At 41.1% G+C, this 72,089-nt stretch overlaps 1 protein-coding gene across 1 annotated transcript; it reads left to right on the plus strand.

The window, feature by feature from the left end:
- Nucleotides 1–11,891: 11,891 nt before the first annotated feature.
- Nucleotides 11,892–59,469, plus strand: LOC309548847 (uncharacterized protein; the record flags this gene model as incomplete). Its single annotated transcript, XM_082248782.1, has 7 exons — nt 11,892–12,682; nt 12,881–13,197; nt 13,955–14,059; nt 32,666–32,880; nt 41,081–41,147; nt 41,256–41,317; nt 59,326–59,469. 7 exons carry the CDS (start codon nt 11,892–11,894, stop codon nt 59,467–59,469), a joined length of 1,701 nt encoding a protein of 566 aa, XP_082104908.1.
- Nucleotides 59,470–72,089: the final 12,620 nt, after the last annotated feature.

Here is a 72,089-nt window from a genome sequence, read left to right on the forward strand (position 1 = left end):
AAATATATTACCATTAAATGCTGTATATCTAAAGATTGCATGCTAGCTGGCCAGTGACATTGCATGTCTGTGCAAGCAGTTTTAAGGATTCATTCGAATCATTTGGCACATATTTAACAACATTTTATTACTGGTCGTTTCTTTATAGTCAAGATTTAAATCATTGCACAATATCCTTCTGCTTGAAGATCAAAGACACAGTTATGCAACTACTTCAATTTTCTATGGCCATTTATCATAGCATCAAATAATTTACAATGTCCTTAATGTACTCACTTGCACTATTTTTAAATTATCTGTTTGTGCAATGACAGTAATATATTTTATCTTGTGGTGAGTTCTAAAAGGAAACTTTTCAGGTAAACATCACAAAGGCAATTGGAATAATAATGCGTTCATGTGTAAAAAGTGCAAAATGATAACCAGACTACTAGTTTTGACTGTTTATAGTATGAATGATAGGTCAGCTTGCCAACTGCTCTGCCACCATGCCTCTGCCTAATTTTTACTAAACATTATAGAGCTATAATTAAAAATATATTTTTTCCAATCAGGCATCGAAGATTATCTGCCAATCCAATTAATAGCCCTAGCCAAAAGTTACTAATTACTAATTACTGTCTTGGTAAAAATGATGTAGATGGCAACATATTGACAATGATGCTGTAGGCTGAACATTTCACTAACTAATTATAATTAATTAAATAAAACACATTTGACTACAGACTTGCATTGGTTGATTGGCCACCGCCATTTATTAAATATAATAACCAAACATGTCTATTTTGGTTCAGCCAAAAAGCTCAAACCAACCATACTATGTACTTCACCATTGTAGTTTAGCCAAATAGCTCAAACTACCCATAACATTTTAAATAATAAATACCATTTCCATGAACAAAAACACAATTAATGACCGCGACAAAGTCAGGGCGGTAGGGAGGGAAAATCTTCTTCCTCTGCTCCTGCTGACTGAATGGCTCAACGGCTTCTTCTTCCTTTATAGGTAAACTTCTGTCCTCAAAGTGGCCAAATTCTCCTTTTAGTCCAATTACAGGTGAGTTTACACTTAAAATTGTTGATTTTTCTTTACAACTGTCATGCCCCAGCCCCATATATGCAGATTGGGTACAGTTTGACCCCATCTGCATTTTCATGGTGCCGTAGGCTGAACATTTCTATAACTAATTATAATTAATTAAATAAAACACATTTGACTACAGACTTTCATTGGTTGATTGGCCGTGGCTATTTATTAAATATAATAACCAAACATGTCTATTTTGGTTCAGCCAAAAAGCTCAAACCAACCATACTATGTACTTCACCATTGTAGTTTAGCCAAATAGCTCAAACTACCCATAACATTTTAAATAATAAAAACCATTCCACCAGCCAAGCACATGATTCATGTGCTTGGCACCACCACAAAGCCCACGTTTTTTTCAATGCAAGTCTGAAAGTTCAAATTTAAAATATCATTAGAAATATCGGATAGGGGAATCCCATCCAGCCTAAAAAATCCCTTCAAACCACCTTCAAGATCCGAGTGTCTAAAAGAAAACCAAGAAATTGAAGGCAAACATTTCGAAATAGATCTATTAACCCGTTTCCTGTTCTTTTCCAAAAATATTGTGTCACTAGAAAACCAAAGGAAACGGGGAATCATTTCTGAAAAAATAAATTTACAGCGAGGAAAAACCAAATGAAAAAGCATAAAATCAGACTTAATATGTAAAATAAGGTCAATAGATTTTCGAAAACTCAAGTCATTGCCACCCAGATGAACAATAAACACATCTGCTGTAGGCCATTTAAGACAAAGGTTTGCAAAAACCGAAGAAAGACTGCTCCAAGTCATACCCCTATTACTAAACCAAAACATTTTAACAGATGTAGTGGAAAATCCAAATTGAATTCCATAAGAACGAAGCTCCGCTCTCCTGTAGGCCCAATAAACATAAGAGTGTCCTATAAGCCAAACCACTTGTTAGAAACAGTTTGTTAGAAACTGCTAATTGGCTAATACGAATGTGCAAATTAGCTCCTGTTAGCACTACGAATGCGCGAATTAGCCAATGCGCACGTCATGCGTTCTCACGTTTGCATGCACTGACCCAGACGTTTTGGCACCAAAGAAGGCCTATTTAAAGGCAGCTGATGCACTGGCACTTTGCTGTCTTGTCTTCAGCTCTTGCTGTTGTTCCTGAACCTGTGACCTGTTTCCTGCTGATTTCCTGTTGACCTTTTGGCTTGTTCCTGACTCCACTCGTCTGCTGCCCGTCCTGACTCCGGCTTGTTTGACCATTCTCTTGGATCTCCCTTGACTGTTTACCTGCCTTCGGACCTTGGTGGGGCGACCCTGAGGACAGCGACCTGGTATCCACATGCAGCGAAGTCCATCCTCACCACCAGAGGCTCTGGTGAAAACTGGTGGATACTTAGATTCTGCACCTCAGGCTAGCCTTTGTCACTTACCTTGGGGGTTCCCGTCCAAGCTCCGCCCCTAGCGAACATTGGGTGGTTACCACCAGCACCCTAACAACATACAGGTTACCACCAGCACCCTAACACCACTGTAGGAACACCCAAAATTAAATGTACGCATTAGGCCTAACATATTAAAGGCATTAGACTGCCACCTGCCAATGGCCTTAATAGCAGTAGAAGAGAAACCAAATTATGCTGCAGTAGTAGCAGCACCAATACGAAAGGAGTGAGCAGATATTGGGAGGTGGCTTAATTTTAACAAAGACAGACAACGTTTTAAAACCACATTAAACTGGCAAACAGTCAAAGGAGATCCAGAAATATGAATAAAGAAATGAGGGAAAGGCAAAGGCCGAACCCGCAGGTATCTTTCCTCCCACAAAACTGAACAAATATTACAATCAGAATACTTCTTCAGAGAAATCCAACTACCTTTGCCTAATTTATCTGTCTTACTTCGTCTTAGAAAAATACGCAAAGTGTCCCCCAATACAGAGACATCTGAGAAGTATAATCCGTTAGCAGCTGTAGCTGCGGATGCCAATAGTTCTGAAATCCTAAAGGCGCCAAAATAGCAAAAGCAAAATACACATTTAAACAACAAGGATTTGTATGGCGAAAAACAGACAGAATCAGTAGCCTTACAAAGTTCATTCAAAAGTGACAGCGATATCGCAAACCTACGATCTGGAATAATATAAATTTTATGATAGCCTTTTAAGGCGGTTTTGACAGAGAAAAAACTAGTAAATGATGGACCACCATGCAATTTAGCAAAAAAGGAAATGCCTGCTAAAGTCTTGATAATATTAGAATAAGAGAACTTCAGCTGCATAATATGATTCAAAAAAGACAAGACATCCTTTTCTTGAAAAGAAGCAAGGGGGAGGCCCTGTTCAAACGAGAAGGCGGTCCACAATTTCCACACAGAGTGATAAGAATGCCATGTGGAAGGTGCCAAATAATTAGCAATAGCAGCATCCACTGCAGTTAGACTAAGCCCCAAAGGTGAGGGGGACAGGCCCAAAATATCCGCTCCAGGTGCCAAACTCCGAAAACTGTCCATCTGTAGGCAAGACAAGGCATCCGCAACATCGTTAGTGTGGCCAGGAATACATTTTGCCTTCAACCAAATATTATAACGTAAACATTGGAGAACCAGATACCTTAATAAAGAGATAACTGGGAGGGAGCCAGAAGATAGGCAGTTGATTGCAAATACCACACCTTTGTTATCAGAATGGAGACAAATAAGTTTATTCTGAAAAAAGGGGCCCCATAACTCCAATGCTACAATAACTGGAAACAGTTCCAAAAGAACAATACAAGACGTAAGGCCCTTAGCAACCCAAGGATCCGGCCATTCACTTGCACACACCAATGGCCATCCCAAAAAACGCCATAACCGTGGGAACCAGAAGCATCTGTAAACAAATTCAGTGCTGAAGAAGAGCAAAAACATTCCTGCCACATGGAGGAACCATTAAAAGTGTCCAAAAATTTTAACCAAATAATCAAACCTTCTCTAATATCCGTGGAAACATGAATAAAATGGTTAGGTTCGACAACACCTGAAATAGCCCTGTACAGCCGCAGGAACAGTAGAAGGTGACTGTTGACCCACAGGAACCGTTGGGAATGATGACGAAGACGCAGGTATCGGTTCGGATACCACCTCGACGATTGCCTGCTGTCCGTCCACCAAAGCATCACCCTGCAAAGTAAAAACATTAACCACAGTCGACAACGGAGCGTGCGCTCCAAATTTAACTTTATTTACTCTCCCCTTCTTTGCGGAGCATCGCGTGGAAGGAGCCAGAACCAGAGCCGGACCGAATCTTCTGGGTCGCTTGGAGACCCTCAGCGACTTCCTGCTTTTGCTTCCCAGGACAGCCGTCGAGCGGAAATGACAACCGCGGATGTCGTTATTGAGGTCAAACCCTCCGTCCTCTCCGATTCGTCGATCGCGCAGAATGGAAGAGACATCAGCCCGTAGGTCAACAGGAACAGGAAGAGCATCACCAGCAAGCGACGAAGATGGCGGATCAGAGGGCGGCGGAACCAGGAAATCTGGTGGAATCGACAGGCACCTCCTCAGCCAGGCTTTTCCATCGGCACCGATCGCTCTCGCCACCAACTGTTTCAGCAGTGACTCCATCCTAGGTAAGTAGCAAAGCCTTCAATCAGTAGAATCTTCAGAAAAATCTTCTTCCTCTGCTCCTGCTGACTGAATGGCTCAACAGGTTCTTCTTCCTTTATAGGTAAACTTCTGTCCTCAAGGTGGCCAAATTCTCCTTTTTAGTCCAAATACAGGTAAGTAACTAAATTACTGTCCAATTAACTGATAAATATTAACTGACCAATTAGCTGTGTACACTTAAAATTGTTGATTTTTCTTTACAACTGTCATGCCCCAGCCCCATATATGCAGATTGGGTACAGTTTGACCCCATCTGCATTTTCATTCCAGGTATCCAAAAAGCAGCAGACAACCTTCATATTAGAAGAGGAACACTTTTTGGTTTTGGATATCTTTTTGAACATTTGTTTTTTGAATTCACCACATTAACTTGGATGTAAACCCTCTCATTTACCCAATAAACAGCCTCAGATGATACACAGAGACCTTAGTTCACTGATCGGCTGCAAGCAGAGCTAGGAAGAGAAGCTGTGGCTGAGATCAAAGGTCATCCTGATAAATGTGGGAATAAAAGAATAGGCTTACCAATAATTCTCTCCCCAGGAGTCTTCCATGAAAACATTCTGACAATGCCATCCTCCCAGCATTATTATGGGCTATTTTATTGTATGCCTGAACTTTAGGAAGTGATCAAGTGGAGCGGTAGGACAGGACTATCTCGCTAGGACCGACCATTATTGAGCTTCCAAGTGATTCGACATCACCCTCTGTGTCTACTCATTGGAATCTGACCTGCTTCACTGTTCCTGTGGGGATTTGGAGGTCCAGCCATCCATGATATTCAAACACCTGCTAGCTATTTGCTTCTGGTAAGAGGCTTTGAGGTCTTGGTGTGCCGGATATGTGTGGTGGACCTATTTATTCTTTAGACTGTTTTGCACTCAGTCTGGTAAGGGACTGATCTATTTGTGGTGGACAACATCTGGCGCTTTCCTCCTTTGGTGAAGAGCTCCTCCTAATACACCTGGTTTTGGCTCTTTCATGAATTGCCTTATCACTTTTTGTTTCTGGTAAGCAGTACTGAAGCTGGTGGTGGACTTATTCACTTCTGTCCAGAGATGTATAGTAACGAAGTAGTACTACTTAAGTACTGTACTTAAGTACCGAAATGCGGTATCTGTACTTCCCTAGAGTAGAATTTTTTTCTCCTACTTCTACTTTTACTTCACTACATTTTTTCGATGATTTCGATACTTCTACTCCGATATTTTTTTTTTGTGCTGCATCGTTACTTTTAAAAAAATTACCACTGCCAGAACAGTAGATGGCAGGTTTCATAAAGCTCAAAAAAAAGGTGTATAATGTCATTTGTAAATCAGCGCATACGAAAATAAAGGCTGTGTATAATAAAAGCTGCTATACCAAATCTTTCCAATAAAAAGAAAATATGAAACAAACAAATAAATGGTGCTACAGCGCTTAAAGTGCATCAAGAAACTACTAACAATTAACACAACTTGGCTGTGCGAATAAAGTGCCTGTGCAATCGATATAATATCATCATTGCCCCCAGTGTGCCCTGCCCACACTCCACACAGTATCAAAAATAAAGTGACATGAATGTGCTAAAGCCTAAATGCATTGAAAATAATTATTCCCACAATGTAACAGTAAATTCAATTCAATTCATATAAAAATTAAATATGACAATAAAATCACAATAAAATAAGTTATGAAATAACAAATAAGTTATGTCAGGTGCGTGCAACAAGTTGAAGTGTGTAAGATTAGGTGATGAACTTCTTGGCGGCCCTGGCAGGATGACGGGGACACCCGCCACTTCTGGAGCCGAACCGCTGTGATTCCCCAACATGTGACAAAGTGACAGCCAGATCTAGTGGCTAGTAGTGCTCAACAATACCGCTTTTATATATAAAAAAATGAAATAAAATATACTGACTCACAATTTAGTAGTAGTAGTAGACTAGTAGTAGTAGGTAGCGTGTAGCCAGTAGGCAGCAAAACTCAATTCAATCAATCCCACAGCCTCGCTCGCGCCGCGGCCCGCGGAATCACTGTCGTCATGATCATCAAGTTAAGAGACCGCACTGGAGGAGCCGTGCTGCCGTCTTCCCGCTCGAGGTCTCCGCCTCTAAACGTGTTGTGTCACTCAGACAGACTCCACCCCTTAGGGCCCTTACTGAGAGGAGTTGTGACGCGGGAGCAGGACTCTTCGTCATCTGATCTCATCTTCTTCTCTATGAGGTGAGTGAGGTGGTCCGTGGAGAGAGGGCCTAATCCTTGCCATCTGCCATGGCAATGTGCCATTTGAGAATCAAATAATCAATATAAAATATATTATATTAATAATACACACGGGCACGGGTCATGGGTGGCTTTTTTGAACCAAGAAGAGTGAGACTGATGGCTATGATGATTATCCGACCATCCATGGCCCATGGACCTGGACCATAAGTGTTGTGTGGTGGACTGGTGCCTGTGCTTCCTGCGGCCTGCCTCTGCCTGTGCGGCTGTGCCCGCACTGCAGTGGCCACTGGCAGTGGCACAGGCACTTGACTTGAGCAAAGCAAATGAGCACTAGTGTGTGAAGGACAGGTGGTGGAAGCATGTTCTGACAAGTTCTTATAATGAAAATAATATAGACAGCTTTTTGAACCAGTGCAGTGCCAGTGCTGCTACTAAGGTGACTGAGAGACTGAGAGAGACAGAGAGAGAGGCTATCCAGTCCACCACTTTACTTGAGCAGATCACAGAAAAAAGGTGGAAGCATCTGACAGCAAGTGACAAGCACTTCTTAGATTGCACACTGGAATTCAGTTATGGACTTTTCGTTATAAAGTTTAGTTTACACACTTAAACTTGCACCTGACCTAACTTATTCACAATCACAACTTATTTTATTGTGGTATTGTCATATATATTTTATATGAATTAAATTTACATCGTGGGAAATGGCGGGAATAATTTGCACTGCATTTAGCACAGACATGTCACTTTATTTTTGATACTGTGGGCGATGATTTTGAATACAAGAAGAATATATATATATAATATAATTGCATTGCAGGCACTTTATTAGCATTTCTAGCACAGCCACTTTGTTAGTAGTTTTTGATGCATTTTTCACTTTAAGTGTTGTAGGTTTGATCATGAAGCTGGCCTGGCACATCATCATCAATTGAGAGCGAATCAAATCAATCAGCAGATTCCGTGATTAGACTGCGCATGCTCGTTCTGCCTCAGCTGAAAAGATGGACGAACCAACACCACCTTCCACCCCTGGCCCTTCAACTTCAAGTGATCTGCGGCTGCCTGGCTGTGAGAGTGAGGAAGCTCAGGAAGGAGACCACCCCTGGCCCTACTTAGAGTCAATGTTCTCATATGTCGGTGTGAAAGATAAGTCATATAGAATGAGGTGCTTACTCTGCCGCCCGAAAGGTTGTGAAATACTGGCCTTCAAAAATTCACCGTCGAATTTGAAGAAACATATCAAGGTAAGTTACAATTTTTTACAAATATCAAAATCACACCAGCTTGAGCTATCAGCTGTAACTGTAAGCCCTTTAGCGTAGCGATTAGCGAGTTAGCGACATGCTGCAGTTAACGTTAACGCGTTAACTAGCTGTCATAAATTTCATAAAGGCTATGACGCAGCATTGAATCGTGTTTTTGACCCATCCAGTAAGATTTAATCTTACATTATGTTAAATAAATCATATAAGTTTTTTTGGTCACATTAAAAAAAGTTCATATAAGACACAAACAACAAGGCGTCTAAAAACAACACAGATAAATGAAGGAATGGAATACTTTCATCATGACTACCACAAAGGGACACACAGTGCCTATGTGTAGATTTCTTGCCCTGTTGCTGCCTATTGCCCAACATGTTTCGCGGTATCTTCTCCGCTTCCGCTTCGTAAGGGCCAAGGGGTCTTATCATGTTTACAGAGACTTTTTTCCTCCTACGTCCTTCCTAAACATCTAAACAGAGAGCTTGCATTCAAAGCAAAGATCTATCAAAGATATATAGATAAGTTAAAAAAAGAATATAATAAGAGAGCAATATATCAAAAAGCCACTGACCAAAAAGAAGGTCAGAGCCGCTCAGCCTGGTAATGTAATGTAAAGTAAAGCATAGCATAACATAACATCATTTATTTTATTTATACTGTCATTACATAGCTTGATGGTCCTATGTTGGAGTAAGAAATGGTACAGTAACTAAAGCATAATATTGGAAATGTGTTGCATTTAATTATTTAATAATTAATACACAAAAGTGTATCAAACTTGTAATGTTAAGGGATCATAGGACCAGTTCAGGACCAGGAGAGAAAGAGAACTTTCCTCCAAAATAGAAAGATATGTTCATGATATTCATATTCAATTCATTTGATTTGCAGTTGCTCATCCCTTGTTAAACAAAACAGGTGCAAGCAGAAAAATATATGTGTAAAGTTATTAAGTTAAGTACTGTCTTGTGTCTTGTTTCCCCTTTCCATCATGGCCGCTATTATGGTTACGCAGCGCTGGTGAGTGAGTGTGACTGGTCAGATGCGCATGCGCCCCATAACCATAATAACCCAGCTGGCATGGCTCTCTATTCCGAATTTCCGGGTGCTGATTGGCCGGGCGGGGGGTGGGGAGATGTCCATCATCTGCCTCCCCGCCTGCCGTCGTACAGACACAGTCAGCTGCGCTAGCCATCTGCGCATGCGCATTATGGGTCCGCGTCTGGCCGCGTCACACGCCGATGGGCGTGAGCGGCCGGACAGGAGTCCTATAAAATATCGACAGATGCCGGTCAGCCAGCCTCGGCCACGACTACACAGACATTAGCACAGCAGGCTCCACGGATGGCCCAGGACGGGACGGAGGTTAAACTACTACTTGGTAAAAAATGCATTCGGGCGGGGTGACGGGGACGGGCCGGGGTCCACACACTTGCTATCCTATCATGATGTCAGGCACTCTCTTTCTTGTGGCTCATTTAACTTTTATATGACTCTCTTTTCTTTGCAGCGAGCCCAGGCCAGCATGGTAGTCTGACCATGTGGTCCCGTCCGGGCCGTCCGTGGCTTCCACAGTGTGTGTTTCTGTTTGTGACCTGCTGCTGGTCTTCCTTTTTTAATTGACCAGTTTTTTTTTGAGGCACCTCTTTACCATCCCTCCTTCCTTCCCTGCCCTGGTGAGTCTCTTTGTCTGCAGTGTGCTGAGCCTGAGTCTGACTGAGTGCTGCTGACTGGACTGTCTGCTGATATTATTATTATACAACAGTACTTTTACTGTGTGTGTAAAAATAATATATATATATATACATATATTTTTCTGCTTGCACCTGCTTTTGTTTAGCAAGGGATGCGAGGCAAACATAATGATCATGATGAACATATCTTTCTATTTATTTTTACAATATGGAGGAAAGTTCTCTCTCTCTCCTGGTCCTTATATCCCTTTTAATTACCATTGTTTGATGTCTGCAGAGTGCAGACTGTGCAGCACTGCACATTTTAATATTAATATATATGTTTTGTATAGATTAAATGCATATTTAGTAACACTTTTCCAATACTATGCTTAGTTACTTACTGACTGTACCATTTGTCCATTTCTTACTCCAACATAGGACTCCCATGTCCGACTGGGAGGCGTTTCCGCTCAGTTTTGGTGGTTGCCTCCCCCTCCTTCCCCTGGACCATCTTCTTGGCTAAGTCGTCGTCGACGTCGTGGGGACACCTTCCTTTGCGGGAATGTCATCACCAGCTATGTATGTATAAATGATGTCATGTTATTGCTGCTATAAATAAATCTATCTATCAAAGAAATAGATAAGTTAGAAAAATAATATAAGAACAATATATCAAAAAGCCACTGACCAAAGGAAGGTCAGAGAGGTAATGTCAAGGCGTCAAGCATAGCAGTGCTATGCTTGACGCCTTACATTACCTCTCTGACCTTCTTTTGGTCAGTGGCTTTTTGTTTTGATATATTGTTCTTATATTATTTTTCTAACTTATCTATTTCTTTGATAGATTTATTTGAATGCAAGCTCTCTCTTTAGATGTTTAGGAACTCTCTGTTAACATAAGACCCTTATACGAAGCGGACAAGATACCGCGAAACATGTTGGGCAAGAAATCTACACATTAGGCACTGTGTCCTTGTGGTATCATGAGAGTATTCCTTCATATATGTGTTGTTTTTAGACGCCTTGTTTGTGTCTTACTCTTTCTGAACTTTCTTACAATATTGTGAGTGACCAAATAAACGTATATGATTTTTTAACATAATGTAGCCTTAGTGTACCCAGAAAGTCCTCATGCCTCCTCCTCCCTTTTCCTTTCTACAATTGATTTTAGGACCTAGGTACTTCTTTATTGGGTATTTGTCATTATGACACCCCAATTAGTACTAGGATTTAATCTTGGTGTACTGCAGTAATTTCAGGTTATTTATAAAATTATATATGACAATGTGTAGAAAAATTCCCTAAAAAATATTTTAGCCTAGTTTAGACTGGACTGGAGTGAGGTGAAAACAGGAAAAAAAAGTGCAAAGCAAGTTGGCTAGCTGTTAATTTTATTCAATTATATGGTAGAAAATTAGACTATATTAGTCAAAAAATAAACTTTTGGTGATGAAATCAAAGTGCTGCTGACTGACAACAAACAAAGCATCTCAACTTGTCTGCATGCATCTCAAGTGGTCTTCTTTGCGCAATCAAGTGTTAGGCCTACAGGGTTTTGCAGCAAGAATGCAGAGAAGTACTAAAGCAGAATCCATGAAGGATCTTTGCTTATGGGGATTTCTTGCTTAGTTTTTTGTATATAGAATTATGGTGGATAAGTATAACTAACTTTAATTGAATTATTTTTGCTTTTTATTAATAGTGTCACAGAGGGTTATACGCTTACCTATAATGTTGCTCAGTCACGAAAAAAGGTTAAAATTCTGTGAAGGTAAAACAATATATTTTTTGGTCTCTTTTCAGAGCAAGCATGACTGCCACTTGAGTAGATATGAGGAACTCACATCTGCAAAGCGAAAGAAGAAGACTGTGATTCCCTCCCCTTCCATCAAGCAGCCGACATTAATGGGTAGCTGGAGCACAATGCCTCAGAGATCCATTGACAAGGCAATCATGAAGTATGTTGTCCGAGGACTTCAGCCTTTCAACATTGTAGAGCAAGCAGCTTTCCGCGATTTTGTGTTAGACCTGGTACAAAATACCAAAATAATGACAAGAATCACACTCACATCTATGATTGATGATGCTGCCAAACAGATGAAGATCAAGATTATTGAGGCCATGCAAACTGTTGACCACATCGCGACAACCACTGACTGCTGGTCAGCCAGGCGGCGTAGTTTCATTGGGGTCACAGCTCACTGGCTGGACCCGGAAAGTTTAAAAAGGTGCTCAGTGGCCCTGGCCTGTAAAATATTAAGAGGCTCTCACACTTTCGACCTTCTGGCAAATGCACTTAATGATATCCATGCTGAGTATGACATTCGAGGGAAGATAGTCAGAACAACCACGGACAATGGCTCCAACTTCATTAAAGCCTTCAGACTCTTCGGTGAAGATGGAAATGTTGGTGCTCTAGTTGAGGTGGAGGAGGAGGAGGAAGAAGCAGACAAAGATGAAGAGGAGGTCGAGTTTGTCGATGTATCTGCACTTTTGGATGAGGATGATGGTTTTGAGTTCCAGCTCCCGAAGCACCAGCGGTGTGCATGCCACATTCTTAACCTAATAGCCACTGCCGATGCCAGCAAAGCAGTGTCCAATGAGGCGTATAAGAAATTATACTACTCAACATTTGCCAAGTGCAATGCACTTTGGAATAAGTGTTCAAGATCCTCAACAGCAGCTGAAATTGTGGAAGATGCTTGCTCCCTCCAGCTCGTGCGACCAAATGCAACAAGGTGGAACTCTGTCTTCATGGCTGTGGAGAGACTGCTCAGGATAGTGAAAGAAAAGGGAGAGGCAACAATGAGAGTTTTCTGCACAGATTTGAAGGTTCCAATGTAAGTTTAAAAATGTTTTATGGTACTCTTTCTGTTCAAACTCAATTCTGGTCCATATTGTCTACTTGTACAACATTTAATTGAATGATTAACATTGAACGATGTACCAAATTCATTGCATGATAATCACCACATCCAATCATGTAGCAATGCTGTTTTTTGTTTCTTATTGTTTATATGTTCTTGTCTTCTTCATAGGTTTAATCCAGCTGAACTCGCATTCTTGTCTGAGTATTCTGCTGTCATGTCTCCAGTCGCTCAAGCAACTAACATTTTGCAAGCTGAAACCAATGTCCAGATGGGGTGGCTGCTCCCAACCGTCAAGCTCCTGAAAATCAAGCTGAACAGGATCAAGATGCCTCTGAAGTATTGCAAGCCGCTTGTGGATGCCTTGCAGGTGGGCATTCAGAATCGCTTTGGCCCTATGATGGAAGACCCAGAGCTGGTGGCCGCTGCTATTCTGCTTCCAAAATTCAGGACAAATTGGACACAGGAGGATGAGACAATCAAAATAGGTAAGATATATAGTGTAGTATGGGTGCATTATTGTGTATTTTACCAATGTGCAATCACAAATTCACACATACCATACAGCAGTACCGCTCATATATTGGGGATTACTTTTAATTTTTTTTTTTTTATATGGAAACAAACACACATGAGCTTGTCCTGCATAGAAGATATTGCAAACATACCAGGGCATTATGATGTTAGAGTGAGAAATGATGTGGTAGTATGGGAGACTTCCTCTTTAGCATAGCAGTATCATGGCATTGGCAGCCAAGCCTTCCTGTCTAAGGTCTGCCAGGCTGTAAATGCTGCAAAAGGGTTTTTAGTTTCAGGGAATTATTTGAATTATAAAGTCGTCACTATTATTTCCATTAAAATCATTTACTGACAATGTCATCATGTCAAATCTGTGTTTACTTTCATGGGTTGAACTTGAAACTCTTATTATTGTTTATAAGTTCCTCAATAATTCTATATAAATCAAACTTAAGCAAGAAACCCCATAACCAAAGATCCTTCATGTATTCTGCTTTAGTACTTCTCTGCAATTACTTGCAAAACCCTTTAGGCCTAACTTCATACAACCAACCATGCATCTCATTCATGAGGAGGAGTGCGTGAAGACCACTTGATGCAGACAAGTTGAGATGCTTTGTTTGTTGTCAGCACTTTGATTTCATTATTTTGACTAATAGTCTAATTTTTTTTACCATATACAATTGAATAAAATGAACAACTAGCTAACCCACTCTTATATGTCAGGAATGGAATATATCAAACAAAGTATTGAAGACCCCTCGTTGCACTGTACAGAGGTCAACAGGTCCAGCTCATCTGATGAAGAGGACTTCTTTTCTGGCATGCAGGGTTCGAAGGCACAAGACAGTGCCAAACAGCTAGATGCATACTTGTCATGTTCAGCAGATAACATGGACTTGCTCAAGTCTTTTCCAGCTGTGTGCAAGTTGTCTGTTAAGTTAAACACACCCCTTCCAGCATCAGCAGCCTGCGAGAGGCTTTTTAGTATCGCAGGATTAGTCTTTAGCCCTAGAAGAGCGAGACTAACTAGTTCCAATTTTGAAAACCAACTACTTTTGAGGATAAACCAAAGATTTCTAACTTAAACTGGTATGCATTAAGCAGTTATATAAATATATTTAAGAAGGGAATAAGCTGTGGAGAAAAAAAAAACGCAAGCAGGGAAGAGAGGGTAGGGATGCTTTAAAGGGGCATATTTGATCTGCTTTTGTTTAAGCTCAATGTTTTGCTCTAATCACTTTTGTTGTTACATAAGAAATACTTGAATGTGGCCTACTGGCCTTTGAGATCTTTTAGTTGCCCTAACAAGTTGAGGATGAAAAGAAAATGCGTAACTTCCAAAAATGACTGCTTTATGCACACTGCAGGGAATAAGCTGTGGAGAAATAAATGTGAATATTAAGGGTGCGCTGCTGGCTGCTGATGCTGATATGTAAAAAAGCTGCAACCAGGACAAAAATAAATGAATCTGTGATAAATTAAATATGGTGCACTAAATCGTTTATAAAGCAATATACAATATATTCCAATAATGGAACAGTGTATGAAATGAAAGTCCAAAATATTGTGAATCTTGAAATATGTGACAAAACAAGATGAATATATTTTCAAAGGTGCAGGAATCAAACAGGACCTATTCCAAATAGGTGCAGACTCCCACCACCTTGTGGATTTCCCCCTTACCCGGCAGATGAAGGTAAGTGAAAAATAATATCCAAATAGATCCAGTGAAACAAAATTGCAAAACCTGTGCTCTCAACTTCCAGTGAAAAAAAACAAAATCAGCCTCTTACCAGAAAAAAGGTCTATGTACGCTTGTGACTCTCCTTGGTTGGGACTCGGGAGGTTCTTTCCCATTAACAGCAGATATGAAATTATATTCATCTTGTTTTGTCACATATGATATATATATATATATATATATATATATATTTGAAGATTCACAATATTTTGAACTTTTTATTGACTTAGATTTCATACACTCTTCCGTTATTTAATTATTGGAATATATTGTTGTATATCACATTATTTTATATATGATTTTGCGCACCAATAAGCTGTGGAGGAAAAAAACAGGCAGGGAAGAGAAGGAGGGATGCTTTAAAAGGGGAAGGGAGGGACATACTTTATCTGTTTTTTGTTTATAAAAAGTTACAGCCTAAGGAATTGTGATTGTCCTTTAGGTTAATCATTTGAATAAATCATTTGAAATAATAAAAACCAATATGATGTTCAAACTTTTGACTTCTTTCTTTAATAACTACATAACACAGTACTTCTACTTCTACTTTCAGTACTTGAGTAGAAATTTTTTTCAAAACTACTGGTACTTTTTACTTTTAGTACTTAAGTAGCAATTTTTTTGAAAAAACTACTTGCAATACTTAAGTAAAAAAAATGTTGAATACTTTAGTACTTCCACTTAAGTAACTTTTTCTGCGAGCACTTCCACTTCTACTTAAGTCACTTTTTGATCAAGCACTTGTACTTTTACTCAAGTAGAAATTTTGAGTACTTTATACAAGTCTGCTTCTGTCTCACTATTATCAATATAATATAAGCACATCACTGGTGTTTTACTAAACATCAGCACTTTAATCTATTTGTGGGATTTTATGCTATGGCGTTTTTTTATTTTTTATAATTCCACATATCCAATATCCGGAGACTCATCTAAAGACAACTACCACGTCATCACGTTTGCCAATCTGGATTTTGGGCCTTAACCATTCCAAGTTCGGGTAAGCACATTACCTAGAGGGACTTTGGACTGACAACACATTTTCCAATCATAACATTCAGAGTGTGGAATATTGGACAATACTTTATTTGGACTTTTATTAGTTCCATCTCATTTAGCGCGAGTTCTGTTCCTCTGCCTGTATTTAATTCCTGTATTGAGCTGGCTTGTCTGACCACATTTGCTTATCTCCAGTCATGACCCCTGCTTGCCTAAACTCTGTTTTACCTGCTTCCCTGCCTGATATCCTGCTGCCAAACTGTGCCTGTACACCAACTATTCTCTGCCTGCTGCTTATACCATATCTGAATTTTTGTGACCGATCCCGCTTGTCTGACCCTGCTCTAGTCTTTTGCCAACCCTGCTCTGTCCAGTGCCTGGTGACGCTGTCCTGCATCTGAGCCGCACCATTGTACCTGCTTCTACCTGCTGCTCAGCAATCCAGTCCTGTCCAGTGACTCATCGGCCACTCATCTCGGCTGCCAACGGAAGACCGGTGCAGGCACTCTTACCCCACTGCGCTCTCACATCCACTGTTGCAACTGAAGGGGTGCCTGAGCCAGGGCTGTATGAGAGGTCTCCCTCTGCACGTCAGGCTCTGTTACAAGGTACGTGACAGGAAGAACGGAGCAGGAGAAAGACACGGGACTTAGGGCTTTGGAGAGAGATAAGCAAACACTACAGATATAAGTGCCCAGGTCAGTATAATGAATGTGGTTAACATCCACTTTAAATCTTACCCATAATGAGAAATGCTGGTTAAATAGGATTTCTGGTCTGAATGGCAATGTCCCATTTGCTTTGACCACCCTAAGTATAAATATATCTTCCCCTCTTCATAGCCAGCATCATAATCAAAAGCAAAATTGCCATCTTACATTGTTTTTCATTGCCTTTTAACTACGGCAGTGCGGCCCTCCTGCGGTAGACCTACGTTGGTAGCGCGTCTGCAGCTAGGGGGCGAGCGCGCGCCACCGCTGGCATGCTCCCGACCCCACTCGGCAGTGGGGGAAGCCGATGCATGGGCAGGCGCCTGACACCCGCGATCGTTCCCCGCTGAGAAAGAAGAACGGTCAGCTGTTGTAAACACAGATGACCATTCTTCTCTTTGGAATGATCACCGAGCCCCTGTGATCCTTTTATATAGGATCACAGATCTTTTCACAGATCATTTCACAAGCCACACCCCCCACAGTTAGAATCACTCCCCTAGGCTCACATTTAACCCCTTGACCACCCACAATGTTAACCACTTCCCTGCCAGTGTAATTATTACAGTAACAGTGCATATTTTTAGCACTGATTACTGTAGTAATGTCCATGATCACCCCAAAAGTGTCAAAAATGTCAGTTATGGGTCCGATCTGTCCGCCGCAATGTCGCAGTCCCGCTAAAAATCACAGCTCGCCGCCATTACTAGTAAAAAAAACAAAAAAAAACATTAAAAATTACATAAATCTTTCCCTTAGTTAGTAGATGCGATAACTTTTGTGCAAACCAATCAACATACGCTTATTGTGTTTTTTTTTTTTTTACCAAAAATATGTAGCAGAAAACAAATTGGCCTAAAATATAAAAAAAAATTTGATTTTACATTTTTTTGGAGAATGTTATGTAGCAGAAAATGAAAAATATATATATATTTTTTTTTCAGAATTGTCCAAAATTGACCAAAAGAAAGTTCTATTTTTGGGATTCGGCACTGCATGACTTTAACGGACAATTGTGCGATCGTGCGACGCTGTACCCAAACAAAATGAACATCATTTTTTTCCCATAGATAGAGATTTCTTTTGATGGTATTTGATCACCTGCGCGATTTTAATTTTTTGCGCAATAAAAAAAAAGTGCGACAATTTTGAAAAAATAACAATATTTTTTACATTTTGTTATATGAAATTCTCAAAAAAAAAAAAGTAAAAATTTAAATTTTTTAACATTTTAGGCCAATTTGTTTTCTGCTACATATATTTGCTAAAAAAATCGCAATAAGCGTATTTTGATTGGTTTGCGCAAAAGTTATTGCGTTTACTAACTACGGGAAAAATTTGTCATTTTTATTGTTTTTTTTTTTTTCTAGTAATGGCGGCGAACTGCGATTTTTTTTGTGAGACATTGCATTGCGGCGGACAGATCGGAACCCTGACTGACATTTTTGACACTTTTGGGGGGACCAGTGACATTACTACAGTAATCAGTGCAAAAAATATGCACTGTTACTGTAATAATGACACTGGCAGGGAAGGGGTTAACAGTGTGGGTGATCAAGGGATTAAGTGTGTTCCTAGGGGCGTGATTCTAACTGTGGGGGGCGTGGCTTGTGATGTAATCACAGAGACATACGATCCTACATAGCAGGATCGTATAGTCTCTGCACTTACATCAGGGAGAATGACAGACGGCTGTGTTTACATCAGCCGTCTGCCTTTCTCCCTCTCCTGCGGGAGATCGCGAGTGACTGGCAGACATCGAAGCTGCCGTTCACTCGCGCGGGGATCTCAGTGAACGAGGCGGCTGAGTGAGTGACGTACCCCTACGTCACTTTGCCCAGCAGCGGCTGCCTGCCACAGTATATCTGTGGTGGGCGGTCGTTATGTGGCTAAGGGGGAAAATCTTCTAGTCCAGAAGTGGTTAAGAAGAGCTAATAGTGAATGGGGAGTATCAGCATGCTGGATGTAGGACAGGGATATGGAAACTGTGGCCCTCCAGCTGTTGCAAAACTACAAGTCCCATCATGCCTCTGCCTTTGGGTGTCATGCTTGTTGCTGTCACAGTCTTGCTATGCCTCATGGGACTTGTAGTTCTGCAACATCTGGAGGGCCATAGTTTGCATATCCCTGATGTAGGAGGATGCAGCATCAGCTTCTGTAATAGTTAGAATCTATGTTAATCTTACCATCTGCATACATTGTACAATTGGACCTTACATATTGGCAGTAGTATTAACATGTCCATATGGGCGACAGAAAAAACAAGTTTAAATAATTACACATTGCTGTACAAAGGTATTTTGAAAATATATTTTTCATGTTCAAACTACACATATCACGTATAATTAGATTTATGTGTGATTGTTTTCAAGCGGTGCCATAAAAGGTCACACTAGGAAGTCAGTGTCAAAGGTGAGAGACCAAATGACTTGTTTGACATGTTCAGATGTTATGATAATGTAAGTGCTCATTATTGTTTTCTGATGATTACAATGGATGACAATCCACCACAATGTCACTAAAACAGCAAAGACTGTGAAAACCACAAGTCTGACTTACAGTATTGTATGTCACAGTTTGTTTAATTTATATGTTTACACAGCAGTCATATCAGTAATTGCGTGGTACCCATAAGGACATGCTATAATAAACATATTTGAGAATGATACTGATTAAATAAACATATTAATGGCTTGGTTTAAGAAAGTAAAAACAGATTCTTGGTGATAGCAGTTGTCAGAGAACGGCTAGTGCTGGGAATGCCGCCAGAAATATTACTATTTTTAGAAAAGATGTGCAATTTGCATTGAGCTGATGCTTTCCAGATACTCCCCAATATATTATATTATAGCAAAAAATAAAATGTATTCAGTTTAGAGGGAAGGTATAAGGAAAGAGGGCTCTTATTTATTGTTTAGGAAAAAAAATGTTTTATCAATGATTCAATATCCGCTAAAATATATTTATGCCAACTTGGAAATATGTAAAACAGTTTCTCATATCCGAAAAAATTATTCATGTCAAACCTATTAAAATATAAAGTATGGGTAGAGCACAAACATGGAAGTATTAAAGTCTGAAGTTTTGCAAACTGAAAATGAAAGCATGTTTTTTCGTGCTGATAAATTTTATATCTACTCAACATAGGTTTTCAGCAATTTTAGGAGAGGATCCATTCCTTTTATAAAATGAGGATTTGACATTGAGTTGCTCTCTAAGATAATGCATCCACTTACTAAGACATTTGCAAACATTGATTGCTGTACTGTGTCTCAGGAAGCTATTGTGGAGTGCGATTAACTTTTTTGACCTAAAAGATGGCAAGAAGAAAATGTTATACATGAGAAATGTGTTTTCCTAAGATTCAGTAAAAATACGTTCTAAATTGAAAATGTAACGCACCAGTACAGTAGAGCTTTAATATATTTATGCAAAGAGAAATGCTTTTCTCTATTTTGTGATCATTCAATTGAATGGTATAAGTCAGCAATGTGTACACATATGAAGCAGAACCTGAAAATAAACCTTTTATATGGTCATAGGTCCCAGCAAGCTGGCAGCACAGTAATGGTTAGCCTGAGGCAGACCCCACCAATTTGTCTTCAGCTAGTAAGTATGGCTTGCCATTCATTTTGGGATTGGATACAGTAGAGGCTGTAAACACTGCACACGGGCAACACAGTGTGATGGAAATTGAAGGGGCAGCAGGTGCTTAGATTACTAGATTTGGTCATAGTTAGCTCAGCATTGGGTTTACCCTTGATAGCGAACTATTTCAGGGGTGTAGCAACAAAGCATGGGGCTCAATCGCAAACTTTTAATGGGCCCCCAACAGAATAAAAAACACCACTGTGCAACACCCTTATTACCAGGGCAGGTGACAAAGGACTGAAGAGGATGTGACAGTGATACTGTTGTGCAGATTGCATGGTGCATGTAACATACAGCCAGGGGTATCGCCAGTGCTGGGCACCCATGGTATGTGTCCCAGATATAATGATGAGTGCCCCTGGTGACATGGCAGCACCCTGCATCTTCCTCTTAAATGTGTGTACTTCAGCAGTTGCCGGCTTCTGTCCCTGCCTGCTGGCCCACCTATCAGACTTGTAGCACACAACTGATGGGAATCTCGGAGCACTTCCTTTGGCTCTGTGCTACAGCTTTATTAGGTGGGGGTGAGTTGACAGGTGGAGACTAAAGTCAGCAGCTGCCAAAGTAAACACATTTAAGAGTCAAATGTCAGTGGTTGTGTTGCTGGGCACCCAGTGCACTGCAGCCAGCTGGCCAGAAGGTCACCTGACTTAGTCCCGGTGTAACGTGAGAATTACCTACCCCATGAGAAAAACCTACCCTCGTCACTTATGGCCAGGAACAGCTGAGCAGCGCAGCAGTGCGCATGCTCACAGCCCTGGATACCTAATGAAAGAGCTGAGGACCTGACTAGTACGCATGCGCACTAGTAGGAAATTATCACGGTGTCCGTGAAAAAACCTACCCACGCCACGCTTACATTAAAACAAGTGTGCTGCAATATAAGTAATCTCCGCACCTGTCCCTGTCACTGCCCTGATCTTGGCTAGTAAATATAAAAGCGGGTCTCGGCTCCGTGATTTATGTTCTCATACACCCGCCGCCGCTTTTATATTTAGTAGCCGAGATGAGGGAAGTGACAGGGACAGGAGTGGAGATCACTCGTATTGTAGCCCAGCTGTTTTAATGTAAACGCCGCATTAGACACAGTGCCGTGCAACCGGAAGTGACGAGGGTAGGTTTTTCTCATGGGTAGGTAATTCTCACGGAACACCGGTTCACACTTCTGCGATGTGGGAAGGCTGCAGTGCAAATTCAGTTTGTATGGCTGAAATTTGCACCGCACAGAGATCGCATGTAATTTAGGAGCAGTGCGCTCCGAATTCCATGCGATCTCTGTGATCGCACTAATGTGAACCGGCCCCTATAGACTACATTTTGTCACAATACTGTATGTAAGTGTGCACTTAATTATAATCAACTATATTTCTAAAGCAATCAAATGAGATTTTCTTAACACTTGAAATGTTTTAAGGGTATATTCTGAATGATAAGAAATCTACTGTCTATCAGACATTGATTGTTTGAAAGTTGTTGCTAAAAACATTATTTTTTAAACCTTTTCATGTTCACCACATCTTGTGCTGGGGCAGTTTTGTTCTGGGGAGGGATGTATTGGAATGAGGGGGAGGTTTTTGTGTGGGACAGGAATTTGAATGACCCTTGCACTCTATTCTTTACTTATTTTTTACCCCTGTTCTTTGTGGATGACTTAATCTTCTTACTCTTTACCCCTGCACTCTGTACAATGCCTACTCATGACTCCTGTGCTCTGTGTGTTACGTACTCTTGACTCCAGCACACTGTGTGCTGCTTGCTCCCAACCCCTGTGCTTTGTGTGTTTTGTACTCCTGACCCCTGCACTCTGTGCCTTACATTCTTCTAAACCCTGCACTCCATGCATGACTTACTTCTGACTTTGCTTTCGTTAAGCTTCACATCCAGAAGGGCCATCAGTAAAGTGGACCTTCTGTTTTTTGATGAAAGTCCACTTTGAGTGTATCCCTGTGCCCAACACAAACTAAACCTATCCCCTAAACAAATTCCTAACATTAAATTAACTGCTCTTTCTTTATCTTATCCTAGAGTCTCAAGCTCTAGAGCATGGGTGTCCAACCTTATGGCTTCTCTGGGCCACATTGAGTGTAGAGAAATTTTTTCGGGCCACATATAAAATATATACTATAGTTAAGGTATATAAGTAATAAAACGCTGCTGCGCCCTTCTCGCGCTTCCCCCCAGTAGGGATGATCGAACTTTTGAAAAGTTCGGTTCGACCAGGACACCCGAACTTCCCGAAAGTTCGGCCCGGATTTCAGAACCCCATTGAAATCACTGAGACCCAAACTTCGGTAATCAAAAAACACCATTTTGAAGCCCTAAAACCCAATAAATGCCCCTAAAAAGGGCCTAGGGTTCTGAGTCATGCCCCAGGGACTATTAATCACACAAACAAAAGTTCTTAAAAATTGTCGTTTTTGATGGAGAGCCAATTATTGAAAAAATTATTGAAAAAAAAAAAAGAGATTTCTTTGGATTTAGTGTCTGGGGGTCTAAAAAGTGTACCTGTGAAGTTTCAGCTCTGTATCATGTCCAGAACCAGAAAAAAAAAAGATTGTTTGTATTAGAATTGCAGTAGAGCAGGATTTTATTGGGCTTTTTTGTGGACGTCTTTGGAGGCAGGCATGACATCTGAACTTCTGTGTAGGGGTATATATACACACACACATGTATGTATATATACACATATAGGTGTGAAAGTAGCAGAACCCTATGCCTGCGCTAATGAAATAATTTGCAGGCATAGGGCTATGCTCCTATCACACCTATATGTGTGTATGTGTATAAATACATATACGTGTGTGTGTATATATACCCCTATACAGAAGTTCAGATGTTATGCCTGCCTCCAAAGATGCCTAAAAAATGCCCAAAAAAACGCCTGCAACAACACACCTGGGCGTTTTTGTTCCAGGCGTATTTTGGGGTATTTTTTGAGGTCTTTGGAGGCAGGCATAACATCTGAACTTCTGTGTAGGGTATATACACACACACATGTATGTATATATATATACACATATATAGGTGTGAAAGTAGCAAAACCCTATGCCTGCGCTAATGAAATAATTTGCAGGCATAGGGCTACGCTCCTATCACACCTATATGGGCCTTTCACACGGTCCGCCTCCGTAGGCGGATCCGTGTTGCTCAGCGGGGATCGATCCGCGATCCCCGCTGAGCCGGCGGATGACAGCTCCGTCTCCACTTGCAGAGCGGAGAGGGAGGTGTCTCAGCACCCGCTGCCCTCTATGGGGGATCGGATGAGAGCGGACCGCTTGTCCGCTCTCATCAGATCCGCTCCGCTCCGATTACTGAACGGATGGAAAAATAGGGTTTCCATCCGTCCAGATTTCAGCACAGGATCGGATGCGGATGGCAGCGGGTGTCAGCGGAGGTGTCTCCGCTGACACCCGCTGCCCCATAGAGTTGCATGGAGGATCCGATCAGATCCGCCTAAAAAACTGACAGGCGGATCTGATCGGACCGCCCGTGTGAAAGAGCCCTATGTGTGTATGTGTATAAATACATATAAGTGTGTGTGTATATATACCCCTATACAGAAGTTCAGATGTTATGCCTGCCTCCAAAGACGCCCAAAAAATGCCCAAAAAACGCCTGGAACAAAAACGCCCAGGTGGACAACAAAAGAAACCTCTGATCAGGAAGAAAGTCAGTGTAATACAGTGCCTTGCGAAAGTATTCGGCCCCCTTGAACTTTTCAACCTTTTGCCACATTTCAGGCTTCAAACATAAAAATATAAAACTGTAATTTTTTTTGAAGAATCAACAACAAGTGGGACACAATCATGAAAAGCTCGAGCTCAGTGAGGTTGGATGGAGAGCGTTTGTGAACAGCAGTTTTCAGTTCTTTCCACAGATTCTCGATTGGATTCAGGTCTGGACTTTGACTTGGCCAGTCTAACACCTGGATATGTTTATTTGTGAACCATTCCATTGTAGATTTTGCTTTATGTTTTGGATCATTGTCTTGTTGGAAGACAGATCTCCGTCCCAGTCTCAGGTCTTTTGCAGACTCCATCAGGTTTTCTTCCAGAATGGTCCTGTATTTGGCTCCATCCATCTTCCCATCAATTTTAACTATCTTCCCTGTCCCTGCTGAAGAAAAGCAGGCCCAAACCATGATGCTGCCAACACCATGTTTGACAGTGGGGATGGTGTGTTCAGGGTGATGAGCTGTGCTGCTTTTACGCCAAACATAACGTTTTGCATTGTTGCCAAAAAGTTCGATTTTGGTTTCATCTGACCAGAGCACCTTCTTCCACATGTTTGGTGTGTCTCCCAGGTGGCTTGTGGCAAACTTTAAACAACACTTTTTTATGGATATCTTTAAGAAATGGCTTTCTTTTTGCCACTCTTCCATAAAGGCCAGATTTGTGCAGTATACGACTGATTGTTGTCCTATGGACAGAGTCTCCCACCTCAGCTGTAGATCTCTGCAGTTCATCCAGAGTGATCATGGGCCTCTTGGCTGCATCTCTGATCAGTCTTCTCCTTGTATGAGCTGAAAGTTTAGAGGGACGGCCAGGTCTTCGTAGATTTGCAGTGGTCTGATACGCCTTCCATTTCAATATTACATGTTTGGTGTGTCTCCCAGGTGGCTTGTGGCAAACTTTAAACAACACTTTTTATGGATATCTTTAAGAAATGGCTTTCTTTTTGCCACTCTTCTATAAAGGCCAGATTTGTGCAGTATACGACTGATTGTTGTCCTATGGACAGAGTCTCCCACCTCAGCTGTAGATCTCTGCAGTTCATCCAGAGTGATCATGGGCCTCTTGGCTGCATCTCTGATCAGTCTTCTCCTTGTATGAGCTGAAAGTTTAGAGGGACGGCCAGGTCTTCGTAGATTTGCAGTGGTCTGATACGCTTTCCATTTCAATATTATCGCTTGCACAGTGCTCCTTGGGATGTTTAAAGCTTGGGAAATCTTTTTGTATCCAAATCCGGCTTTAAACTTCTCCACAACAGTATCTCGGACTTGCCTGGTGTGTTCCTTGTTCTTCATGATGCTCTCTGCGCTTTAAACGGACCTCTGAGACTATCACAGTGCAGGTGCATTTATACGGAGACTTGATTACACACAGGTGGATTCTATTTATCATCATTAGTCATTTCGGTCAACATTGGATCATTCAGAGATCCTTACTGAACTTCTGGAGAGAGTTTGCTGGACTGAAAGTAAAGGGGCTGAATAATTTTGCACGCCCAATTTTTCAGTTTTTTATTTGTTAAAAAAGTTTGAAATATCCAATAAATTTCATTCCACTTAGTTATTGTGTCCCACTTGTTGTTGATTCTTCACAAAAAATTACAGTTTTATATCTTTATGTTTGAAGTCTGAAATGTGTCAAAAGGTCGCAGAGTTCAAGGGGGCCGAATACTTTCGCAAGGCACTGTATATTAATAAAATAATATACTGTATAGGGTCATGTCATATTATATATATAATTTAAAATTGAGAAAATGTAAAATTGAGCACTCTTTAATTGACATTGTTGAATTTAGGGACATTCCAATGACTAGAATTGTGGAGAGTGCAGGCTACTCTGGTGACTCAAATATATCTAAAACCAAGAACAAATTTGTAATATGAAAGTAGTAGCTTTTTAAGGCATGGTAAGTTTTGTAATGGGGAAATATTATCTGCAATGGGATTACAAGTGACCAATCCTTTGCCCTCTGCCTGTCTTTTTTTGGGCACAGCTTTCACAGTTCAAATCGTCTTTACTATGCCAAAAGAGAGCAAAGAGGAGTTCATTGTAAAGGCTTGCTTACAATAATGGCTGCCCTTGCCGCCTGTCTGAAAATGAATTGATTTTCAGATGGTGGCTGACAGACTGCTGGAATATGATATATCACCTCCTTACTGACTGTTTTAAGAATGAAATGCCCACACCACAACCAGCTTCAGATGCAAAGCTGTTGCAGCGCAGTCCTATTAATTTGAAGTATGGCCGCTGGATGCATCAAAGGTTTTCATTTTTGCTGCAGCTGAAGCATGTATACAACCCCCTTCTGTCTTCTGCATTAGGTTAACCTCCCTGGCGGTATGATTCTTTTGGATTTTAGGTGCTGAAAGCGGTACCATTATTTTGCATGTAATTCTTAAGAAAGAGCAGCCCAAACCAACTATTTACATATGATTTTTTTTTTCTGTGCGTTCTTCTTTATAACATCTCGGGTATGATAAAGTTTGAAACACAAAATCATAAATTATAATATAATAAAAAACTATAAATAAGTTAAAGTATGCATGTAAAGTATGTATGTATATATATATATATATATATATATATATATATATATGTATATACATAAAAAGTACAGTAAAACTGCAGGAAAGGGCACTGGGGGGCAAACTAATGTGAATTTATTTTATTTTGCATTGTATCAGTGTGTTTGGTGTGTTTTACATTTGAATTTGCCGCCGGTTCCACCCCCCTGCGAACGTCACGTCGCAAGAGACGGAAGACGGGGCTCACAGAGGATCGGGAGGAAGATCCGCCGCCACACACCGTTGGGATACATCGCTGGATCCCGGGGACAAGATGAGTAATCCCTCTACCAGGATCCAGCGATCTTCCTAGCGGTACCCCGAGTGTGGCTCGGGGTTACCGCTTTTGGCACTGAAATTTAACCCCGAGCCACACTCGGGAATACCCCTAGGAAGGTTAAGGTGGTTGGTAAAACAGTGGCTTAGTCGCTTTTTCTTCCTCCGCAGCCACATGTGTGAATGAGCCCTTAAGATTTACATACATTTCAAAACTCTTTGGTGCTTTTTGTCATTATCCTTAACAAATTAAAAGCAATGTACCACTAATGAGATAATTAGACCTGTGGTGCTATAGCAAGTCAACACCGGTGAGGGTGAATAATTTACCAGCCAAAAAGTGTGCCTAAATTCAAGCCATAGGCACAAGTATGAAGCTATTCTTTGGGCTGCTTACTGACTTTTGTGTTGAGTTTTCCTTTATATTTTGAAAGACCAAAAGAAAACATTTGACTGTGAATGAAGAGAAATCATAAGTATTACAACAATTTCAGAAATACTCTATCACACTATGTCTCAAAGGTTCACCTAGGGGAGCTCATTCAATGCTTTATGTGTGGAAATGGGTTAGGACTTAAAGTTCAGCCAAAAAACAAGGTCTAACTATTGGCGCTGTCTTCCTTATCATGACTGGAGTTTTAAATGAACCCAAGACATTTCTTCATGCCATAAATATCCCAAAAGATAGAAGAAATCAGACTGTACGACTTTCTAAAGTGGTCGTGCAATCTACCTTCCACGTATTATTTATATGGCAAACATTAGCATGCTTGCAACATTCAGCACATTGCTCTCCAGATTAATATTGAAACCATATTTAATGAAACGCTGAAAGGATTAGAGCATCCTGACAAAGGGAAATTCTGACTAATGTTGCAGCTGTGCAGGGTTCCTAGGAATGTGCAATACTGCCAGCGCGTATTAACCAGTCAATTATTTGAAAATAAACACTATACAATGCATTCGCATGTAATCCAAAGGGTTTATAGTTTGCTACAAATACACCTAACTATAATTAGGTTTTATTTTGAACAGCAATAATGTTGTACAATGTCCAAAAATACAGTATGTTACTGTTTGCTAAATAAAATAATATCAATTCAATAGTCATTTATAGTATTTTATTTACTTTAACATCTTCCCACTTTAGGAGATGCTGTCACCCTGCTCATTCAGGTCTACATGACAGAGTCAGGGTATAGCCCACCCTTCAAGTATTTTATTTTTAACTCTCCAGCACCCTCCACCCTCACCACTCTTTCTTTTATCACAAAACGCATTATGATTATTAGGAATGAGTGAATCTGTCTGGGATTAGTTCACAAACAGTTTTGCAAAGCTTGCTATTTAGTTCTGGTTGTTTACAGGGATAGTAAGCAAGCTATTTTCAAATAAAGTTATGGGAAGCTGGGCACTGCCATTAGGTACATGTGTCAATGCTGAAATTAAAAAATAATGAAAAAAAAAAAAAACACTACAAGGTATATGTATTAAAATGTACTTTGCAAATGTCTCAGCATTCACACAAAGGCATAAATAATACCTGTAATGTTTGTAATATGTGTATAATATTCATTTATATTTGTTGCCTTCCACTGAGAGAATGCAACATTACCTTACATTTTATCCTAAGAAAAATATGCCTTAACAACTTTCGACCAATAGAAAAAAAAAGCCTAACACTATAGGCTAACAACATTCAACCATAAGATGAAATAATATAATGGAGGCCTCTGCACTGTGTACAAAATGTATGGTGATTCCTCTGCAAATGCAGAACAAATGGATGTTTGGCTGAGCAAACCTCCAAATGCAGTAAGAAAGTAAAATGTTTAATAACATTAACAACAATATTGCTGTGATCAGAGCTCCTGGTTGCTAGAGAGCCAATATCCAGTAGAGTCCTAACAACCAGTGACTCGTTGGCATAATCAGCTGGCAGCTGGGGATTCCCAGCTGACAGATGAATGAAAACAAAGAGGTAGAGATAGTGTAAAAAATATTGTGAAGGGTAGCTTCAAAAATGCATACAAGGCCTTTCTGTTCTAGTATAGATTTTAGGGGAAACCATGCACTATTTGCATAATCCACACAGCCTTCTTCGGGTGCACACCACTCTACTGAATGATTGCTGGTCCTCCCTAATCCCAGCGGCTATCATGCACAAACTGCTATTGCAGCTGACTTCCCACTCTTCTTTTTCTTTCCTAACACACAGACACAGGGAGAGGAGCCTTTAGCTGACTGGATTACATCTAGTGGCACCAATACAAGGGTTTTGAAGGTGGATTCTCACAGGTGTGGGATTAGCTTGGTGTTATTCTTGGAGCATGTGACTGCGGTATGTGTATTTTCACCTTTGCTTAATAAAGAACTTTATTGCACTACTAGGGAATGCACTTTTCCTGGTCCTTTTTTATTGTTTAGATTGTTAGTATATGTTTTGGCAATTCAAGTGATGGCTGGAAAGATCCTGATATAGTGAAGGCTGCAACACTGGTTCTGAGCTTTTTTGGCTTGCCAAACCTGAGCTGGGGAGTGGGATTAATGGTGATCTTGTTAATAAAAAATGTGATTTTTGTGAAAGTGATTAAACAGTTGGTAAGCATCCAATGGGGGTTGGTCCTATGTAAAACAATGATCCTGATTGTTTAAAATCTTTTAAGTGGTTCTAAAGGCTCAAGGTATTTTTCCTTCACGCTTTCAAAGCATAAAGGTACAAAAACCTCCTCTGTGCAGAAGCCCCTCAGCTCCCCCTAATACTCACATACAGCGATGTGTACAAGAGCCTTGGCTCTCCGAGGACTGTCCCTCCTCATGGGAATGTAGGCTGCACAAATTACCCCTTTAACATAACCAATAAGGAAATAAACAAATACAAGAAATGGTAGTAGAAATGGCAGCAGCACCTTTATTGGTATATAAATAATTAATCAATAATATCTTTATTAAAATTCATAAATAAACAAATATTCAAAACTTTAAAATTCAAATAAATGTATTACTCTCGCTCAGTCATAGAACTCAAGCAAATATCCTCAAATAAATTAATGAATCAGAAGTCCCCCCTTGATTCAAGGGTGACATAACCACATAACAGGTGCTGCGACAGGGTGGGGGTGGGGGAGCTCGCCAAGCCATTCCAGGTCAACTGCGAGCCCCATATGACGCTTTATATAGCCCTCCTGACACATGAGGAGAAGCTTCTGGAAACACACATGTCTCCTGCCTAAAAAACATGTGCTAAGCACAGAAAGGCTTGAAGGCATAGTAACCCAAAAAAATATATATAATCATTACTGTAGCAGCCACAATCCAATGTAGTGGGCCCCTAATTACACCCACTTGTCACTGGCTGAGAAAGCAGTGGGGGCCAATGGCTCCCGCTGATTTCAATCACAGCGAGTGAGCCAATGAGGAAAGAGAAGGGGTAGGGCTGAGTCGTGGCTCTGTGTGTGAATGAACACACAAATCCGTGACTCAGTAACGAGCCTGCCTAGGTAACCCCAATTTAAGCTGCTTGCACCAGGGCAGTTGGTGGAAAAGAGGGGCCAGCAATGCCGGCGGGGGACTCAAGAAGAGGAGGATCGGGGCGGCTCTGTGCAAAATCACTGCAAAGAGCAGGTAAGTATAACATGTTTGTTATAAAGCATTTAACATCACTTCAAGCGACCCATGCTCTTAAAAAAGTTGAGCACCCCTGGAATAAGGTAATGCTAGCAGATACAGTGAAAATTTGCAGAAAGGGGTTTAATGCAAAAAACAATGTTGGCATATAAGCAGATAGAGTTACACTGGTTTGGACTCCAGCACATGCAGTCCCAAAGGGTAGAAAAAAGGGGTGAATTAAACAAAAAAGAGTGATGAGCATCAATTAGGGAGTTAAGCTCTTCTGAACCAGGTGATTTCAATTAGTGTATGACCAGCTTAAAGAGGTAGTAAACTCAGCCCCTCAAATTCTCCTTCTTAATAATTCCAGCCCGATAAAGCTTTCCATAACATTCTGCATTAGGCCCCTTTCACATGGCTCCATTCCGTCGCTGAGCAGGCGGATGACAGCTCCGTCTCTGCTCTTCGTGCGGAGGTGTCAGATCCCTGCTGTTCTCTATGGGGGAATCAGATGAGAACGGACTGCCTGCCGTTCTCATCCGATCCGCCAGACGGATGGAAAATAGGGTTTCCATCCGTCCAGATTTGACGGATAGGATCGGATCGGATCGGATGTCAGCGGAAATGTCTCCACTGACATCCGCTGCCCCTTAGAGAGGCATAAGGGATCCATTCAGATCCTCCTGAAAAACTGACAGGCAGATCTGACCGGTCCGTATGTGTGAAAGGGGCCTTTTTCTTCCACCCTTTAGATGTTTCTTACTTTTTTTTATTTGTTTTTCAATTCTTGCTTCCCAGCAGCAGCCAACGCCACCTTATCTACTGTCCTCTGAGTCTGAAGTTCAATTTACTTCTGCTCTTTCTGTATGTCCCTGCTGTAATCTTGCACATGCCCAATCCTCGTTTACATATGCCATTGCTTTAGCAATCATATCCAACATATCAAGGCACAGACAGATGGGCAAGCATTTTAAACATATATTTTTTGATCGTGTAGGTTTTTTTTTATCACTGTAAGATACAGTCCGCTATATGTTGCAGCTGATCTCCTTGCTCTGGTGTGGCGTGCAATGTGCCAATGTTTACACCCTCTGTGATGTTGCAAGTGTGGGGTGTTTGGGGAACTAAATGGCGCTGTAATCTTGCGGGATCTCAGGATAGTGCCGCAGAGAGGAGATGCATATTAATGGATGAACTGATGGCATTAAGAGCGTGCCATAAATCAGGGAAAATATGCACATGTGGCGGTGACATGAAGAAAATGAACAGGACAGATTACAGGCAAACAGAGCAGGTTAGAATTGATCCATACACAGTAATTTGTACAGTGCTTTTAATTGATTTAAATGGTAAAAATGTATCGGGGAGAGTTTACTATCACTTTAACACCCAAGGCTACAGAGCTAATATAGAAATCTATTTTTCTTAAATTTCCAATGGTTACCAGAGCTTGTAGAGTAGCCCAGCCTGGAAATGTTTTTTTTTTTATGCCATTGTTAGCAAGCTGATCTATCTTCCGTTATGTTAAAAGAAAGCTGAGGGGTACAACGTGGGTTCCTTAGTCTGACATTTTAGTTGGGGGTGTCAGGATCGGTTGCTGCCTGACTGTACACACTATACATCCCAAAGACAAAAGATGGTATGTGGCAAGCAGATGTCTGCCTTCAGGTGACCTTTGGCCTCTAGTTTTCCAAAGCAGTTGCAGTTCTCATCTATTCTGATAGGTTCCTTTGTAAACAAAAATATTTAGATACACTCAAGATATAAAACTCAGTCAACTTTGTTTAAAACACATAAGGAAGCCAGTGACCTGATGACTCAATACAGCATTTCTGTGGACCTTTGACTCATCCTTTCTGTATGTTATTGTCTCCTTTGTACCATTCTAGTGATTGAACGTTTAGTTCTTTTTTAATTAAGATGCTGTAATTGGATGTTTGTGTAAAGGATGTTTTCTCCCGGCAATGATGATTTCTAATTAGTTCTTCTGGCAATTTAATTTTACCATTATAGTGGATGTTATTGTTCCTTTATAAAGATGACATAATTGCTTCTTTCTTTGATTTTGGCATGATAAAAGGGGAAATGTAAAATCATTTGGTGCATATACTGTATTATTCATTACATGATATGTTCTACTATTGTCTATACAGGTGTTTCATTTATTAAGGTGCATAACAAAGAAAAGGTGCAATATCAGTTGTCAAAGTGGATGTCTGTCCATAGTCATCTCAGGATATGTGCAGCTGACAATGAACTGTCCATGCAGCTAGCAAGCAAATCAAAAACCTTTCCCACTAGTAAAGATCAAAATAGAATTTTTAATCAAAATGCCAAAAGGATCACCATTAACCGCAGTGAAAGCATAGTAAGCATTTGAAGCGCAAGGACTACTAATAGAGTACATAACAGGAGCGCATTTTTTAAAGCACATAGTCCTTTTGAAATTCAGAACAAGAAAGATAAAATGATTGTAAATTATATTTTGTAAATAACAATCAAGTTTATACTTACCAGCTCTGTGCAATGGAATTGCACAGAGTGGCCCCTAAACCTCCTCTTCTCGGGTCCCCCTCAGCGCTCCTGGCTCTTCCTCTTCTGTGAGTGTCCCTATAGCAAGCTGCGCACTCTGGGGGCACTTGTGCAGGCTTGCTGCCTCTATTGACACACACAGTCCTGTCTCAGCCCTGCCCCTTGCTCCCTCCTCAGTGAACATGAATGGCAGCAGTGGGAGCCAATGGCTTCTGCTACTGCCCATTAGTCCCTATGTAAAGAGGGAGAGAGAAGAGAACACCGCAGCCAGATACAGCACTGGATCAATTGAGGACTCAGGTAAGTATAAAGGAGGGGAGTGGGGGGGTTGTTTGTGAAATGCATTAAGGTAAAAAAGTGTAGGCTTTAGAACCACTTTATTGATATACAAACATGCTAGTCAATAAAGTGGTTCTAAAGCCTACACTTTTATAGCTTAATGCATTTCACCACCCCCCCCCCCCCTCACTCCCTGAAAACCCTCCTCTTCAGAGAAGCCTATCCTACCCACACCTAACAACTATACTTCCATTTTCTCCATCAGCGCATCCCCCACAGTTTTTTCCTTTTTTTTCACTTGACCCCCCCCCCCCCCCTTCTAGATTGTAAGCTCTAACGAGCAGGGCCCTCTAGTTCCTCCTGTATTGAAATGTATTGTACCCGTATTGTCTTCCCTCATATTGTAAAGCACTGCGCAAACTGTTGGCGCTATTTAAATCCTGTATAATAATAATAGTCGTATGCTATTCGTAGACAGTATTAAATCACACAGGACATTTGTATGGACAGATTGCCCAGGTACACACAGATATCCTGGATATTAAGGAAGTTATTCATTAACATAATAAATTAGGATTTACTAGAAGGGGATTCATGTCTGATAGTCATGAATACTGGATTCATATAATGCTATCAGTATCCACCTTCCTTTTTACTCTGTAGAGCCACACGCACTGCGGTCTGAATTTTACAGCCCATTAATCAGGAGACTGTGATGTCCCACAGAGTTCTCTCTGCTTAGCGAAGCAGAGAGAGCTTTTTCATTTGTGAAGACCAGGTCATATGACTTTGACAGGTCATATGTCCAGGCTCTCCTCCTGGCCTTTTTTTTTTTCTTTTCTTTTAACTAAAGCTAGCTGAATGCAATGCACATTTGTGAAGCACATTGTTGTACTTTTTAAGTATGGTACCACCATATAGCTTCTTTTTAAATCAGCCCCACTTGGTTTTAAATGAGCTGTTGTCAGTTATTAATATATTTATTTATTTATCTTCCTGTAATCTTTTTTTCCAGGAAAAGTTCATAATTTATATTGTATTGCGTTTGTTGTACTTTCTTTATATATCTTTTATTTTCCTTTCTTGCCGACCATTCCTACACAGCAGATGGAATATATACACACAGCGTTTCACACTGCTGCTTCTGTATAATGTCTGAAAATGGGATCCAATGGATGGACTTGCTGTATAGTTTTTAGTATCTTTCCCCATCTCAGTCTTTACCCCTAACTGAACTTGAGCTCTAACCATTTGCAGACGTCAAGTTCATCACTCTGCCAGAATTACATGATTGCTTAAACAGTTATTTACTCCCACCAGAGTTTAAATGTATTCATGTAAGCATTGGATTGATTTCGTAACCACCTTTGTGAGTCTAACAGACAAATGTCTGTCTGCCAGAAATGCCTTATTCCAGTGTATGTTTTCTATGTTTCCCAGTAGTGACTTGTGTCATCATATTATTGGTGAGCTTTTCTATCCAAATACTTTGCATTTAAACTTTTTGAAGCTTTGGCTAACATTTTTGGATTTTCTTTAGCTTCACATGTCCGACTGAGATCAATCTGATGCAAATGGCCTGCCAGTTTGTATTTTCATCTGTCTTCTAGAAAAAAAAATAAAAAATACAAAAGCCACTGAGTCATTCTGAACAGTTAATCGGTTAAGTTTTGATAATCTACAGCAGTGTTTCTCAACCTTTTTTCCAGTCGAGGCACCCTTTAAAATTATAGACAATCTCAAGGCACCCTTTAAAATTATGAACAATCTCGAGGAACCATATTCTAAAATGTAAAAAAAACTATTCTAATAGCTTTAGAAAATCCAGCAACATCCACATGTAGAGCACCCAACATTAGAGGTGATTTATTCTTCCAAAGCAAATACACTTTGGCAGACTGGTACTGACTAATATTCCAATGTATCTCTTCTCCCTCAATTTCTCTCCATAAGTCAGCTAATGTCACCCCAGTGCTAAAGGAGAGGGGCACAAGAGAATCAAACAAGGATGCTGTTGAGGCAACAGACATCTTCCTTATTAACTGATGAGGGTATTGGTTGTTAGGATGCCAGTGTCTAGAAAATCATAATGGTGTATAATGAAAACCCGTGGCTTTGTGTAACTGAAAGGCAGGCTTGATCCACTTGCTGGCTTGTATACAATTTTTTATACATTTTTAGGCATTTTGCCAAGGCACCCTGGTTGAAAAAGGCTAACCTACAGTACTTGGTGTAACACTACACTGTGCAAGAAACTTTTCAATAAGCCATCAAAAGCAAATTTAAAGGACATAAAAAGCCCATACATTAGTCATTTTTTGTTCAACCAATGGGTCGAACAACAAAAATAAATAATTCCTAATTCGTCCATCCGTAGATTTGATGTGGATGGGGGAATCCTACCCTCTGAGTTATTGTATTTTAAAAATGGGGAGACTTCCCCACTATCAGAATACACTGATCAAAGCTGCCATCTATAGCCGGTGGCACTGATCAATTGGGAAAAAGTCAATAGGGTGTTTGTACAGATGTTGATCAGTAGATCAACATCTGTACCACCAGCCTACCTACATACTGTACATTTATCGAAAATTGCAAGGTCACTGGTGAGACAGCCAAGCTTTGATCCATGTATGCCACCTTTAGAAGCAGTAATTATTAAAAGTAAATATTTTAGGCTATCAGCTCTAAATTGATAAAAGCTGATATCTGAATGGTTGTTATAACATGGATGCGGTACATATATTACTTAGCAGTCTTTTTTTTTTTAATTCAGTATCTGTTTACATTACGTAGCCACCTTTTGGGAGTTATGACAACCTGGCCTCACCATATAGGATATTGCACTAAACCTGTAGGTAAATAAAAGAACCAGAATTATTGCTAAGTGGAAGAGTGGGTGTTATAATAAAAGTGGCAATGCCCACACCAAGGATGGGACTCAGTAATCTTTTCAAAATAATTGGGAGCAGTGGAATTAATGCTACCAATATATACCATTAACTGTCAGTATATAGATGCACGCCAGCATGGAAATAGTTCAAGCTTTATATAAAAAAAAGATTATTAACATTACATGCATTCAGGGTGCAAACACGGATTACCAGCAAAATGGCAAACTAGAGTGCTGGTGGAATTTTCCACATATACCAAGGTATATACACTTACAGGGAAATTCACTCCTGTAAGAGCTGTAAGAGGTATCATGGGAAAAAGGTGTCTCCACTGAAGCTTTATAACCAATCCTTGTTTCCACGACAGCCCAAAATGTTCAAAATCCAATCGTCATAGGGACAGGAAGTGAGGTGAAATATTCCGAACAGGGGCACAGGCAGCAAAACAAATGTTACATGGGTGTTAACCCTTCCCTAAGCTATCCAAAAAATGTAAACCTTTTTTTTTTTTGGTGGAGCTACACAGAAAATGTACCTGCTCTAGCTTACAAACAAGTTAAACTTAAGAACATACCTACAGACCCTATCTTGTTTGCAACCCGGGACCGTCTGTATAGTCATTAATACCGATAATTCCAGAAGAATGTTGCAGCAAAGTTAATTTGCAGGGGCCTGCAAGGATAATTATGATTTGCTGTCTTGGCATCAGAAACCTGAAGACAAGATCAGCGGTGATGGGGAGATCTGCCAACCAGTGTCTAACCAGCCTGGAACGTAGTGTCCAACCAGCAGAAACTGTGGAGTGCCACTGGCAGTAAAGATCAGCCTATTTACTCTTCTTGGTCCCTAGTAGCTTATAATCTGTCATGCAGCTGGATTTCTAACTACCAAGAGGTTGTGGAATGCCTAACCTGGCTCTAGCCTATGCTGGTTATTGAGCCTTGAACTAAAACTAGCTATAGAATTCCTGACCAGAAGGAACAGGGTTAAATAAAATAACAGGAGCTACAAATAAACTCTATTGCAATAAACACGTTCACCTACTAATATGCTAAAAGGTGACCACTATACACATACAGTAACACAGACCTAGCTATCTTGCACTGTGTGTAATAACAATAGGACAGAGATATGTCTGTCAGAATGATTCAGATATACACACAATAAGCTATGGGCAGCTGTAGTTAAACTATTAGAACATAGGAATACTTGCCTAATAGTCTTTTCTTCAGGACTGGGTAATATGTCAGATCTTGTGTGTATAAAAAGATCTGTCTCTACTTTGGGGAAACACCCCTTTTAAAACATCACAGTCCTCCAATCAGGGTTTCTAACCCAGCTAGCAGGGACAGAAGTTACTTGTCAATAACCAAATAACTAGTGTAGGGTAGTAGGTCTCTTTGGCAGACAAATCAGCTGAGATTTAAGATTAATTGTACTAAGTTTGCAGTACTTGTGACATAAAACGTTTCATTGTGAGCTTCAAATGAGCAAACAGCTCTTGAGTATAGTAGATCTTAATTTAGGGTGGCAAGAAGCAGCAAGTCTTAAAGGTATTGTACACTTTGCAAATGTTTTTGTTGCTTTAATTAGGTATTAGTGTAGTTTTACAGTAGCCCCAGTATTGTTTTATTGCCTTACCTTGTAATAATGGCAGGTTCACATCTTTTGGCTGCACTAATATTACAGCAAAGTAATTTTTCCTATGTCCATGTATTCCTTCGCCTAGCTGGTCCATAATCACGAAAGAGACAAGACAACTTCCTGTTCTGGGTCACACTCCCAATGCATGCACATTCTCTCTGTGTCGCATCAAAAATGTGGGAGTGCAAATGTGGGAGTTCAAATGTAAAAAAAAGCACGTAAAATAAAGTAAATAAAGATGGGAGCAGAAGTCTGTAGGAGTTGATTAGGAAATCCCATAAAAAGTTTCATTTGTATTGACTGCTGCAGCACTTCTTATGTGAGGGTATTGGAACCTCTAGCACCTAAAAGATAAAAGGAACAAGAAGGCACAGCCATCTAAGTGTATCTGTTTATTCATTAAACACATGTAATAAAAATGAATTGCACTCGCAAATTGTGAAGATTTGGCAAGCAAAATTCTCATCCTAATCCGGATACGCCTGATGACAATCTTATGGATCCTAGGATGTGTCGAGGTCCGCTTCCTGATATATCTTGGTGGATTAACAAATGACTGGTCTGTGTGTAATGGCCCTGTAGGCAGGCAGCTCTGATACTCCACAGATGGAGTAAGTCCCAAGTTGAGATGTCCAGAGACGTCCGCTTAACCGGCTGGTGTGCAGAGGGGGGGAGCGTGGTGCAACTGAAGGTCATGGCCAGCCGTAACAAGGCTGGAACGTAAGCCGGACTGGAGAGCGTGTACAACTGGCATCTGTCCGTGATGACATCACACAATGGGCAATGAAGTGGGCTGTAACATGTATATTTTTTATGTTCAAAAAGAGAATGTATTTGTTGGGATATTGGTGGAATTCAAGCGAAAGGGGATATAAATGAAAGGGGATTAAAAGAAAGTGCATCAATAAATGAGGATGATAAAAATAAACAAAAAAAAAACAAAAAGAAAAAAATGAAAATAGAAATAAAAATTAAAATAAATATAAAAATAAAAATGAGAGAAAAATAAAATAAAGTGAAAATGAAAATAGAAAAAAAAAATAAAAATAGGTCCCATGAGGAAATACAAATTCATACACAAGAATAAAGGTAACCTTAAACCGGTCCCCTTCCCCACAAACATATCTGCGAAAAAGACCCCCTCTCGAAAAAGACCCCCTACCATCATGATAACAACACACAGGTACCCATCATGATTGGATCCCCAAAGGAGAAAATCACACATCCGAGTCCATACAGTACAGCCTATTAGAAATTCAGCGACCAGCTCAGATCTTTCGGTCCACATTGAACATCATTCCAACCCATCCTATACCCTTAGATTCTGATCAGACCATAGCTTCTTCTACCCTACCCATATTAAAGGTGCCTTTATAGACACCTTCTACACCATGATGTGTGCTGATATTCCAAAAAACACATTCTCTTTTTGAGAATAAAAAATATAGGGTGGAGTTCAACTTTAACTAAGCTTATTAGCTTTCATTAGCTCTTCCCCCTCCCCCTTTCTTCATCTGCACATATACATATTATATATATATATATATATACATATATATAGGGGGTTTCCAGATTCTGATAAGCCTCCCCCCACAGATCTCCACAACCACAGTCCATGGTTGTCAGGAAGAGACCCCTGTCCCAATAAACATTGGGGTGGGGGGCAGAGCTCCCCCTGCCCTAAAGCACCCACCCCCCCATGTTGAGGGCATGTAGCCTGCTTTGGTTTCGGGGGGGGCGCTCACTCTACCCCCACCCTGGCCAGCCATGCTGTGTGCTCGGATAAGGGTCTGGTATGGATTTCAGGGGGAACTCCAGGCCTTTTTTTTTTTTTTTTTAATTTTGGTGTTTTTTTTACATTTTTTTTTATCGGTGTTGCTGGGAGCCGACAATACATTACAGCTGCGAGCAAGTTTAAATTACATTTTTTCCTTTAGAAATATAAGTATTGCTGCAGCAGGCTGCAGCAGGCTACATACATCACACAAATGCGCTACTTTACAGGCACGTTAAGGGGGCCCCCCCAGGCATGATATTTAAAGGAATTTTTCATTTGTATGGTTTCACTTTAAGCATTATTAAAATCACTGCTCCTGTAAAAACTATAATTTTAAAAATTCTTTTTTTGCATTAATTCATGTCCCCCAGGGCGGTACCAAGGTCTCCGTACACTTTTTTGGGCCAATAACTTGCATTTAGGCCTTTAAAATTAGGTCTTTTGATTTTTCATGTTCGTGTCCCATAGACTTTAATGGAGTTCGCACGTTCGCTAGAACATTTCCCCTGTTCGAGATGTTCTGGTGTGAACCGAACAGGGGGGTGTTTGGCTCATCACTACATGTGTTTTATGAATAAACAGATACTCTTAGATGTCTGCGCCTTCTTGTTCCTTTTATCTTTTAATAAAAAGCATGAGCTCTCTGTGTGTCTGAGAATGCTCTGCCTGCTTGTGGCTGTTAAATTTAGTTATTGTGTAGCTAGCTCCCACCTGCACCAGCACTAAGCAGAGACCCAGGGATTATTGGATGTCTTTTCTTTATAGGAAGTTCTGTTCTCACACTACAGACATACTGTAAGTCATGCATTAACCTATGTAGTGCAATCCGACATTAAACACAAAAATTGCTGGCAAAGTAATGTGATTTACTCTACTGTGCATACTGTTTAACAAATGATGCCTTGAAATTAAGATCAATGTACATCTTATGCAGGTGAAAAACATAAGGTCCAGATAGGAAGGTTTACAATGCTTTCAATTATATTGGTTTTAAGTGAACACTGGTGGGCTGAATCTCCCATTGGGTTTCACATTTCTGGGATCCTGGAAGTAGAGATTCCCTTTCAAAGATCTTTACAGTTACCCTTTTCTTTCTCTACTTTGGCTACAGCATATCCCACAGTTTTAGCATTTCTTGCGTTTGTGATGTGGTTACTGATACATGTAGGATTGTCTATAGAAATACATAGAGTATGGACCGCAATACTGCCAAGCAAAATATATCATTGATGCAGTGAGGGGAGTAATCTCCCCTTCAGGATTTCAGTGGATGACTGACACGCAGTTGTTTTCCCAAAATGAGATAGGAGTTCTTGCAGACTTAAACAAACACAAAGAATCTATTAGTTAGTGCCAAAGTATTTGATGGTAATAACGTCTAAAATATATGTTATAGGGTGAAACTAATAATATTTTATTTTAAATGTGTTTTTTTTTCATAGGAAGAAAATATTTATTACAGGATGCATCCATATAGAGAATTTCCAAGAAGAAATCCAAGCACAGAATGTATGCTTGTTTAAATCCTGTACAGAATGACTATTTAAGATTTGCCACTCTCTGTTAAGTGGTTGGAGAATGGTATGTCCCTCGTTTGACTCATTCTGCCATTTTTAGTACAAGAGAGCAAGAAGGAGCTCTCAGAATTTTTTAGAGCTCCCCGCCTAGAGACACAAAGGGTAAATATAAAAAATCATTTAAATTAAAACAGTAGTTTAAATGTAGATTTTATGTTTTATTTTTGAAAATATTAAATAAAGAAAATGTAGTAAAAATACTAAATGTTAATTTAATGTTCATCCATTCGATGAATTTGGTATACATATATTTGGTCAGGTTACACAGAACATAATAAGTGCACACAACTTCAGATAAAATATTCTTCAGAAAAAATGTAAGTATTGAAGACATTATAAGCACCCATACATCAAATAACATTTGCATTTCATTTAAAAGATACTTTGAAACAATGAAAGAAAAAAGTGGTCATCAATATAAAAGATGCATACAGAAGCACCATACAGAGGTCAAATTTTCTCCCGTGAGAGCAAAATAGGAATGAACATTTCCTGATCATTGTTAAGCCAGCACATTATTAAATGTATTTGCTAGCATTGTTCTTTTGGATTGTTATTCTACTTCTCTTTATTGCCACATGTGATGGAAACATTCCAAGCTAAAAGTTCTCTCCAGTGCATGCTACAAGACAGATGATTCGTCTCTATAATCAGTCAACGGGATGCAGTTGTATGCTTTATATTCAAGTTCAAAGATCTCACTGTGGCTTTTCTGTCACTAAGAGAACATACAAACTTCTGAGCATCACTGATTCATATATCAGGGTTTAATTTCACAAATGCCAGTCACCCTGGCTGACAGTGTACAAATAACAGGGTAATTCTTGGATCAAGTCGCCTCTCTTCAGTACTTTGAAATTTTGACAACAGTCTGCCAGCTTGAGACCTTGTTTTAATCACATCAACCACATAAAAGACTGGATTTGTTTATCACAGGTCATTTCAAATACCAGTGATAAGCATGCTTAGGAAAATTCTGTCTTATCCAAGACTTCATAAGGACTTTTTTTGTTCCACTCTTAAATTTTCCTTTGAATTAAAATAGTTTTTGTTTGCTTTAAAGCAATACTATATGTTATTTTTCATTTTTTTTTGTGGAAAATATATTTGATAAACTAAATGTAAGATATTAGTTGACTTGAGTAGGCTTAAGTTATATCAATTATAAAACAAATAAAAAAATGCATTTGCATACATTAAAAAAAAGGAAAACAAATGGTAGCCATGTCATGTCATTGACTAAAAGCTTGGCAGTGATTATTAGGGTATATCTGTACATTATAGTAAAGGAATTACACACTGTTCTATTGAAGGTAAGTGACAAAGGCAACATTGTAATATTATACAAAGAAGGATGGTGCAATATATGGAGTAAAAATGTTCCCAACATATTCTCCTAATATATTGGAATTTGTTGAAGTTACTTGAAAAAACATAATCTGATTTGGCTTTGCTTTCAAAGAAAAATAAGTCAAGGTATAGACACCTTTATAGTACAAATAACTTAATACCTCTTTACCAAGACCCCCAAAAAAGATATCATTGTCTTCGTCACATTAGGGAGCCCAGATATCACCTTGCAGTCTCTGTCTAAATCTCAGATCCCCAGTTAATTTTCCAAAAAATGACAAGGGCATTAATTGATTTAAGTAAGTTGGAATACAGTATTCAATTAATTCACTGTTTTTAATAGTGGGATGATATGTTTTTGCTATGTGCAGAGGGTGAAGACAAAAGAGGTTTCCATCTTTTGAACCCTATGAGCAAATAGTTTGACATGTTCTGAACACTGGATGTGGATGAGTCAAGAACAAAAAAACAACATAGACCTAAAACAGTCTACTTGATCTGGCTAATTTTACCAGATTGCGACTTTCCTTAAATTAGATTCTTATAATACTTGTTTTTTTTAGAACCACTTGCCCTCTGGAAAATGTAACCCCCTTCATGACCAGGCCATTTTTTATTTTTCGCACTACGTTATTTTAACGAACAATTGCGCGGCCATGGGACACAAAAAAAATTGATATAATTTCTTTCTAACAAACAGAGCTTTCTTTTGGTGGTATTAGAACACCACTGGATTTTTTAATTGTTTGCACTGTAAACGAAAAAAAAAAAACGAAAATTATGAAACACAAACAATATTTTTAACGTTCTGCTATAAAACATATTCAATATAAAAATGTAAAAATTCCTTCATAAATTTAAAAAAAATCCCAATAGGCATATATTGATTGGTGTACGCAAACGTTATAGTGTCTACAAACTATGGTATATATACTAGAATTTTTATTTATTTATTTTTTAAACTAATAATGGTGGCAATCAGTAGTGGACTGCTATATTGCTGTAGACAATCTGACACTAACTGACACTGTGGGAACCAGTGACACGAACACAGTGATCAGGGCTAAAAATATGCACTGTCACTGTACTACTGGCACTGGCTGGGTAGGGGTTAACATCTAGGTCAATCAAGGGGTAAATGTGAGCCTAACCAGTATTTATGTGTTTACTGTAAGGTGTTTTTACTATGGGATGTAAAGTTTTTTTCCCCTGCTTAGCAGGGAAACAACAATTGTCACATCCCCACTGACAGGACAGAGCTCTGCAATGTTTACATATGCAAAACTCTGTCCTGTCTTCCTTCTTGCTGATTAGCAGATGACGGCAAACATCCATTGACCGGTACCCGCTGATCGCTTGTTCTGTGTCTAATCAGAGCATAGCTGGCATGCGCACGTGCCCCCTACCCGGAAAAGCCTGATCACGTACGAGGTACGTGATTTGACACAAGAGAGCCACTTTGCTGCTGTATAATGGTGTTGTGCGGTCAGGGAGTGGATAATAAGTATTGATGGAGATAATGCAAAAGGAATTTCTGTATTGTTTTCCAGTTTTTGAGCTCTTCATAGTCTATTACTATGTCTAGTCGCACACATGGTGATGATCTTTTTTAGTATGCATTGTTCTACATTTCATCTGCTAAATCCATGTTCTTGGATCAAAAGTAAATAGATAACATTCACATTTCTTTAGTACACTATGTCTGTTTTAGCGCAGAATGCTTTTGTTTTGATGAGTTTTGGAATATTGAGAAGTCAAGTATGTATACGGGAAAGACAGTTTAGATGAAATCAAATAGGCAACATGTCTTGTCTTCAAAAAAATAGAATACAACCCTGGTGGTCTTTTCTCAAAACCTATTGTAGTAAACAGTTATATCAGCAAAACTCAAAAACTTACAAGGTGTCTCCAATATCTAGCTTTTAGGCAACAACGAAACATATTTTTCTTTTTATAAAACAAATGTAATCTAATTTATTATATGGAACACTTCGATCATCCAAGTAGCAAAATCTATTGTTAATTTCTAGCTTATAGTAAAATAGTGTTATATGGAATATCCAGTCAGAAGCCTTCTTTAACTGACCCTAGCCACACTGTTAGGAACCTGTCAGGAAGGCTCTAGCAGAGGATGAGTTAAAACTCACAGGCTATTCCGGCTCCACCCTTCTCATCAGGAAAGAGCACTATTTAAGCTGGATCAGCACACAGGTTCAGTGCTGTCTTGTCTTCAGCTCCTGCCATTGTTCCTGAACCTGTGACCTGTTTGCTGCTGATTTCCTGTTGACCTTTTGGCTTGTTCCTGACTCCGCTCGTCTGCTGCCCGTCCCGACCCCGGCTTGTTTGACCATTCTCTCGGATCTCCCTTGTCTGTTTACCTGCCTTCGGACCTTGATCGGTTCTCCCTTGGTGGGGCGACCCTGAGGACCACGACTTGGTATCCACACGCAGCGAAGTCCATCCTCACCACCAGAGGCTCTGCCGAAAACCGGTGGATACTTAGACTCCGCACCTCAGGCTAGCCTACTGTATGTCACTTACCTTGGGGGATCCGTCCAAGCTCCGCCCTCTAGCGGACATCGGGGCCTATCTCTGTCGTCAGGTTACCACCAGCACCCTAACAGTACAAGACAGCCATGTCGGAACCTGCAAGAGAGGCTTCACCGTTAGAGGAGTAGGGATGATCGAACGGTTCGGGTCGACCTTCGGTTCGGCCCGAACATTGGGTGTTCGAGGTTCGGCCGAATTTAGAACTTTTTGCCCAAAAAGTTCGGAATTCGGCAACCAGAACCGCCCAAAATGCAATGCTTCAGGAAATGGGCTTTAAAAGCCCGTGATTGGACCAGAACCATTAGCAAAAGCCAACTGAGGGGGCAGGAGAATGCTAGGAATGTGATTGGAGTGACTAGGGGGTCCCTAGACCAATCATTAGTGAATACGCCCCCCAGTATATAAGATCGCCCCCGCCATATTCCTAGCATTGTTATACTGGACAAGGAAGAGAGTGGAAGCAGTTCTGTTAATTTTACTTTAAAAGTGTCATTTAGCTATTTTTAGCGTGAGGAAAGGGATATCTAGTGTAGTTAGAGTGCTCCTTTACACTTAAGTTAGCTTCAAAAATGTAGTTTCTGTAGGGAAAGTGTTAAGTGTAAGGGGACCGTAGTGTAGTGTAGGGTTAACTGGCAGTGACTGCTATGGCAGGGTGACAAAACCCTTTCATAGCAGGGTGACCGCTATAGAGAAATGATCATTTCTCTGAATTGCTTCGGCACACCCATATGGCTTCTCACCAGCCAAGCATTTTTTATGCTGCAGGGGCTGCCACTGCCAGTGCTTTTTTGAGGACATGTTTGATGTCAAACATGACATCTGAACATGTGTATAGGGGGTATATATACACATATATGTCTGAATATATACCCCCTAGACATATATAGGTGTGATAGTAGCAGAAATAAATGCTTGCGCTAATGAAATTATTTACAGTAATATATTTCTGCTACTATCACACCTATATATGTCTAGGGGTATATATTCAGACATATATGTGTATATATACCCCCTATACATATGTTCAGATGTTTTGCCTGCCTCAAAAGAACCCAAAAAAATGCCAAAAAAACGCTAGCGTCAAAAAAAAAAATGCCCAGGTGTGTTTTTGCTGGAATTTTTTGGGGGGTTTTGGAGGCAGGCAAAACATCTGAACTTGTGTATAGTGGTGTATATACACACATCCATATATTTATATACACACCTAGACATATATAGGTGTGATAGTAGCAGAAATATATGCTTGCGCTAATGAAATCATTTACAGTAATATATTTCTGCTACTATCACACCTATATATGTCTAGGTGTGTATATAAATATATGTATGTGTGTATATATACCACTATACACAAGTTCAGATGTTTTGCCTGCCTCAAAAGAACCCAAAAAAATGCCAAAAAAACGCTAGCGTAAAAAAAAAAAAAAATGCCCAGGTGTGTTTTTGCTGGCATTTTTTGGGGGGTTTTGGAGGCAGGCAAAACATCTGAACTTGTGCACAGTACCACTATGCACAAGTTCAGATGTTTTTCCTGACTGCAAAGAACCCAAAAAAATGCCTGCTTTGAAACCGGCAAGGTGTGAAAACCGAGGAGAGAAGCTAACCCCCTGAGCTGAAAGTTTTCTAATACATACAATCCTTTTTTTTCTGGTTCTGGACATGCTACAGAGCTGAAACTTCACAGGTACACCTTTTAGACCCCCCAGACACAAAATCACACAAAAACAGTTCTTAAAAATTGTCATTTTTGATAAAAAAGCCAATTATTGAAAACATTTAAAAAAAAAAAAAGAGATTTTCTTTGGATTTAGTATCTGGGGGGTCTAAAAAGTGTACATGTAAAGTTTAAGCTCTGTAGCATGTCCAGAACCATAAAGAAAAAGATCGTTTGTATTAGAAAACTTTCAGCTCAGGAAAAACATCTGAACTTGTGTATAGTGGTACTGTGCACAAGTTCTGATGTTTTGCCTGCCTCCAAAAACCCCCCAAAAATGCCAGCAAAAACACACCTGGGCATTTTTTTTTTGACGCTAGCGGTTTTTTTTGGCATTTTTTGGGGTTCTTTTGAGGCAGGCAAAACATCTGAACTTGTGTATAGTGGTGTATATACACACATAATTATATGTATATAGACACCTAGCCATATATAGGTGTGATAGTAGCAGAAATATATTACTGTAAATGATTTCATTAGCGCAAGCATATATTTCTGCTACTATCACACCTATATATGTCTAGGTGTGTATATAAATATATAGATGTGTGTATATACACCACTATACACAAGTTCAGATGTTTTGCCTGCCTCCAAAAACCCCCAAAAAATGCCAGCAAAAACGCACCTGGGCATTTTTTTTTTGACGCTAGCGTTCTTTTGGCATTTTTTTGGGTTCTTTTGAGGCAGGCAAAACATCTGAACATGTGTATAGGGGGTATATATACACATATATGTCTGAATATATACCCCTAGACATATATAGGTGTGATAGTAGCAGAAATATATTACTGTAAATGATTTCATTAGCGCAAGCATTTATTTCTGCTACTATCACACCTATATATGTCTAGGGGTATATATTCAGACATATATGTGTATATATACCCCCTATACACATGTTCAGATGTCATGTCTGACATCAAACATGTCCTCAAAAAAGCACTGGCAGTGGCAGCCCCTGCAGCATAAAAAATGCTTGGCTGGTGAGAAGCCATATGGGTGTGCCGAAGCAATTCAGAGAAATGATCATTTCTCTGTAGCGGTCACCCTGCTATGGAAGGGTTTTGTCACCCTGCCATAGCAGTCACTGCCAGTTAACCCTACACTACACTACGGTCCCCTTACACTTAACACTTTCCCTACAGAAACTACATTTTTGAAGCTAACTTAAGTGTAAAGGAGCACTCTAACTACACTAGATATCCCTTTCCTCACACTAATAAATAAAAATCAAAAAATCTCTTTTTTTTTAATTTTTCAATAATTGGCTTTTTTATCAAAAATTACAATTTTTAAGAACTTTTTTTGTGTGATTTTGTGTCTGGGGGGTCTAAAAGGTGTACCTGTGAAGTTTCAGCTCTGTAGCATGTCCAGAACCAGAAGAAAAGATCATATAGGTGTTAAAGGAGGGTCCCACATCCCTGTTCTACTGAAAAATTATCTTTTTTTTTTTCATGGTTCTGGACATGCTACAGAGCTGAAACTTCACATGTACACTTTTTAGACCCCACAGATACTAAATCCAAAGTCAAAATCAAAAAATCTCTCTTTTTTTTTAAGAACTTTTTTTGTGTGATTAATAGTTAATGGGGCATGACCCAGAACCCTAGGCACTTTTTAGGGGCATTTATTGGGTTTTAGGGCTTAAAAATGGTGTTTTTTGATTACCGAAGTTCGGGTCCCATTGATTTCAATGGGGTTCTGAAATCCGAACCGAACTTTTGGGAAATTCGGGTGTTCTGGTCGAACCGAACTTTTCAAAAGTTTGATCACCCCTATAGAGGAGATCTGCCAACACCTAGCAGCCCTGTCTCAAGCCGTGAGGACGCTTCAGGATGGTTATACACAGTTAGAGGGACGATTGCGCTCTGTAACCCTCCCGGCAGATTCCACTGCGTCATCTGCTCCCTCCTCCGCTGCCGCAGCCGCAGGACCAGCCTCCAGCCCCACAGTAGTGATGCTGCAACCGTAACCTCGGGTCCCTACCCCTGAAAAATATTCCGGAGATCGGGGTAAATTCCGAGCGTTTCGCAATGCCTGCTATCTATACTTCTCCTTGCAACCTCGGACCTTCTCCCTGGAGGCCACCAAGGTGGGGTTTGTTATTTCATTGCTACTATGCAGACCCCAGTCCTGGGCCCATCGGCTCCTTGAAGAGGGTAGCCCCCATTTGAACTCTCTATTGTCATTTTTTGATGCTATGGCCCAACTCTATGATGATCCACTGCGATCTTCCACCGCAGAAGCTGCGATACACATTCTCCAGCAGGGGCGCAGACCCGTACAAGTCTATGTCACGGACTTCCGTCGTCTGAGTTCTGACATTTCCTGGAACGAGGCTGCACTCCGGTATCAGTTCCGTCTTGGCTTGTCCGAAGCACTGAAGGACGAATTAGACCGGGTTGGCATCCCCGATGCACTAGAGGATTTGATCTCCCAGGCCATTCAAATCGACCGTTGGCTCCGAGAACGCTGGGCGGAACGATCAACGCAGCAGTTTCGGCCAGCCTGGATGTTGTCACGAGTAGCACTTCCTGTACACTTCCCTTCCGCTGGGGCAGTCTCTCCCAGCCCTGCTCCCACCGGAGCCATGCCTGATGCTCCTGAACCCACGCAACTTGGGGTCATGCGGCCTGTCTTGTCTCCGGAGGAGAGACGTTGCCGCCAGCTGTGTAATCTTTGCCTGTATTGCGGAGAAGCTGGCCATTATGTGCCTAGTCTTTGCCAGTCTCGCCCTCCAGTTGTGTGGCATCAGTTACCTCTACCTCCCACTTAGCCTTTCCTGTGTCTTTGCAGCTCCCAGAAGGACTCGTCCAGGTTACAGCAATCATTGACTCGGGAGCCTGCAGTTGTTTCATTGACCGTTCCTTTGCGGGGCAGCAAGGCATACCTCTCCAGACCAAGACCCAGGACCTCACTATCTTCCTGGCCGATGGCTCCCACATCAAGTCTGGACCCGTGACCCAAGAAACCCTTCCTCTTCCAATGGTCTCTCCATCTGGCCATAAGGAATTGATAAGTTTGGATGTTATTGCATCTCCCTTATTTCCCATTATCCTGGGATTGCCATGGTTGCAGGCACACAACCCGCACATCAACTGGATCACAGGAGCTGTCCAGTTCCCGTCTCCTTACTGCAGGAACTCCTGTCTACCCACTCCATCCAAGTCCCCCCAAACTCTGTTCTGTCTCGAATCTGAGCCTGATTTACGTTCTGTTGTACCCAAGGCCTATCACGACTTCCTGGATGTTTTCAGTAAGCGGGGAGCTGAGACCTTACCTCCTCACCGTTCATATAATTGCCCCATCGACTTGCTCTCGGGAGTCGAGATCCCATTTGGCCGAATTTACCCACTATCTGAACTTGAGCTGGACGTTTTAAAGGACTATGGACGAAAGTCTGAAGAAGGGGTTTATCCGTCCTTCCACCTCTCCGGCAGGGGCAGGTATCTTTTTTGTAGAAAAGAAGGATCACTCCCTTCGACCCTGTATCGATTACAGAGACTTGAATAAAGTTACCATTAAGAACCGCTACCTTCTCCCTCTGGTTCCCGAGCTCTTTCAGCGGCTCAGATCTGCTGTCCTGTTCACTAAGTTGGATCTCCGCGGGGCCTACAACTTAGTCCGTATTCGAGAAGGTGATGAGTGGAAGACAGCTTTTCGTACCAGGTTCGGGCATTTTGAATATCTTGTGATGCATTTTGGCCTCTGCAATGCCCCAGCTACGTTCCAACACTTTGTGAACGATATTTTCCGGGATTGGCTGGATAGCTTTGTCATTGTTTACCTAGATGACATCCTAATCTTCTCTACATCCCTGGAGCAACATCGCGAGCATGTTCGAAATGTCCTCGGCCGCCTTCGTCAGCATGGCCTCTATGTTAAGGCCGAGAAGTGTGAATTTGAGCGGAGCAGCATCCCTTTTCTGGGGTTAATAATTTCTACAGAGGGTATAGAGATGGATCCCCAGAAGGTCTCTGCCATCCTGAATTGGCCACCTCCATCTGACAAAAAAGGGAGTGCAGCGATTTGTTGACTTCGCCAACTTCTATAGAAAGTTCATTAAGGGTTTCTCTCATATCATCACTCCCATTACTCAGCTCACCAAGAAGAGTGTTCGCTTTCAATGGACCCCCAAAGCCCAGTCCGCCTTCCTGGTCCTTAAGAAGCTCTTCACGTCAGCCCCTGTGTTGAGTCCCCCGGATCCCACCTTACCCTACCTCCTCGAGGTTGATGCTTCTGAAGTTGCATCTCCCAAAGACAGGGAACTAAGGACTTGATACACCCGATAGCCTTCTTTTCCCGGAAACTCTCCTCTGCAGAGAGGAATGATGTTGGGGACCGGGAACTTCTGGCGATCAAAGCCGCACTTGAAGAGTGGCGGTATTTGCTTGAGGGGGCTGTACACCCTATTCTTATTTTTACGGATCACGAAAACCTTGAGTATCTGAGATCTGCAAAACGTTTGAGACCCCGTCAGGCACGGTGGGCACTATTTTTTTCAAGGTTTTCATTTCATATCACCTATCGGCCTGGGTCTTAAAATGTTAAACCGGATGCCCTGTCCCGGATGTTTGATAGCCCGAAGGAAACTTCAGTACCTGACACCATCCTATCCGAAAAGAACTTCCTACTTTTATTCACAAATCTGAAAGCCTGTCTTGAGCAAGCCTCTGCCCACATTCCTTGTCCACCCGGAATACCCCTGGTGCACAAGAATGGCTTGTTATGGGTTAAAGACAAGATCCCTGAAGAGGTCAGAACAGCAATTCTGGCTGCCTGCCATGATCACCCTCTGGCCGGTCATTTTGGCGTCCATAGAACCCTTGACCTCCTGCAGCGTTCTTTTTGGTGGCCTGACATGGAAGAGAGCTGCAGGAGTTATGTACTCTCCTGTACCACCTGTTCCCGGTGTAAAACTGCCAGAAGTAAGGCGTGGGGCCTCCTCAGACCTCTTCCCATCCCTGATCGGCCCTGGCAAACAATTGCCATGGATTTCATCGTGGAACTTCCACTTTCTGCGGGGTGCTCTGCCATTTTTGTGGTGGTAGATCGACTCTCTAAAATGGCCCATTTTTTGCCCCTCAAGGGTACTCCCTCTGCAAGGGAAACCGCAGAGATCTTCATTACGGAGATCATAAGTCTCCATGGGGTTCCCAGGAACATCATCTCTGACAGAGGGGTATAATTTACGTCCCGCTTCTGGAAGGCTTTATGTAAACTGTTAAAGATCGAGTTGTCTATGTCCTCAGCCTACCACCCACAGACCAACGGACAAACTGAGAGGACAAACCAAACCCTGGAGCAGTACCTGCGGTGCTTTACCACCTTTGTCCAGGACGACTGGGTAGCCCTGTTACCATTTGCAGAATTCTCCTACAACAATTCCAAGCACTCTGTTACTGGCCAATCTCCCTTCTTCGCTAATTACGGATTTCATCCCTCCTTCTTACCAGATATTCCATGTGAATCCGGAGTTCCTGCAGTCCAAGACACCATCAACTTCTTTTCCCGGAATAATAACCTTCTGCGGGAGACCTTAGCCAAGGCCCAAACTGCGTCCAAAAGGATCTTCGACAAGAGAAAGAAGGGGGAGTTGATTCTTCAACCTGACGATCGGGTCTGGCTTTCCACGGCTAATCTCCGCCTGGCCTGCCCGTCCAAAAAACTGGCTCCCAGATTTATTGGTCCATTTCCAGTTAAAAGGAAACTCAATGATGTGTCCTATGAACTATCCCTACCCGATACCCTTTGGATCTATCCCATATTTCATGTTTCCTTACTGAAGCCCGTGATGCCCGATAACTTCCCCGGTAGAAGTTCCGGTACCCCAGACCCTGTGATTGTGGATGGAGATGTGGAGTAGGAGGTTGAGGCTGTGATGGACTGTCGAAAGAGAGGCAACCAGCTACAGTTTCTCATCAAATGGAAGGGCTATGGTCCGGAAGAGAACTCCTGGGAACCTGAACAGAACATCCATGCTGCGGACCTAATCCAAGCATTTTTTCGTGCTCATCCATAAAAAAGGAGCTTGTTGGGCACCCGGAGGTTGCCCTTAAGGGGGGGCAATGTTAGGAACCTGTCAGGAAGGCTCTGGCAGAGGATGAGTTAAAACTCACAGGCTATTCCGGCTCCACCCTTCTCATCAGGAAAGAGAACTATTTAAGCTGGATCAGCACCCAGGTTCAGTGCTGTCTTGTCTTCAGCTCCTGCCATTGTTCCTGAACCTGTGACCTGTTTACTGCTGATTTCCTGTTGACCTTTTGGCTTGTTCCTGACTCCGCTCGTCTGCTGCCCGTCCTGACCCCGGCTTGTTTGACCATTCTCTCGGATCTCCCTTGTCTGTTTACCTGCCTTCGGACCTTGATCGGTTCTCCCTTGGTGGGGCGACCCTGAGGACCGCGACCTGGTATCCACACGCAGCGAAGTCCATTATCACCACCAGAGGCTCTCCCGAAAACCGGTGGATACTTAGACTCCGCACCTCAGGCTAGCCTACTGTATGTCACTTACCTTGGGGGATCCGTCCAAGCTCCGCCCTCTAGCGGACATCGGGGCCTATCTCTGTCATCAGGTTACCACCAGCACCCTAACAGTACAAGACAGCCATGTCGGAACCTGCAAGAGAGGCTTCACCGTTAGAGGAGATATGCCAACACCTAGCAGCCCTGTCTCAAGCCGTGAGGACGCTTCAGGATGGTTATACACAGTTAGAGGGACGATTGCGCTCTGTAACCCTCCCGGCAGATTCCACTGCGTCATCTGCTCCCTCCTCCGCTGCCGCAGCCGCAGGACCAGCCTCCAGCCCCACAGTAGTGATGCTGCCACCGTAACCTCGGGTCCCTACCCCTGAAAAATATTCCGGAGATCGGGGTAAATTCTGAGCGTTTCGCAATGCCTGCTATCTATACTTCTCCTTGCAACCTCGGACCTTCTCCCTGGAGGCCACCAAGGTGGGGTTTGTTATTTCATTGCTACTATGCAGACCCCAGTCCTGGGCCCATCAGCTCCTTGAAGAGGGTAGCCCCCATTTGAACTCTCTATTGTAATTTTTTGAGGCTATGGCCCAACTCTATGATGATCCACAGCGATCTTCCACCACAGAAGCTGCGCTACACATTCTCCAGCAGGGGCGCAGACCCGTAGAAGACTATGTCGCGGACTTCCGTCGTCTGAGTTCTGACACTTCCTGGAACAAGGCTGCACTCCGGTATCAGTTCCGTCTTGGCTTGTCCGAAGCACTGAAGGACGAATTGGACCGGGTGGGCATCCCCGACATCCCAGACTCCGCACCTCAGGCTAGCCTATGTCACTTACCTTGGGGGATCCGTCCAAGCTCCGCCCTCTAGCGGACATCGGGGCCTATCTCTGTCGTCAAGTTACCACCAGCACCCTAACACACACTGTGTAGAGTATGGTCAATAACAAGTATCTAAACCCAAAAGTAGAAATATAATATATTACAGCTTACTAGTCCTTAGATGAGGTCTCTGCATTAGTTTTCATTTCACACTTCTTGTCCCTGTGTGGCTTTACTCCTCCATTATATCCATGATTTTCAAACAGGCAGGACTTCAAATATACAGTATCTGGCTCTGTTCTTCTCCAATATATGGCAGTTGATGGGACTAGTAGTACAAAAAAGAGATACATTTATTTTTGCTCTCAGAAAGTGACAAGGACACTGCATTTGTGGAAGACCAATAGGCATTTTCTGTACTTGCTGAAAATGTTCTAGCCACTGCATCCAAAGGCTGGTAAGCTGTAACATATTATGATTTTGTTTTTGGATTTACACTTTACTCACTCTTCTGCTGTAGAACATGTTATGCATGTTAAGCATTAGACTTGCCTAGATTTTAGATGCATTTCTTGGACTTAGAGCCACATTAACCGGTTGCCGACTGTGCACAGTATATTTACTGCGGCAGTCAGCCCCGGCCAGGAAGAGTGACGTAGGTCTACGTCGCTCGCCTGTCACCGGGTTTTGAGCCAATAGCGGGCGAGCCGCCTCGGCTCGTTCACGGAGGAGTGCGGGCGTGTGACACTACGATCGTCGGTAGAGCGGGAGAAAGGCGGAGCGGCTTATGTAAACAAGCCGTCTGTCATTCTCCCCTGTGTAAAAATGAAGATCAGACGGTTCTACTATGTAGAACCGTTGATCTCTGTTTTTACACTAGTAGCCATGTCCCACTACAGTTAGAATCACCCCCTTAGGACACACTTAACCCCTCCCTGTCCAATACAGTTAACCCCTTCCCTGCCAGTGTCATTTTTACAGTAACAGTGCATATGTATAGCACTGATTACTGCAGTAATGTCACTGGTACCCCCAAAAGTGTCAAAAATGTCAGTCAAGGGTCCGATCTGTCCGCCGCAATGTCGCAGTACCGCAAAAAAAAAAATCGCAGATCGCCGCCATTACTCGTTAAAAAGAAAAACACCAAAAATGACAAAAATCTTTCCCTTTGTTAGTAAACGCGATAACTTTTGCGCAAACCAATCAAAATACGCTTTTTGCAATTTTTTTTTACCAAACATATGTAGCATAAAACAAATAGGCCGAAAATGTTAAAAAATTTAGATTTTTACATTTTTTGGGGGGGGGGGGGGGGGGAATTTCATATAAAAAAAAAGTGAAAAATATTGTTATTTTTGCAAAATTTACGCTCTTTTTTTGTTTATAGCGCATGATCAAAAAATCGCACAGGTGATCAAATACCACCAAAAGAAAGGTCTGTTTGTGGGAAAAAAATGAAATTCGTTTAGGTACAGCGTCGCACGACCGCGCAATTGTCCGTTAAACTCACGCAGTAAAAAAAAAAAAAAATCGCAAAAAAACCCCTGGTCAGGAAGGGGGTAAAATCTTCCGGGGCTTAAGTGGTTAAAGCTTCATTTTTTTTAAATTAAAATAAAAAACATGGTATACTTACCTGCTCTGTGCAAGAGTTTTGGACAGAGCAGCCCCGATCCTCTTCTTCTGTGGCCCCCGCTGGCGCTCCAGGCTCCTCCTTTTTGGCAAGTGCCCCCATTGATAGACACTTTCCAGGGGGGCACCTGTGCATGCTCGCTGCTGAGGCGCCCTGTCTACGTCTATTGACACAGAGCAGGCGGCTCAACTCCACCCACTGCTCACTTGGCACATCACTTGATTGACAGCAGTGGGAGCCAATAGCCCAGGGAGGAGGGAGACAGGGGCGAGAGTCAGCTATTTATAGCATTTATCTTGTGAATGTCATCAATGATAGTCCTAACATTGCAGCCTATTTTAGTTCTGTATAAAATGGTATGTCTTTATTATTGTTGTGTTTCTAGTCCTTTTGGCTACAGTGTTGTGAACATTAGACTATTTCACACACTTAAACCTTAAAATAGAACTTAAAACAATTTTTTTTTTCTCATTTTGGAATGAGTAAGCGAGTGTTATAACTCCTGTCAGTTTGGTTTTTTTTGGGTTTTTTTTGCCATCCATGCCCTACTGGGAATGTTTCCCTTTACATACTTACTGTCTTAAAGTCAAAAAAGGAATTGATAGGAATACACTCCAACATGAGAAAATTCCTGGTTTTCTCAAGGCTTACCAGAACTTCTGTCCTCATTGAATTTTTCCCCTATTACTGTTTTGGGGACAACCCAAAATTTAGAATTTTCTTTCACTTTTGTTAATAATGGTGAAAAAAAAGGCATTCTAAACCCTCTCCGCTCTATCCAAAACTAGAAAAAAAATGCCTAAGTTATACTTTGAATTTATTACCCCTATTTCATTGCATACTGTGAGATTTTTCCAGGGTTAGCTCACTGCTTGCATCAGAGCTAAGGGCTTTAGTGGAGTACTGAGGACAAGTGCTGTGATGTTTTTAGGAAGCTCTATACAGGACCCTGCCAACCCCTCTCATCAACCATATCTGCCTGCAAATGCATCGAGAAGCATAACGATGAGTTAAAAATAGAGTATGTAATTGTAGTCCTATCTAGCTCCACTGTAATCAGTTGAGCAACTTTCGATTGTTTTGGGCTGTTCTGTGTCTCACTGTCTGCAAATCAGCAGCTGAATATTTATGTTGTCCCAGCCAATCCTGGGGGGGTGCCAGAGCCCATGCCTGGGCCCATGCCCGTACCTATGCCCAGTAGTGAGCATTACTACTCTAAGGGCTGCTGCCATCCAGTTCCTAGACTGTTTAATGGGCTAGAAGAGTGACTACAACTGTGTGCCTGGCTGCTAGTACACTACCTGGGGAAAAAATCTTCGGACCAAATCAGAGGGCACTTTTGGGAGTGTTACATAATAAAAACAGAAAGGATTTATTTAAAAATGTCATTACGGGAAAATATAAACAGAGTACACTTTAACTTTAAAATTTCTGCAACAGTTTTTTTTATGTATGCTTGTCGAGATCATGTGCTTTGCTGACACTGACTGTTGTGCAATATCAAAAAATGTAGTTCCTTCCTACAACTAATGTTTTTCATTTTTTATTAGGATTTATTTGAGATATTGTTTTGAAGGCTGACCAAACTTCAACTACATCGGTCTTTGCATCTGCACACTGTAAGTCTTCTGCTTGTAGGATGAAATGAACCCTTTAAAGAAGGGGCAAGCAGCCTTTTAAGCCTAGTGTGCTGAAAAACTGAGATGTTGGGAGTGTCAGATTGGTGTCAGTGCCAGCAAAAAAAAAAAAACAGGATTGGTACAGTGAGGAAAAAGGGATTTGATCCCCTGCTCATTGTATATATTTGCCCACTGGAAAAGAAATGATCAGTCTATAATTTTATTGGTAGGTTTATTTTAACAGTGAGAGACAGAATACCAACAACAAAATCCTGAAAAACTTATTTCAAAAAAGTTTTTAGCATTTTAATGAATGAAATAAGTATTTGACCCTTTCGCAAAACATGACTTAGTACTTAGTGTCAAAACCCTTGCTAGCAATCACAGAGATCAGAGGTTTCTTGTAGTTGGTCTCCAGGTTTGCACACATCTCAGGAGGGATTTTGTCCCACTCCTCTTTGCAGATCCTCTCCAATCACTAAGGTTTCAAGGCCGAGGTTTGGTAGCTCAAACTTTCAGCTCCCTCCACATATTTTCTATGGGATTAGGGTCTAGAGACTGGCTAGGCCACTCCAGGACCGTAATATGCTTCTTCTTGAGCCACCCTTTTGTTACCTTGGTAGTGTTTTTTGGGTCATTGCCATGCTGGAATACCCATGCATGACCCATTTTCAATGCCCTAGCTGAGGGAAGGAGGTTCTCACCCAAGATTTGATGGTACATGGCCCCGTCCATTGTCCCTTTGATGCAGTGAAGTTTTCCTGTCCCCTTAGCAGAAAACCACCCCAAAGTATAATGTTTCTACCTCCATGTGTGACGGTGGAGATGGTGTTTTTGGGTTCATAGGTAACATTCCTCCTCCAAACACGGCAAGTTGAGTGGATGCCAATAAGCTTGATTTTGGTCTCATCCAACTACAACACTTTCACCCAGTTCTCCTCTGAATCATTCTGATGTTCATTTGCAAACTTCAGACGAGCCTGTGCATGTGCTTTCTTGAGCAGGAGACCTTGTGGGCACTGCAATATTTCAGTCCTTCATGGCATTGTGTGTTACTAATTGTTCTCTTGGTGTCTGTGGTCCCAGTTGTCTTGAGATCATTGACAAGATTCTTCCGTGTAGTTCTGGGCTGATTCCTCACTATTCTCATGATCATTAAAAACTCCACAAGGGGAGATCTTGCATGGAGCCCCATACCGAGAGAGTTTGACAGTTAGTTTGTGTTTCTTCCATTTGTGAATAATTGCACCAACTGTTGTTTCCCTCTCACCAAGCTGAGGCACATATGGAAAAAAAAAAAAAAAACGGTGGTTCCAACTGGCAGTTTTAAATCTTCCCTTTCATTAGAAAGCCAAAAGAAAGTTGTGTGCCGATTGCTATTTGAATCATGATGCTGTATGGCCAAACCTGTTAAAGATTGGTCCATGATGTTGTGGAAAATAATTATAATTAAGAGCACTTTGGCATTTTTATTTTTTAAATGATAATAATGTATGTATTTACACAATGACTTCATGGTTATGTCTTTGAATTAACCAATAGGGAAAAAGAAGCAACAGTGTATATATTAAAGTACAAAAATCCAGCAAGCAGCTGATCCCACAATACTGTATGTCAATAAACAGAAAAAATAATGAAGCGGCAGGCAAAGACAAGTAATATCACAGCTATATTTCCTGTAGCATTTGTGTGAGAAAATGATCTTTTAAGCCACTGCTGTGTTCATGGAAATGTTTGACACCTGATGTCATGTAATATGTGGTTTAAATTGCTTGCTTCTATTACCGTAGAAAGCTGAACATGGAAAAGCTTTGGTAACATCACACCATATGATCCAAAACTATAAAGAAATGCATAATTGTGAAGTAAGCTACATACACATCTGTTGGTGGAAATATTTCACTTGTGAAATGCAGACATAAATTTTTGTTTCTCTGGTTACAGCTAACTGCTAACATCCTCATAGAATATTCAAACAGAAATCAGATTCACCCAACAGATAAAGTCATTTTAGAACTGAAGTTAACTATCTTGGAATCTTACACAGGAATAGAAGAAAAGATAGATGTATATCCTTCTTTACAATGAGGTGCATGTTGCTTACTTATGCATTTGTGGGTAAAACATACCCATCACTAATTTACCCTTTTGCGCACTCAAAATCTTTATTTTTTTTAAGACCGCTATTGCATAATAATAGAAAACAGATGGAGAAAGTAAGAGAAACACATAACAATATAATAAATCCCAACTCAAGCCCAAAGTTTTTGTTAGTTTTGGGTACAGTGTTTCAAAGATTAGTACCATTATTGAAGTTTTTCATTGTTGATGATGTACTCACAGAGGAGATTATGCTCACTTCATGTCCCAGAAGGTATCATGACGTGAGAGATTTAGGGAGTTGTTTGTTTCCATATGATCACTACCATTTCAGAACAGAGACAAAAATAGCTCAAGAGGCCAAATAATGCATTATAAGATCTACAAAATAGAGACTAGATACAAGAGAAATGATAATTTAAGCCTTTTTCTAAAAATAATTCATTTTCCAGATGCAGACTTACAGAAAATATGTGGGAAGAGAAATGCGGAGGTTGCCATTGTAGGTTTCTATCCTAACTAAGAATAGTAGTTACCTAGCTGTCCCTTACATCAAAGTTTTCTGAGTTTTTGACCTGGATTAGGTATGCAAAAAAAGATTGGTTGTTTCTAGGATCTGTTATGTCACTGGCCTATTTGAATGAAGCTGAGGGCATTAGCTTTTTTTTCTTTAACCACTTACCCATTGGGCACTTAAACCCCACTTCCTAACCAGACCAATTTTCAGCTTTCAGTGCTCTCACATTTTGAATGACAATTACTCAGTCATGCAACACTGTACCCATATGAAATTTCCATCCTTTTCTTCACACAAACAGAGCTTTCTTTTGGTGACATGTAATCATCATTGGGTTTTTTATTTTTTGCACTATAAATAAAAAAAAGACTGAAAATTTTGTAAAAAAAATGAATTTTTTCTTCTTTTCGGTTTTAAAATTTTGCAAATTTTGTAATTTTTCTTCACAAATTTTGGCCAAAATTTATATCTTAAAAGTAACGAAAATAAAGTATAAATTATTTGGTCTTTGTGAAGGTTATAGAGTCTACAAGCTACGGCGCCAATCATTAATAATTGATCACACTGATGTACTGATCTCATTTCTTGAGACCCTAACAAGCCAGTAAAGTAAAAATACCCCCCAAATTACCCCTTTTTGGAAAGCAGACATTCCAAGGTATTTAGTAAGAGGCATGGTGAGTTTTTTTGAAGTTCTAATTTTTTTCCACAATTCTTTGCAAAATTAAGTCTTTTTTTTTCACAAAATGGCCATATTACAACGTTAATTCTCACACACTTTATTGGCATACTTGCAACTACACCCCAAAATACATTCTGCTACTCCTCCTGAGTATGGCAATACCACATGTGTGGGACTTTTCCACAGCCTGACCACATACAGAGGTCCAACATCCAAGTATCACCTCCAGGTGTTCTAGGAGCAAAAACTACACATATAATTTCCTGGCAACCTATCACATTATTTGAAGGTCCTGGAACATCAGGACAATGGAAACGTCCACAAAATAACCCCATTTTGGAAAGCAAACACCCCAACACACAATCTAGGAGCCATAATGTGTTTTTTGAACAGGTATTTTTTTTCCACAAGTTTTTGGAAAATGTGAAAAGAAAATGAAAGCGTATTTTATTTTTTACACAAAGTTGTCCATTTATAAGATATTTCTAACACATAACATGTACATAGCAAAAATGACACCCCTGAAATACATTCTGCTACTCCTCCTAAGTATGGCGATACCACATGTGTGACACTTTTACACAGCCTGGCCACATACAGAGGCCCAACATGCAGGGAGCACCGTCATTTCCTGACTTCCCATTACAATTTTGTGAGGCACTGTAGGGCACTGATAAGCACTGTAGTGGCATGGATGAGGCACGGATGAGCACTGACGTGGCATGTATGAGGCATGGATGAGCACTGATGTGGCATGAATGAGGCACAGATGAGCACTGATGTGGCATGAATGTGACACGGATGAGCACTGATGTGGCATGGATGAGCACTGATGTGGCATGGATGTGGCATGGATGAGCACTGGCTCGGCATGTATGAGCACTGAAGTGGCATGGATGAGCATGGATGTGGCATGGATGAGCCACGGATGAGCACTGAGGTGGCATGGGAGGGCAAAGATGTGGCATGGATGTGGCATGGATGGGCATAATTGAGTTATGGAGGAAGCAGGGGATGAGTGCAGCTGCAGTTTCTCTCCTCTCCTCGCACACTGTACAAATTGATGTGTACAATGTGCGAGCCGAGGAGAGAAATGAACCGGACATGTGCCGGTTTGTTGACAAGTGATCGCTCCGTTATTGCACGGAGCAATCACGTAGTAAAGGGCAACTGTCATTGGCCCTTTACCACGATCTGTGATTCCCTGGGTCCCTGGGACCCAGCGAGCACAGACACTTCCGTGTGTGCGCCCCAGTAGGCGCGCGGGAAGAGCGATTCTGGGAGGACGTCATTGTATGCCCTCCCAGAATTAGCCGACCGTGCTGTAGCCATCGTTCGGCTATGGCCCGGTCGGCAAGTGGTTAAAGAGTACACTTTCTTATATTGATTTTAGACCTGCTGTAACTTCTACTTGTTAATTCAGTTATTTACTATTTTATAAGAAGGTAGGTGTCACAACCAAAGCAACCTAAACAAACTTGGTTTTCAAGTTGAAATGAACGTAAAAGTAAAAATAAAAAACAATTAGGCATCCAAATATGTATTACCGGCATTTGGTGTTGCTGACACTGTCTATGTGTTTTCATAATACCATATTCATCCTAAAGGCATCTCCCTAACGTGTAATTTTAATTTAGTATTTTTTCCGTGTTGCTTTAAAGCACAGATCTATGGCCCTCCAGGTGTTGCCGAACTACACATCCCATGAGGCATTGTAAAACTCTGACATTCACAGACATGGCTTGGCATGATGGGAATTGTAGTTCCTGAAGACCCCTGCTTTAAAGGAACTCTTTCTCTGCTATCTTCTCTGAAGATAATCTTCACTCAGATCCCATTTACTTCTTGACAGTGCAATTCCCATACATTCAATGTTTTATCACATGTAAAAATGCATTGTGTAAGTGCAGCCCATTACCATGCTAAAAAAATTGGACCTGATTCATTTTTTGTAATATGTGTTGGTGTGCATTGCAGAGCTACAATGCAGGCGTGGAGCCATTTAAAATGAATGGTACCGAAACACAGTATCACATGTTAAATGCATTATCGCAACACATTAGTGTAAATGGGCCTTCAATAAATTATAGCTGTGTTCTATTTCAATTCCCAGGTGTGTCAAAGAAATAAAATACTGGAGTTTGCTTTTCACATTATAGTATTCATATTAAGGTAATTAAAGATGGCTATGTTAAGTTCAAACTTAGGTATACACACACAGCTATGAAATTCACTAACCTTACAAGACAACATCACAATGCTTTTACCTGGATTTAATACAGATCACATGCAACCTTACAATATTATTTCTCTTCCACACAGTAAAGTTCGTGCTCTTTTTTTTTTTTTTCTCATTAAACGTGTGTTTGAAATTGCCAGTGAAAACTGAGAGGACTTATTGACATCAATGGTCTAGAAGCTGCAGGTGGTAAAACACAATCACCTTCAAGATTATCCCTTTAATCTGCTGACTTAGTATAGACATTTACTCTTTGAGCAGCCAATAACTCTGCTTCTGTTTTTATATGACTTTCAGTCTATCAGGAAAAAGGTCACTTTAATAAAAATCTATTTATTCTGAAAGATTATATCAAAACTTATTTCTGTTCTAAGGAAAAGAAAGCACAAAGGTTTTAAAGCAGTGGGATAAAACAGTTGTTTGCATAACATGAATAAAGAGCAGGGCAGTGAATCAAGTCTTAGAAAAACCATGATCCCGTCAGAATTACAGGCTCTTCTTTACCTCTACTGCTCCTAATGCAGGAGAAAGTTTGGCTGCATGAAGGTGATTTGGTCCTTCTTGCTCTCAATCCAGAAAACTCTTAATTTCTGTCTCCTGGCTACCCTTTTTCTAATAAATGAAGGCTTGGTGCATAATAGAAACCAGCTGAGCGTCTCTCTAGGTAAAGATGCCTTCTTTCTTTTCTTACAATTCCTACCCAGTCTGTTCCTACTCTTTCTAATCTCTCACAGCTGCCAAAAATCCATCTTATCTTTGCATGAGGTGAAGTTTCCATTAACAGCTATTATGGTAGCAGGGGTCAGATGCCCAGTGTCAAATGCTAAAAAGAAACACTAGGAACCACTGCCTAGTATGGAAATCATATGCTTGGCTGGTAACCAGGAACATTATACAAAAGGACCTAGCTTTATTGCTATGAGAACATTTCTTGGATCTCTGAATGGGGAGACCATGGAGTAAGCACACAGCCAAAAACCTATATATGTTTAGGAGGTCTAAAAATAGTGTAATTGGTCCAACTGTTAAGTGTATCCATCTGACTGAAATGTTCTTATCTATGAAATCTAACCTTTACATGTAACTGTGCTTCAAGCCCTTACCTTATTGGCAGCAGTTTTAGGTAATATGTCAGCAGTGTTGACAAGGCTTAGTATGCTTGGACTGAAGAAAATGGTTTAACCTCTTCAATACAGGGCACTTTCACCCCCTTTCTGCCCAGGCCAATTTTCAGCTTTTTGCGCTGTCGCATTTTGAATGACAATTGCCCGGTCATGCAACGCTGTACCCATATGAAACTTTTATTATTTTTTCCCCAAAAATAGAGATTTCTTTTGGTGGCATTTAATTACCACTGGGTTTTTTTTTATACAAAAAAATAGGAAAATAAAAATTTAGAAAAAAAAGTTTTTCTTTTTTTTGTTATAAAATGTTCAAAATAAGTAAGTTTTCTCCTTCACTGATGGGCACTGATGAGGTGGCACTAATGGGCACTGCTGATGAGGCACTAATATGCAGCACTGATAGGCGGCACTGATATGCAGCACTGATCGGCACCGATAGGCAGCACTGATATACAGCACTGATGGGCACTGATAGGTGGCACTGATAGGCACTGATATGCAGCAATGATGGGCACTGATAGGCAGCACTGATAAGGAGGCACTGACAGGCATTACTGATGGACACTGATTGGCATCCTTGATTGACACTGATTGGCATCCCTGGTGGGCACCGATTAAAATCCCTGTTGAAAACAAGTTGGCATCCCTGGTAGGCATGGGTTGGTACTTTAGGTGGGCACTTGTGAGCATCCTTGATGGGTCTACACTGATAATCAATGCACTGATTACCAGCGCAGACTCCCCTGTCAGGAGAGCCGCTGCTCGGCTCTCCTCTACCCACGACTTGTCAGCGTGAATAGAGGAAAAGCCAATAAACTGCACTTTATGATTGGATTGGACACAGCTGATCACAGGGTAAAGAGCCTATCTCATAGACTCTTTACCGAGAGGAGAGATGTGGTGTGTCACTCAACCGATCTCTGCGCGGCGCACTCTCGGGTGTGCACCCAAGCGGCACATCCTACTAGATGTCATCTGATGCCCAGTCACGATCCCCTAGCCTGCCGTCATTCTGCTATAGGCTGAACGGGATGGGGTTAATATTGATAAAGAAATATTCCTGTCAATGTAGACATTTACATAAATGTAGGTTAGGCACTGCTGAAATAAAAAGTTTAAAGGATAACTTCACTTTTGTGGGAAAAAAGTATTTTAAATAAAAAATAAAAAAATATAATAGCTTATACAATTGTGACACAAGCCATACTGTAATTTAACGTTATTCAAATTACCTTTTCTTTTCAATTTGCAGTACTGTAATTTTACGTAAAATGCAAAAGTAATTTAGAAGCAGTAGAAAAGTAATTTCCTGCTTGTGGGATTGGCTCACTGATTTTATCAGAAGTCTACATCAAGATACAAATCAGGTTTTGGGCATCCTCGAATCCTCTGCAACAAACATATTTAAGTTTTGGTGGCATACTCCTAAAGAATGAATCACTTCTATAAGAATGACATCAGAGGGCACAACACTTTGGTCTCGACAGCATGGGCAAGCAGCAGCCCTGTCCTCTTTTAAAAACAAAAAGGGTAAGGTCCCTTTAAAAATGTAAAAGCTGCAATGGGCGGGAAAAGCAGTGATCAAGAAACATTAGGAATCTTCTGGAATGTCATGTGATCAACTGGAATGTTCCAGAACAGTGGGGCTTATTATATAAAGACTCCCCCCTCCCCCCCGCCACTGAGGGATATTGCCAGCTGGTTAGTGTTGGCACAACAAGCTCCCCATCCTCCTTCCCTTGTCGTTAGCACATTATGTGGTACTGTCACCCTTTATATTTAAAGGGGAGACTCGTGGTTAGATTTGTTCAGTGGTGCTCGAGTCCTTTAAGATTGAGTGATTTGAAGTTTATTGTTATGATAATAATATGAATTTATGAATTAAAGTTTGTGAATATGCAGTTATTATTTATTATTTACACCAATAAACGTGCCACAGCCAATTTTATGCCACCAAGTAGTTATGTGTCGTTATTTATTTAATTATCTAAGTCTAGGCATTCGGGTGAAGCCAAGGTCCTCCCAGTATTCTCATGCAGACACTGCCACCTTACTCATTAGAACCCGGCAAGTGCAGCAGCTGACCAATAATTAAAAAGTCACTCCCATTCAAATTCACTTTGCACATCGACACAGACAAGTGAACAGTGATTTCTTCATAATAATAAAAGATAGGAATTTTCAATAATGTTTGTTAAAATCCCTTCAATGTACAGAGATCACCCAGAGGGGAATGTTTTCTTCTCCATGTAGTGAGGTAGCCTTTTTCCCGGAGGGGCCACTTAGATATACCCAGGTCTCCCACAATAGCACAGAGGCTGCCATGCTCCCGTGTAATCATGTGTCCTGTTTCCATATAAATCTTTTAAAAGAATATGTGTGTTCAATTTATTATTATGTAAAATGTGTCATTGTTTATTACGTATCAACATAACTATTCTTGCCAGTGAAAAGAGACCTTTCCTCCTGAGCTAGCCTTTATTGACAGGGTCACATCTGAAAATGGACCTCTCTGCACTTAATATTTAAAGTACAACAAAGTCTGTGAATAATGTTCATGCTGATCCAATAAGATTTTCAGATGTAGCAAGCTGTTTAATTGACACAAACAGGAAAGCCTGAAGAGAAGGACTCTTGGTCGTGACTTTCCTAGCTAAAGTATTTTTTTTTACATTCATCAAAAATAAAACAGATCTTATGCAATCACAAAATTGATAGGAATATGGAAACTAAAACCCTATTTTCTATAGAAAAAATCCTCACCAGTTAAATTCGTGATCTGTAAGTTTAAAATAATTATAATTCATCTAAAATACAGTGGTCTTACCCAAAAAGAGCTGCTAGCCTCAAACTTTAAGGTGTTCATATTAATGTTACCCTGGAGTGGAAAAAATATTTTGGAAGCAGCATTTTCTTTTTTAATTTCTTTATTTAATTCAGCAGTTCATAAGTATACTTAAAAATCATAATGATACCTCATACATTTTATTGTATGCAGTTTCTAAAGCCTTTTCATTACAGTGCTTCATACATTTTTTTTCCACACAGTGCATCACTCCTTTTTATTATTCATATTGACTATTTTAGTATGTTAGAAGCAGTTATCTAATAATTCTGTAAATTGATTCATTCATATTTGAGGTATGTGTTAAGCTGGCCTACATAGCACACTCTCCACTAAAATTTGTAGAATTAAAAAAAAAAAAAAAAAATGTGTTCCAGTCAGATTGCAAGCTATTTGCTTGAATCATTCAGAGTGTAAGATGCGAGCAATATTAAGCTAGGCACATGTACATTGTAGAATAGTTTGTTTATACTGTACATGTCTGTGTTGCTTCCTTTACATTTACATGAGGGGCTACCCAATGTCAGACCAAGAGTTATATATCATAAAAACAGCTCAGATGTGCAGAAAGTTAAGTAAACAAGAGCACTTACTATCTTACTATGGCCAGGACTGTAAGCAGAGCAGGCTGGCTGGTACTTGTGTACCTATAGCTCTAGGTGGAACAGAAAGTGATTGGTGTGGTGACACTGCAGAATTAATCAAAATTGTAGTCTACACAAGCTGAGTCAAATATGCGTAGATTAGCGTTCAAACAGTGCTGAATCAGCAGTAAGGAAGAGCAGGGTCAGAACAAGCAGGGTCATACACAAATAGATCAGAGTACAAATGGTACTGGATTAGCAGTGAGGAAGAGCAGGGTCAGAAAAAGCAGGGTCATACACAAGTAGATCAGACATCAAATGGTACTGAATCAGCAGCGAGGAAGAGCAAGGTCAGAACAAGCTGAGTCATACACAGGTAAATCAGAGTTCAAATAGTGCCAAATCAGCAGTGAGGAAGAGCAGGGTGAGAACAAGAAGGGTCATACACAAATAGATCAGAGTACAAACGGTGCCAAATCAGCAGCGAGGAAGAGCAGGGTCATACACAAATAGATCAGACTTCAAATGGTACTGAATCAGCAGTGAGGAAGAGCATGGTCAGAACAAGCAGGGTAATACACAAGTAGATCAGACTTCAAATGGTACTGAATCAGCAGTGAGGAATAGCAGAGTCAAAACAAGCAGAGTAATACACAAGTAGACCAGAGTTTAAATGGTACCGAATCAGCAGCGAGGGAGAGCAGGGTCATAACAAGCAGGGTCATACACAAGTAGATCAGAGTACAAAATAGTACTGAATCAGAAGCAAGGGAGAGCAGGGTCATAACAAGCAGGGTCATACACAAGTAGATCAGAGTACAAAATAGTACCGAATCAGCAGCAAGGGAGAGCAGGGTCATAACAAGCAGGGTCATACACAAGTAAATCAGAGTACAAAAAAGTACCGGATCAGCAGTAAGAAAGAGTGGGGTCAGAACAAGCAGGGTCATACACAAGTAGATCAGAGTACAAATGGTACCGAATCAAAAGCGAGGAAGAGGAAGGTCAGAACAAGCTGGGTCATACACAGGTAGATCAGAGTTCAAATAGTGGCAAATCAGCAGCGAGGAAGAGCAGGGTCAGAACAAGCAGGGTCATACACAATCAGATCAGACTACAAATGGTGCCAGAAGGGCAGGGTCAGAACAAGCAGGGTCATTCATAAATAGATTAGAGTACAAATGGTACTGAATCAGCAGTGACAAAGAGCAGGGTCAAAACAAGCAGGGTAATACACAAGTAGATCAGACATCAAATGTCACTTGCTAAGTTATCTGCATCACTTATGGCGTCAAGCAAATCCATGTAAATCAGGGTGTCCACTGAAGTACCCATCAATCATTCCCCCAGCAAGGCTGTCTGCATTATTCATTGCGTCCAGCGAAATCATCTGCATCACTTATGGAGTCCACGGAAGTGTGCCCCACTCACTGTGTACAGCTAGGTATTCCGCATCAACCAGTGTCCAGCGAGGTTATCTGCATCAATCACAATATCCAGCAAAGTCATGTGCCTTACTTAGGGTGTCCACAAAAGTACGCGTCCAGCGAGGTTGTCCACATCAATCACAGTGTCCAGCGAAGCCGTTCTGCGTCACTTATGGAGTTTAAAATGGTGTGCGTGTTTAGAAAATGGAAGCTGCAGGGAAGTAAACCAGGAAGAGCCTCAGATCGGTAGGTTAGAAAACATGAAAAAAATTGTTTATTTGCAAAAAAAAAACACTGATCTAGCATGCTTATACCACTGGTACTTAAAACTAGTTCAAAAGCTGGGGGGTTAAAACCACTTTACTAGGGTTAGAAAGGACTTAAGAATATGGGAAAAATATGATATGTACTTTATCCCACAGGGAACAGAACTGTAAAATAAAAATTATAATGCTGGTTCTTCAAGTTTAAGAAGTTGGGTCAAAATGAGTGTGGCAAATTGTTAGGATTCGGATAAGTGTTGATTTTCAGAGTAGGGTTAAAGCTGAAGAGATTTGTTTTAATATTTAAGGTCTAAACATTAAGGAAGGTGTTAAGAATGAATTTTCATTGTCAAAATGTGGGTACAATTTCATTGTTAGGTGATACCATTATTTTTTTTTTCCAAAAAAACATTATTTTAGTTTAAGGGGGTAGGTTAAGTGATAATATTAGGGGGGAGTGTAAGTTTAAAGCCTGATTAAACCCTCCTAATTTATTACTGTAATGCAGCTAGGCTGTATAAACAGTAACAAATATGCTTCTTTTCTAATTCTTTGTTCTGATGAGTGCTGCAGCTAGAGTTGGAAAATGTCAGGACAAAGGAAAATTCCACACTCAAGCAGAATCCCAGACCTTTGTGATGCCCCCTTGAACATTACCCAACCAACAGCACAGCACAAGGAGCAAAAGCTTTATTATTTGTAGCAGCACAGTTTTTTTTTTTTTTTTTTTTACCCCTGCTGAAGTATTTGGCTAATGAAGAATGTAAAAAACGGAAAATTGATATCAAATACTTACCGTAATTTTCCTTTCCTGATGGACTCCATGGCAGCATACGTTCGGGTAGGCTCCGCCTCCTCTCCTACCTCATAGGACCCCACTCCCATAAATCTTTGCTCCCTTTCAGCATCAGTGTTCTGTAACTAGCCTACTCAGGAATTGGGAGGGGACTCCTGCTGCCATGGAGTCCATCAGGAAAGGAAAATTACGGTAAGTATTTGATATCAATTTTCCGTTTTCCTGACAGACTCCATGGCAGCATACGTTCGGGAAATAACTCGCTATACACTCCCGGGTGGGAAGATGCTGAACAAAGAAAACTTTAATTGGCACTGTCAACTGACAAAACTTGAATGCCGAAGTTAACTGAAGATAAAGCAGCAGGTTCAACACAGTAATGTGTAAGGAAGGTATTCACAGATGACCAAGCGGCTGCTTTGCAGATCACATCAGGCGCGACATGTTTAGAAACTGCCCAGGATGTAGCAATGCTTCTGGTAGAATGAGCCGTAATCGCCTCTGGAGGAGCCAAGCCTTTTGCTCTATATGCCCATTGTATAGCCTGGACAATCCAAGCAGCCACCGCTCTTGAAGATGCACGTGTACCTTTCTTATTCCCATGGAGAAGAACAAACAGGAAATCAGATTGCCGGAAGGAGGATGTGGCCTCTAAGTATTGACTCAGAGTGTCTCCCACATCTAAAGGATGGACTAAGGATTCTTCATTTGTTCTGAAGGTAGGCAAAACTATCTCAGAATTTTCGTGGAAGACAGATGTAACTTTAGGGTTTGACCCCAACATAGGGATTAGGACCACCCTGTCCTGAAAAAAGGTCAGAAAAGGCTCTTTGCAGCCCAAATTGTGTATCTCTGAGACCCTCTTGGCAGAGGTGATAGCCACCAGAAATACCGTCTTCAACGTAAGCTCCCTGATGGACATGGAAGCAACCTCTTTCGAAGCAAAGAAGTCCAGGACCAACGGAAGATCCCATTTCGGGAATCTAGGTTTCCTCTGAGGCCTGAGCCTGACTGCGCCCTTAAAAAACTGTTGGATCAGTTGATGTCTTGCCCACTGAATTCCGGTGAAAGCTGAGATGGCAGAAACTTGCACCCGGAGAGAGGAGACTGAGAGGGACAGATCTAAACCAGACTGTAGGAAACTCAATACTTGCTGAATGGTAGGTGCCCCTGCTGGACCCAAACCCTGGGCTTGATGACTCAGAAACCTTGCCCAGATTTTCTCATACACTCTGTTGGTGCTAGCCCTCCTTGAGCTCATAAGAGTGGGAATCACCTCTTCTGGACATCCGAGGGCCTCCAGCCTCTCCCTCTCAAGAACCAGACCTTGAGGTGTAGACGCGCAGGGTTCGGATGTAGAGTAGGCCCCTGCGATAGAAGGTCTGGCCTGAGAGGCAGAGGGATCGGGTCCCTGAAGCTGAGAAGGGACAGCAGAGGAAACCAAGGCCTGTTGGGCCAGAAGGGAACTATCGCTATGACCTCTACTTCCTCCATCTTCAGTCTCCGAAGGAATTGGAGTACTATTGGCACCGGTGGAAAGGCATAGGCAACTTGGAAGTTCCATCTGTCCGTGAGGGCATCCACCCCGAAGGCTCGAGGATCCCTGAACCTCGTGTAATACTTCTGAAGTTTTTTGTTGTGTGGACTCGCAAAAAGATCCACCTCCGGTGAAACTCCTAGAGACAGAACCCAATTGAACACCTCCTGATGGAGGGACCATTCGTTGTTGTCCAACTGGAATCTGGACAGGAAGTCTGCTTGCGTATTCAATACCCCCGGGACAAAGACCGCAGAGAGGTTGGCCAGGTGTTGCTGGGCCCAAGACATAATTGGATCTGTCTCCTGGAGTAGAGACATGCTGCGGGTTCCACCTTGCCTCTTGACGTATGCCACTGCCGTGGTGTTGTCCATCCTGAGTAACACTGAGGCCCCTTGAGTCAGATGGTGAAAAGCCTGGAGGGCTTTGAAGGCGGCTCGTAGCTCTAGGATGTTGGACACCACTCCGTGACTGGCGAAATTCCACCTGCCCTGTGCCACTTCTGACCGGCAGTGAGCTCCCCAGCCGGTACTGCTGGCGTCGGAGGTTATCGTCACCCACGAAATTGGAGCAATTGAGTGGCAGTTGGTTAGA

This window comes from Pelophylax lessonae, assembly GCF_965119305.1.
Source record: "Pelophylax lessonae genome assembly, chromosome: 1".
NCBI classification, from domain to species: Eukaryota; Metazoa; Chordata; class Amphibia; order Anura; family Ranidae; genus Pelophylax; species Pelophylax lessonae.